The sequence below is a fragment of the Nicotiana tabacum genome, chromosome 4 (genome assembly GCF_000715075.1).
Source record: "Nicotiana tabacum cultivar K326 chromosome 4, ASM71507v2, whole genome shotgun sequence".
NCBI lineage: Eukaryota > Viridiplantae > Streptophyta > Magnoliopsida > Solanales > Solanaceae > Nicotiana > Nicotiana tabacum.
This window is the reverse complement of record NC_134083.1, coordinates 118692489-118764577: the sequence shown is the minus strand read 5'-3', so window position 1 is coordinate 118764577 and position 72089 is coordinate 118692489. Positions and strand designations below refer to the sequence as shown.

The following is a 72089-nucleotide window of genomic DNA, read 5'->3' as shown; positions in this document are numbered from 1 at the left end:
AGCGGGGAATGAGTCGCTAGCTCAGTGAGTAATGACACTTAATCAATAACCATTTTTATTGGGGATAAGTCAGAAAATATGCTAGTATATTAAACATAAAATATAATAAAAATGCCCTTTCAAAAATAATAAATAATTTTCAGTCTCATCATGTTTTGCTTGTAGTATAATAAAATTAACAATTCAGTAATAAGCTCGGTAACAACTGTATAATATCAATATTCATATTTGGGAGGTTTCAATAAACGGATCATGTAATCGGTATAACTGTGGACTTCTTCGCAAGAAGTCAAATATAACGGTAGTCCCTACTCGAGAAAAATCAGTAACGGTATGCTAGTTCTACCTTCCCACTAGCGAGGGTTATAACGGTAATCGATAATTACAAGGTGCATCGGGTCTAATGAACCCGTCGTTAGCTACGGGATCCTTCAAAGTCTACTCCCATTTATACTTGTCTTTGTAATCCATATATATTTATAAGAAAATATTTTAAAACAATATAGGGCATTTCGGCTCTTATCAAATCATGTAATTTCATTTCGATAACAGTACATTCAAGTAACAGTAAAACATATCTATTGACAATGAAAATATTTAAAATCACGGTATTCATCTCAAATAACTATTTCGGTATCATGTCGAGTAAAAGACTTGTCCCACACGTAACTCAAAATAATGAGCAACATATTCATATTAAAATTCATGTGTAAATCATGCAAGTTATGAAAACACAAATTACGGTAAGATTAATACTCACAGTACTTCTTGCGAAATACCAAACTCATCATCTCGAACGATCCGTACGACTTTCTTCAATCAATCTATAAACACGTCAACACCGATCTCGTGTTAATTGCCTTATTTAGGCTAAATTCTTCACTAATTTAGGATACCCAATCCTCCTAGTATTATATTTTATCATCAATTCGCCGAATTATATTTACCCATTTTATGAGTAATGTAGATTAGTCCAAAATCTTTTAAATAAAAAGGCAATTTATATAGTTTATTTCCTATACTATTCAATTTTCTTAATTATGTGTATAAGTTGAAACTGAAATAATATTACTGTCCATAATAGTCCTTCTTAATTGGTACTTATCCTTTGTACTCAATAAACTGTATAATACAGACAATATTTCAAGAAAATTCAAAAGAGATTACCTTTTCTCTAAGTCGTGTTGTAGCTACACAGAGAGCTATTATAAAATTCACCAAACGTTATTGATCGAAGCTTTTCTGACCAAAGATTTAGTGCTTAAAGCTTTTTCCTCCTTGCTGAAATTTTCCCCACGTTGGTGAAGCATAAAGCTTCATATCTTCCCCACGCTGGTGAAGCATAAAGCTTCATATCTTCTTCAATTCTACTTTCTTTACTTAGGGCTTTTATTTGTCTTCTGTTTTCTACAGAAGCTTAAGTACGGCACTTTCCCCTTCCCAATTCCTTTTATTCCTCTGTTATAATATAATGCTCCATTCCTTCTTTTTTTTTATTAAATGATCAATAAGCCCCTAACTTAAATATGGGTTACTATAGGTTGATTTTTTTTGGAATTGAGTCAATTTTGGCTAGATTTCAGCCATATGTGTCATCACCCACATCCACGTGACCGACACTCAGCACGCTACCCAAACCGAGAGGACCAAACATACAAGAATACCCATCGATATGCCTGATAGATGCATGCAAGAGCCTTTTTAAAATATAATTATTTTAAAGATTAATAGCGTACATGAACTAAAATCTTTAAATCAACAATTTTTAATAATAGAAAAGATATTTTTTTTTTTTTGTTGTATGCCATATGAATAAACTTAGATTACAATCCCAAAATAATAACATTGTCTATGGAATCTTTAAGATATGAGAATAGAATAAACACTTGGGATAAATTCCAACTAAAAGAAAATAAGAACAACATGACAGCTACCACGCAATAGAAGTGGTGTATCCCCATATAGCTTGAAAAAAGAATCATCCTAGTCGTGTGCGCTCATCGAGTACCACACCTTATTCTGAAACATGTAAAGTAAGTGGGCCCTAGACGGGAAGCCTGATCGGGTCCACGCCTACACTACTATTGAGTAGCGAGGATGGTCGATGCAGTTTTACCCAACTAGGTCGGAATCAAATTCACAAGTAGTTAATTGATTTGGAATTAGGTTTATATCTAAGTCTAGATGCGAGTTTTGCTCTTGATTACACGTCCACACATTTTGGTTTTGATTCTACTTCTAATTCTATTCTATTGTATGCAATGATTAAAGCTAAGTATAATATTTTTTATGTTGGTTTTCAAGTGTTTAAAAGGACTAGGGTAGTGACTTCCGCCTAGGTGGATTACTAACGGGTAGCAAGAATCTAGGAAAACCTTGATTTATTTGGGATCGTAATATAGCTATCACACCCAAGTACTCAGTCTATACCTCTCGGTAGTTTGAGTGATTTTGCCCAATTTGGCTTTCTCAAGTCCAAATGGTTATTCATGCAATTCAACTAATATTAGCTCAAGTCGGGTATTACTATCTCTAGGTTTAACCCTTTAATTAGGGCTATCAATTTCTTTAGTTCACCCCAATTCCTTGTTAGCCTAGCTTTCCTAGACTTAGTCCCTCTTTCTTAAGTAGAGACTAAGTCATAAAGGCATGAATCAGTATTTGCAACCACTAATTCTACAATTCTAGCAAGAACTAGGCTAAATATCACTAACCCATATACATTCAAACCCTAAAATCAATTACCTATTAAATACCCACACTAGGGTTGGGTCACAACCCTAGCTATGAGTCTAGCTACTCATGGAAATAGCAGAAATTAAAGATGAAAAGAAGATAAAATTCATAATACTAGATTAAAAGATGAAAATCTAATGTTGTAAGATGAATCTTGTACAAAATTGGCCAAAACGGAAGTTACAGCCGTCTCACATGCTCAGCTAATAGACAACTTAACCTTAAAATGACAAAATATTCTATTTATACTAAGCTGAAATTTCCGGACAAAAATACCCCTGCGAAGATTATGCGGCCGTATAATTCTGAGCGCGGCTGCACTCTTGCTTTCGCGGCCGCGTAATTCTGATCGCGGTCCGCGTTCTTTAAATCTGGATCTGGGTTGAGCTGAGTTTCGCGGACCACAGAATTTCCATCGCGGTCGCGTAGGAGACTTTCACGGCCGCATAATTCTGACGCGGACCACATTTCTTATTTTTCTTAAAAATGCAAGCTCTCTGAATCTCAGCCACCGCGGTCCGCGTAAATCCAATTGCGGCCGCACAGGTACTTTCGCGGCCGCACCTTTCTGATGCAGTCCGCATTCATCTTTTAGCCCAAAAATCAACCTCTCTGAATCTGCCTTTCGCGGACCTCGAAATAGTGATCGCGACCGCGTTGTAGCTTTCGTGGCTGCACAATATTTGTGAGGTCCGCGTTTCAGATCCCTTGGCCCAGTCTTGGTTTTTGTTCAAGTTTTGACTCCTTTATCGGTTAACTATGATTCCTTTGACTCATTTTGAATAATTCCTGCAAGCAGGCATATTACATTAGTTTCTGGAAATACCTTCACGCATTTTTGGTCTAAAACACAAGTAAAAGAGAGCAAATAATAGGTTAAAATTCCTACTTATCAACTCTCCCAAACTTAAGCTTTTGCTTATCCTCAAACAAATAAGGTAATTCCCACCTCCACAAGAAAAAGAAAAGGATATTTTAGCTGGCCTAAGGTGACTCCATCAAGCATCAATTGGGACTAACAATTACCCTCAACACAAATGCATTATCAACAACATCATGCTATGACCTTTTGAGTACCATAGTTCTAATGTGACACTAGAGCATCAAGAGTTGACTCAATTCATCAAGGAAGCTCGCTCTATTATGTAGATCATTATGGATCCCAAACTTCTCCTCCTCTACTCTCCATGAGAAAATCTCACTTTTTAGAATGTAACACTCAAAATAAGGATTGTGAAGAAGTGCGCTCATCACTCTCCAAAGAATGCCACAAGTCCGACTCTAAGTACCATAAGCTTGCCCCTTATGTAAATTACTACTAATGATGCTTCACTCAACTTGAAATCATATAGGGCTTTAGCGGGGATGTAATGAAGGCTTTTGGATCAAGGTAGGACTTATCAAATTATGATGGTTTCATCTTTCCTTAAGCACTCCATTTTCTCATTTCGGCTCATACGTTCTTGACTCTTTGAGCCATTTTCTTCTTTCTTAGGGGAACTAAAGAGACATACCGTCACTCTTTCTTACTCATGAAAACCATTTTTCTCCTTTTCTCATCATTCCATGCCTTTCATCATTGCGTTATTTGAATCCCTTCAACCTTCAATTTCTTTTTGACATAATTCTTTCTGGCTTTTCTTCCTTTTCTTTGCCCTTTGCTTTTCTTCAATTCTTTTTCTTCTTTGAACCTTTTATCACTTTCAAATTCCTCGTCTCTCCCCCAAACTTATGCTTTTGCCAATTGTTCATCATGAATGCTAAGGAAAGATTGGGTGCCAAGAGAGGGTCATTATAAAACGGATAAAGGCTTGTGCTGTGACTATTGAATGAAAAAGGCTTATGCTCAAAGGGGTTGACTAGGGATATCACATTGGTAGGCTACGGAAGCTTTTAAAGTTCAAATTGGACCTAGGAGAGCGTACAATCATTTTTCAAGTCAAGCTACACTTAGAATTTCGGCTAGACAAACATTCAGGGCAAGTTCTAGACTTATTGGCACGGAACCTAGACTTGCAATTCAATACCTCACCTCTCAAGCTGCTGGATTGTTAAAGAGAACAGAGTCGAGGGCCCACAACAACTCTGACTAAGATTGAAAATCACAAATGGCTCAAGGAAACCACCCGATGATTGTTTTAGTCAACTCAAGAGTCTAAAGGTCACAACTAGAGCTAATCTTTGCCAATCAACTTGTCTCTAACCATGAGGTCAAAGGTAAATATGTTAGTACCAAGGGAAGACTGCTTGAGATACTTTTATTCATTACTACTACATATCAAAGCAAAAATAAAACGGACTCAATCCCTTAAGAAGGTTGTCACACCATCCATCGTTGGAAAGAGCCACCCGGTTCACACAACATCCACCTTTGGGAAGAACCGTGGAATTAAGAAAACCAAAGGCTTATTGTTCACACAAAACGTAAAAAGAAGCTAAAAACTTAAAAAGAAGCTACTAAAGGAAATAAGAAGCTATGCTACTAAGGAAAAGCAACGAAAGAAGTTATGAAGTAAACTACGGAAAGTAAACTAAATATGTACAAAATGGAACAAAACGAATATATACATAATGGAACTGAATATATACATTGAATAGTAAAATTATATACATACCAAAAGTGAAAATAAAGATAAATAAAGATAACGAAAAATAGTATCATAGTTATTACATACCAAATGTCATCACAAATCAAAATGGACCCCCCCCCCAAATAAAAAATAGCATTGTCCTCAATGCTAATAACAAAACAAGATCAGGGAAAGGTTATAGAGTAAAGAGAACTCCCTATGTGGTCTCTGTCTGCACCAGGTCAGGAACATGAGTGGGGTCCTCAAACTGCATAGGATCATCAGCTCCCTCCGTGTCCTCTAACTGGATCTCCACATCCTTTGACTGGGGGACTACGGGGTTGCTGAGCATCTGGATCATCTCCTCAGCAATATGTGTAGTGACAGTTGGCTCCTCAAACTGGCCAGCTGTTGTATCTGATGCTTCATGCTCTGCTGCCTGTGCTATTGGGGTTGTCTCCTCCATGAGCAGGTCCAGTGGGATATCTCCAGCAGAGGCAATCTTCTCTACCTCCTTTTTCAGTTTCTCTACTGACTCCTTTGAGGCCTGAGTTTTCCTCATCTTCTTTACCTGCTTGCCCAGATCCTTGATAACCTTACCATGTGCATCAAGAGTCTCCAGGATCTTCTTCTGGTTGTCCAGGAGCTTATTCTGGTTGCCTAGAAGATCCTTCAATGAATCCTCCACTGATGGAGGTACCTGAAGCTGTGATGGGGCTGAAGACTGTGCTGCTACTGCACTGGATAGGTCAGTCAGCTTTGTGGTAGCTGCATGCATCCAGTTGTTGAGACTGGATAGTGTCTGTGAAACCCGCAGTGCAGTCTGAGGGTAGGTGAAAGATGAAGGCACAGATAATGGCACTGTGATGGATGGCCCGGATGAAGGAGGAGGCATGGCAACTGAAGAACTGGCTGCTGTGGAAGGCTCTGACCCGGTGGCCACTACCCTTGGCTCTTCAGACTGGCTAGTGGAGGTAGTGGCTTTACCCTTGGCTTTAGGGTTGTCCACCCCTTGGAGTTGATACCAGGAGAAAGGCTTATTTGGCTTTACCACCACATCAAAGTGCCTTTTCTCTACCCCTTGGTCTTCGAGATACTTAGTAATGAAGTTGGGGTAGGGATAAGATCTTTCTTCTTTGCGAAACGCCTTGGAGATGTGGTAGGACATCAGGTTCTTCGAAGTCGGGCTTGCTGAGGCCAAGGCGGAGACCGAAAAAAACAAGGTCATGGCGGACAAGACCATCGCCATGTACCGGGCCGATGCCGAAGCTGTCCAAACTCAGTTGAGGGAGGCTTCCGACCGGGAACAGTGGCGCAGTGATTTGGTAAAGTGCCAATCCCGGAGGAAAACCCTCGTGGAGATTCATGCTCGAGGTTTTGACCTCTCCGAGGAAATTTCTCGGGCCAAAGAGCTAGAGACTGAAGCCAGGCAGCTCACCTCTTTTGATGATGATGATGATGATGATGCAGAGGGCAGTCGAGGCGGGTCCGGAAGTGGAGAAGACGGAGATGAGGCTGCTGAAAAAAATGCTCCTAGAGAAGCTGCTCGGGAGGAAACCGGTCTCGAGGGGACTAGCCCCGATCGTAGTTAGGTTATAACATTTTTTCTTTTCTCTTTTGTAAGGCTTTGACCGGCCCCTTGTACATGTTTTTTGGTATAATAGAAAATTTCTTTTTGATGCCTTCATAAATTGCTCTTTCATGCCTTCGTATGTTTATTTGCCTTTATTGAGAACGTTGAAATTTTTTATTTTTGTAGTTCAACTCGTGATCGAAATAAACCCTTAAGTTTTTCATTTTTACGAGAGCAAGTCCCCAAGTTCGAAACTCGTTCGAGACCTTGTCTCGAGGGTGGCTCGATCGAACTGAATGATGAGTTATCTTTAATAACCAAGTTCGAATGAATCTTGAGTTTTGGGATAAAGTGAACCCTTAGGTTTTCATCAAATGATTGTTAAGTATTTCGAGCCCACCGCTATATAACCTTTAGGTGAATCTTCGAGTTGTAATTGACATTTGTTTGAGCTCGGAATAACTGAACCCTTGGGTTCGAATCGAGTGAGAGCGAGGTCTTGAACTCTCATTATATTGGCCCTTAGGCTTTTTAGATCGACCCTTAGGCTCTTTAGATCGGCCCTTAGGCTCTTTAAGTTGGGCCAATTCGGCCTCTAAAAACGGCTATTATTTTCCCCTTTTTGGCTAAAAGACTTAGTGAAAATTTTTTATGCCTTAGCATGTGTTTTTTGTACCCATTAACTTTTTCAGGGTCCGATGATCGGAACCCTATTTTTTCTTAACTCATTTGTATTAAGATAATTTGATACCTCTTGAGATTTTTTCGAAGGTTGATATTATCAAATCCTTCAAATTATTCGAGGGCTCATTTTATCGAAGCCCTTTTTATTTGCTTTGCCGAGGATAGCCTTATTTAACCAGTTTTTCAAAGTATTTGGAGGCCTCTAGTTTATGGCGGAAGTCTGACATCTCCGAGCCGCGTTTATTTCGGCCGTAACCTTTAATGTGACTGTAGTCTTTAATATGGCCGTAGTCTTTAATATGGCTGTATCCTTCGGGTATATCTCTTGGACTTGTTTCCCGATAACATTTCAAACTTGTTCGAAATATTAGTCCCTGAGTGTGATGGCCTTGGCCTATATATCGAGGGGTGCCTCTTTGAGGTCTTGTGATTTCGAACTTAGATAGCTCGAGTATGCAGTCCCCGAGTGTTCGAGGTATGCTTGTACTTGGCCCTTGAGCCATTTTTCACAAGTGTTAGTTTTGCGCAATAGGCCAGAATTGTATGACTCATATAGTAGAAAATTTACTTCGAAACATGAGATGTTCGGGAAAGGAGAATGCTTCTTCGTATTATTTATACATGCGTACATGTTTTGTTGTTGGGACTCGACTAATCTATATGGACACGGTTCATTCGACCGTTTGGCCCATTACAAAATTTTCCTATCGAGACCCATTGATGCTAGGTACATTTCTTGAATACATAACATCCGAGGGTGATGCCCCTAGTATCCGAGGTTGATTATAATGAAACCTTGGATACTGTTGAATTGTCCTTAGGTAGCACATAATTGTTACCTCGTTAAAAACCTCTCCGGAAAAATTCATTAGGGATAAAAACCGTTCTAAGGGAAAAAGAGTGCATTTTTTAAAACCTAAGTTCTCGATTCCTTGGATCGGATTCCTTCAATGAGTTAGTTTCGAATATTTAAGTAAATGAAAAAAGAGAAATTCATACCTTAGCAATAGTACCGCTTGAGGAGTGATATGTTCCAATTATTCGACAATGGTTCGCCGTTCATTGTTTCGAGTTTGTAAGATCCCTTCCCGACTATGTCGAGGATTTGGTAGGGTCCTTCCTAGTTAGGACCGAGTTTCCCTTCATTAGGGTCTCGAGTGTTGATGGTGACCTTCCTTAGGACTAAGTCCCCGACTTTGAAGTATCGAAGATTGGTTCTCCTATTGTAGTATCTCTCGATTCATTGTTTTTGCGCGGTCATTCGAACGAGTGTTGCCTCTCGCCTTTCGTCTAATAACTCGAGACTGGTGTTCATGGCCTCATGGTTTGATTCCTCTGTCGCATATCGGAACCTAGCACTGGGTTCTCCCACTTCGAATGGTATTAAGGCCTCGGAGTTCATAATCTACATATACGAGTTCAAATGTATCAATAACGCGTCACAAAAATACAAACTAAACAAACTAAGTGTTTAACAATTAGTCCAATTTTACAAACTTCACAAAAATCCTTATTTAACCATTTGAAGGTTAAAATCGTTGAGTTTAAACTCAAGTCAACACATTAATGGTGTTATGGACCATTAGAAGCTCTAAACGATACCGTTCAAATAAAACCTAACACTATTTATTATCCCCACTAAAAAAACCCTTCAATTTTAATACTAGTTTTCAAGAGTTTCATGAATAGGTGTTTAAATATATATATATATATATATATATATATATATATATATATATATATATATATATATATATATATATATATATATATATATATATATATATATATATATATATATATATATATATATATATATATATATATATATATATATATATATATATATATATATATATATATATATATATATATATATATATATATATATATATATATATATATATATATATATATATATATATATATATATATATATATATATATATATCTGATTCAATGCCAATTGATAAATAGTTAAATAAATAAAAGAGTTAAACCATTGAAATGGATCAAACCAGTGTCGTTTGCAGGTTATCGACCTCGGTTTGGGATAGGCTCGAGATCAAGCATTAATAACAACAAGAGCAATAAGAACAATAAGAACAGTAGAGAATTATAAGCGAGTAAAGGATCAAAGTGTTTTGTATTTCTCAGTAATTGCGTATATGATTCATATGTCCTACAAATGAACAGGGTTCCTCTTTATATAGTAGAGGAATCCTAAATAAGGTATAACTCTAATTTCGGAAGCAAAACACATGATTGATATCAATAACCGTTAATGGTTCTGCTAATTTCAAGATTCCCGCCGACATTGGTGGTCGATTGCGGATATCTCGTTATTCCGTTACTTCGGTGTCGATTTAGCCCGATCTCGATCCCTCAAACTCCGTGTTCTTCGAGCTCGAGCTTGCTTCGATACAGACTCACTCTCGAGGCAGACCCTCGAGCCCGTAAAATCGGGTGTGGTATATATATATATATATATATATATATATATATATATATATATATATAGAGAGAGAGAGAGAGAGAGAGAGAGAGAGAGAGAGAGAGAGAGAGAGAGAGAGAGAGAGAGAGAGAGAGAGAGAGAGAGAGAGAGAGAGAGAGAGAGAGAGAGAGAGAGAGAGAGAGAGAGAGAGATATTATTGCACTTGTGGAGAAATGGAGCAACATAAGTGTTAGGAGATGAAATTAACGGACCAAATCTACCCAAATAGGTATTAAAATCTTACTTCTAGATGTCGTCAATGGTGGAGAATTCACCCTTCTCTTTAAGCCTTCAAGAAACAAGACCCAAAATAATAAGACAAGCTCTCCCGTAATTGCCTTTAAAGGCTTCAACAGTTGGATGCCGCAAGGGACGCGTCGCGCCTCCATCGCGCACTGCCCTTCTCTTCAGCAAATTAGGACGCCAAGTTTGGCACTTTCTAGGCAGTTTACTGCCTATGCCTTTGCCTTATTTCATTTCTTGTTTTCACTTTGTTCATTTATTTGATAGACCATTTCCTTGTTTTCTAATCCATAGACACAACTGAAGCTTAGTTATCCATTGTTTCCCATTTCTATGCAATGTTTTGCCTAATTAATTCTCTTGTCCCTTCCGTGTCTCCATCTCCAGCCATATTTACAAACTTTATTCACAATATTGTCCTATTATTCTCACTCATATAAGTAATTATACATTTGACACTTTATTATTTTCCAAGAATTCTTAATGACCTTTTAATTACCATTGATCCAACACTCAACCTGTGACGACCCGGCCGATCGTCTCGAGAGTCGTAGCCCCATTTCCCCATTCTCTGCTTCTTTTGTGTTCCACAACTGTTATATGACTTACCGGGTTGGTTGATTCAGGTGCGGAGTGATGTCAGAATCAATTGAGACACTTAATCTCTTAATTGGAAGCTTAAGTTGGACAAGTCGACCGAATGTCGACTTATGTGTAAACGGCCTCGGATAAATTTAGATGGTTCCTTAGCTCAGTTAGGTGATTTTGGACTTAGGAACGCACCCGGAATGTGATTTGGAGGTCCGTAATAGAATTAGGCTTGAATAGGAGAATTTTGGCAAATTTGACCGAGAGTAGAATTTTTTATATTGAGGTCGGATTGGATTTCCGGAAATCTGAGTAGGTTCGTGATGCCATTTAAGACTTGTGTGCAATATTTGAGGTCAACCGACGTGGTTTTATAGGTTTCAACGTCGTTTGTGGAATTTGAAAGTTTAGAAATTCATTAGGCTTGAATTCAGGTGTAATCCGTATTTTTGATATTGTTTGAGGTGGTTTGAGGGTTCGACTAAGTTTGTATTGCGGTATAAGACTTGTTGGTATACAAGTGATAAGTAAATTCGTGAAGATGAGAGGGTAAGCAAATCGAAGAAGATGAGTTTCGTAGAAGTTTGGCAATTTGAGATAAAATACGGTCCAAGCTATAATACCCGGTATTTATGGATTAGTACCATATAAGGTACCACATGACCATGATAGTAAGATGTATAAGGTATGTTAAAAGTGAGTAGTATTATAAGTAATTTGAGATAATTCTTAATTATGTGAATAATCGGGTAATTATTGATTTTAGTGGGAGATTAATAATTAATTAAGATCATTGATGGTTAATTATTTGGATAATTAAGGCACCAACGTGGCAGCCCATGGAATGGATAGCAAAGCCAATAAGTGACTCTTATTTCATGAAGCAAGATTCCCATTAAGGGAGTCTTGGGGCTTAGTCATCATATATGTGGGGCCACACCCACTAAGATTAAAGAGCCCTCTCTAAATCACTTAAGAGATACATATATCTCTACAATGTAAGGAAGAGCTTCAGCAAATTCTTAAGAAAATATATGGTGTGATAGCAACGTACAAAATTCATACAAGACCACATAATACTATAGCAACGTGAGATTTGCGATTTTAAGGAAGTACAGTTCAATCTTTCTCCAGAATATTATATAAATTTTTCTCTACTTTGATCTCGCCGTTATGTGTTATCGCAATTGACGTGTGTTAGAGGGATTGTCAAGAGAATCTGCTCAGGTATGTTAAGGCTATCCCTTCTTTCTTTTTGGCATGATCCATACAATACAAACGAAACGAGCAAATGCACAACTTCCATAAATGACTCTATTAATAGAAATGCTAGAGATGTCTATATTCTTGATTTTTCATGTGTCATATTATTCTATCATCTGTTCATGGGTCTCAGAAAATACGTAAGTTTATAAAGTTTGCTTCATGATATTATTCAAAGGCATAATAGTCTTATGACATTCCGAGAGATTTTATTGACGTACTTCTCATGCATTGCATTCATTTATATATGTACAATGACCCATGACCAAATGGCGTTATATACGCTTAGATATGTATATTATATGTATATGGGATATGATAAAAGGTTACGGCGTTATATACGCACCACCACCTGATCAGCTGGTATACGTTGATGATGTTGCCCACAGTGGCTGAGATGATATGATGGGATGCCCTCAGAGGCTTGATGATATTATGAACGCATATACCCATGCATGGTATGACATTTATACGCATATGCATGACATTATAATATTAAATAATTCACAGAGCTATTCGGATATACATGTCAAGTTTTTTACTCCATGTTCCTCTCATGTCTATTATTTACCGATTTTCATTCCTTACATACTCGGTACATTATTTGTACTGATGTCCCTTTTGCTTGGGGACGCTGCGTTTTATGCCCGCGGGTCCCGATAGACAGGTTGAGATTCCTCCATGTAGGCTATCAGCTCGGCGGAAGATGTTGGTGCGCTCCATTTGCTCCGGAGTTGCTTATTTGGTTAGTATAATTTAGACATGTATTGATTAGTATGTCGGGGCCCTGTCCCGGCCTTATGACATTTATGTACTCTTAGAGACTTGTAGACATATGTCATATATATGAAAGATTGTATGGCATTGTCGGCCTATGTTCAGTGCACGAGTGATTATTTTGGCCTTATAGGTCAGTACGTCATATGTATAAGCCAGTATATCAGGTTGGGTTGTTTTATGTTAAGTGTTCTCTCATGTTTTATTCTTGTTACCTCATACGGCCCTTCTGGCCCATTTACCCATGTTGATGTAATGAGAAAGATACGTTATGACGGTACTCGGTTGAGTAAGGGCACCGGGTGCCCGTCGCGGCTCATTGGTTTGGGTCGTGACAACTTCTCAGTACCTTATTTATTATTGTTACTTACTGAGTTTGTTGTACTCTTGCTACACCCCGCACTTCATGTGCAGATCCAGGTATTTTCGGTCACAGAGGACGTTGATCTCGTGCGTGGTTGAGTATCGGAGATTCACGAGGTAGTTGCCGGCGTTCGCAGTCCTTGTCTCTCCTTTCTTGTTATCTCTCTTTTCTGTATTGGCATTTAGACATAGACTCTTGTAGACACTATTTCTTAGACTGGTTGTTTAGATGCTCATGACTTGGTGACACCTCGATGTTTGGGGCTATTTTTCCGCGTTGTATTTTAAGTTTAACTCATATTTTTATGAAAACTCTGTCATATAAAAGCTTTTCAGTTTATCATTTGGGAAACATTTAAAGTATTTTGAAAATCGGCTTGCCTAGTATCATCGATAGGCGCCATCACGACAGGTTAGAGTTTAGGATCGTGACACAACTAATGATAAAATAAATATCCCCAAGTATTCTACTAACTTTGTTCTACTCAAGTAATCTCATATAGCTCGGTTTAATTAAATTACATTCTTAAACTTGAAATTAGCCCGAACTTGATTCTAAAAATTCACAGGGCTTTACATTCTCCCCACTTAGAAATATTCATCCTCAAATGTCAATCTTTAGTAGAATTTTTGTTCTAAAGTTTATCATCAATGTTTTCCTTTACTATCAAATCCTTAAGGCCTCCAAATTTGACTAACTCTCCTAATTTCAAACAATTTTGGCAAAGTTTTCCTTATTTTTAGGCCTATCCAAATATTTCAACCAGTTAATGACCCACAAGAATACAACAGAAGAAGCTCCACACATTATAACTACATCAGTAAGTGTCGTCAAAATTGCATATGCCTCAAAACACCACTGTAGAGTCATTCTCGATATCGATACAATGAAGTCTAATATATTGAGACAAGTGTAACCACCGTAGTGTAACGACCCGACTGGTCGTTATAAGTATTATAGTCCTGTTTTTCATTTACTGCTCAAATTGTGAATTACAGTTGTTATTTGGTTTGCCAGGGTAATTGGTTTGGGTTCGGTGAGGTTTTGAAATGATTTGGAGCACTTAGTTTCAAAGTTTAGAATTTAAGCTAAAAAGGTTGACCGGATGTTGACTTATGTGTAACGACCCCGGAGAAATTTTGCTAAGGAAATTAAGGTTTGGTGGTGCCGAGGTAGATCAACTAGTACAAAGATTATAGAAATTTCTCGCGGCGAGCTTGCCAGCCGCGGCTCGGACTTTTTGGGTTGAATAATGCACCGATGTGTAAAGGAAAATTTTGTCGAAAAAAAAAGTTCATTTGTGCGACCACTATGCGATCGCAGAATCACTCTGCGGACAGCATAATGGTCGCAAAGTGGATCAGGAGAGGGGCAAGATTTGAGGAAAATCTACGGTGCACTATGCGACCGCAGATCTGTTTTGCGGTGCATTATGCGACCGCAGAATAAATATGTGAGCCGCATAATGATCGAAGACCGGGTCAGTAACCCCCAGCTTTGGAGGCCAAATTATGCGGCCGGTATGCGGACCGCATACCTGTTATGCGATCGCATAACTGCATCGGGGCTTCCATTCTTTCTAATTTTTGACCCGACCCAACTTCGATTTATAGCCCTTGAAGCTCATTTTTGAGCCAAAATATGATATTTTAGAGAGAGATGAGAGCATTTTAGAGAGAGAAAGTGAAGACTTAGTCATTTATCCATCAATTCTTGTTCAAGGTTTGAAGATTTCACAAGAATCTTGCTAGAGCTTCAAAAAGGTAAGAATTTCTTTCCCTAATTCTTCAATTTCGGGTTTGGAGTAAAGATGGGTGATTAATAGTATGATTCTTGGATGTAAGAGTATTATGTATACATACCAATAAGGTTGTGGAAGGATTATTAAGTTCAAATGGGTAAGGATTGGGTTGAAAATGGTAGAAATCTTCATAGACTTTAATTGAAGATTTGAAGGTCGAGTTGATGTCGGATTTTGGTGAAATTTATATGGTTGGACTCGTGGTTGGATGGGCATTCATATTCTGTAACTTTTGTTGGGTTCCGAGATGTGAGCCCTACGGTCGATTTTTGAGTTAATTTTAAATTTTATTGGAAAAATTAGTATTTCCTTATGGAATTAATTACAATAATTTGTATTGATTGAATCGAATTAATTGTGGCTAGATACGAGGCTTTCAGAGACCAATTCTCGTGGCAAGGTCATAGCGGAATAAATAATTACACGGGTTGAGGTAAGTAACAATTATAAATCTGGTCCTGAGGGTATGAAATTCCGAATTTTGGTATGATGTGATTATTTTGGAGGTGGCGCACATGCTAGCTGACGGGCGTGTGGGCGTGCACCGAGGGGATTGTGACTTGGTCCGTTCCGGGAAACTGTAAAGTTGAATAATTTATTTTTATCTATATGATCTCTATGTGTTGAAGAAATTTGACTATAAATCATGTTAGAAATCATGCTTAGGCTATGTTATAGTACTGTTGAGACCCGTAGAGGTTGCGTACTTGTTGAATTATTTGCTAATTGTTGTCTTGTACTCAGTCATGATTTGTTTTGCGTATTATACCTCAGTCTTTCTGGATATTTGTTGATATACTATGTTATCTATGTTTGGGCTGATCTTTGTGATTTCTGAGAGCCCGAGAGACTTGAGAGGTTGAGGACTGAGTAAGGGCGAGGGCCTGTCGGTGAGGTAAGGATATTATGGCACGTGAGTTATCCGTGCAGGATATTATAGCACGTGAGTTGTCCGTGCAGCACGTGAGTTGTCCGTGCAGATTATGGCGCTTGGGTTGTAGGAGCCCCTCCGGAGTCTGTACACACCCCCAATGAGCGCGGGTACCCATTGAGTGTGAGTGTTTAGGGCTGAGAGCCGAGTGGTTGAGCTGTTGAGATAAGTTGAGTGACTGTTGCCTGAGAGGCTGTACTTACTTTGCATTTGTTGATGCACTTGGTTGCTATCTGTCATTGTTGTAAAATCTCTGAAAGAATTTATATCCGGATTACTTGAAATTAAACTGTATCAAATTGATTTGACTTAAACTGCCGGATTTGAAAGCATGTCCATTCTTTGCTGGAACTAATGAAAGTGAACTATGACTGTGTAGCTCGTCATTATCTTCAGTTCCTTAGTTATTATTGTTACTTGCTGAGTTGGTTGTACTCATACTATACCCTGCACTTCGTGTGCAGATCCAGGTATTCTTGAACATAGCGGGTGTTGATAATTTCACGCAGTTGATTTTTAGGAGATTTTGAGGTAGCTGCCGTGTTCCGCAGATCTTGTCTTTCCTTCTCTATCTCCTTGTTTACTGTATTTGGTCATAAACTATTATAAACCGTATTTTTCAGACTTGTACTCATATTAGATGCTCATGTAATCAGTAACACCATATTTTAGGAGTGTTGTATCGGAAATTGCTAAATTTTTGGTATTGTATTAAACGTTACATTTTTTTTTAAAATTTAAAGGAAATCGTAGGTTATTGATATTGTCGGCTTGCCTATTACTTAGATAGACGTTATCACGACAGATTTTGGGTCGTGACACGTAGGCACTAAATAAATCACTTCATTAGTAAAATGAACCAACTTCAACTCATAAGCAGGATAATATAGTACTTACTTAATCCATGGAGTTAAAATATGATATTCACCAAGTTCAACATTTCTAAAAATAGTCATACCTGCAGTCGCGAAAAACTATGGATATTGGATTTTCCTATCCTCATTGGCTACCTAAGTGGCCTCCATGATGACATGGTTACGCCAATACTTTACCTTAAGAAATATCTCGAGTTCTCAACCTACGAGCTTGCATACACGAATCTCAATTAGTTCTTTCTCGATCAAACCATCATTCTCAAATTTGGATATACCAGTCAAGAATAGGAAACGACATTACCTTTAAGGTATTACCTCATTTAACCGCATGAAATCCCACGTATCTCGTCATTCACATGTTTCTGTAATAAGCCAAAAATAAGATCGAATCTGCTAAAGGTTGTTCCAGTGGCAAAATGGACCACGTGCACACTCCCGTTCTTTGTAGTAACCTCATGCATACTCAAGAACTGTGATTTAACATCTGAGAGATTTTACACCTTTATTGGTGACAGAGACGGAACTAGGATTTGAACCTTATGGGTTCGAGATTATAATTATTTTAAGTTACTGGGTTCTAAATTAATGATTTGTACACATTTATTAAATTTTTTAATAGAAATACAGGGTTTGAACAAAAGTTAGTGGGTTCAATCGAACCCGCAAATAACACTGAGGCTCCGCCCCTGATTGGTGATTCCCTTTTATGATTACCATAAAATAGCTCTCACATCCACATTCTAGGTGACGTATATTCAAATAATAATTTTATACTTTAGATGCTATATATGTATTTTCTGTTGGTATTGCTGTGTTCAAAATCAGAAAATCAGAGAAGCAAACCTCTGAATTCACAATGTGTCCTTAAGAATTTTAATCCCTAACTGTTGCCCAATGTTATGGATTAATTCCTCACAGGATAGAACGGAATAACTATTCTGTGATAGCGGCACTATAAATCACAGAACTTCAGCTAACTCAACAAACGGAGCAAATCACACTTGACACTTATGTTTATTTAAAAAATAATACAACAAAGTAGAAAAAAGGGGAAATGATTTTAGATTTTTTCATGTTTTAAAAATGAGGCCAGGCCTCTAAATTTATAGACAAAGGAAGAGTGATATGGAGAGGTGCAATCCAAAAGGTGCCTCTTCCATTTTCGATTCACACCCTTTAAAAAAATACGCAACAATCCCCCACATGAATGGGGAATGGACACATGTGAAAATACACACATGAAAACACTGTGTGATTTGTAAGTATGGATTAATCGCATCTGGATAAGTAGATTTCCCTTTGAACTTTCCGTAGTGAACTTATGTCGGATATACTCAGTCAATCAGTAGATTTGATATCTTTTAACCGTCGAACTTTGGTGTATACCTAGATAACCATAAGTCACACAATCAACCCTTAACCGTCTTTGGTTCTCATTGTTGTGTTCGTTTCAACCATGAACACCGCCTGATTTTATAAGTGCATAGAGAATTGGAAGCATATTAAAATACATGAGAAATAATCATAACCATCGTACAACTAGGCAAGCTAGCAACTTAAGAGCCGCCTTGTCCAAATATCACAATAGATTCTGAACATGATCTCTACATGAATAAAGGACCTCAAGTACGTAGCACAAGAATAACAAGAATATGTATGTATTCACGATATAAGGCATGGCTACAATCAAATCAAGTATATCAACAAATTTTAAGAATAGTCGTTCCTACTCATTTAAAATATTATACGCCTAAATATGATTTCTAGTATGGATAATTATACTCATATAGTTTTAGAAGCAAATGAAACATGAGCCAAGAAGCTCACAAAGTTTAACAAGGCACAAAGAAGCATATAATCAACCTCGAGAATGGATAACCCTGGCACACGCATATATGCTTATCACTTCGCATATACATCACCCCCGTATGTAGAAAATAATTATTTATTAGGAAAATTTCCCTCAAGAAAGCTAGGTAATATACTTACCTCATTCTGGAATAAGTCTAGAGCTCCAAAATTAAGCTTCCTTCAGAAATTACCTCTAACCGGCTCAAATATAGCTAAACACTAACCAAGAAGTCATCCAGTTTCATAGGAAGCAACCCTAATCCATAAAGTTTTGATCATTGAATAATTTCCAAAAAATTAACAAAACTCTACACGATCTCGCATGCCCGAAATTAGAAACAATATAAAATCTTGATGGCTCATCACCTGTCAAGTTTAAATATGCGATTAGACTCTAAAATGTTGGTACTCAAATCCCCAAAATATACTCTATTAACTGTAGACAACATCCCAAAATTTCATCTTAAAAATATATATTTTGGGTGTTAATAATTCATGAAAATTCTTAAAATAATATCAAAAATGAGTAAAAATCACATAACAACATAGTAATGATGAAAATCTCCTCAAATATTTCCTCTTCCCGAGCCCCAAAACTTTGTGAGGAAAAGTGACTAAATTTTGAAATAAGTAAAAAACATGCAACAGCTGTCCCAACTCGAATTAGATATTAGATAATTCTGAAACTTAGCTTTAACAAGTCCAACATAATTCTTACACGATTCCACCCAAGATAGCCTTTTGAATCACCCAATTTGGACATAAAATGAAAGAGATATGATGTTTTGAAGTTTTAAAGAAAGTCTGAAATTTATAGACGAACTTAGGGATATAACTATTATTTTCGGATGTTGCACCAGAAGATTCAACAATTGAAAAATCTTGGTTTTAGCACACTAAAACTCACCCGAAACCTCTCAGATACAAATCCTGCATGCATTTCAATCGTAAAATACGATACGAACATGCTCGTGCACTCAAAACACCAAAAAGAGACCATCTTGACCCAATGTTAACCGTAGTCAAACTCTAAATTTTTAACTTAACTAGTCTATCAACTAATGACCCAAAATATGCCTGAGCCCTTCGGGACTCCGTCCAATCATACTAATAAGTAATTACATTATCCAAACTTATCCAAAGGCTCGAAGCACCACAAATAACATCAAAACCAAGAATCGAAGATCAAATCATTCTCTTAAGTTTCAAACATTCCAACTTCATCAAATGCGTCTGAATCACACTTAGACATCTCAGATTATAACCAAACTTTGCACACAAGTTCCAATAAACTAAATAAATCTATTCAAGGTCTCAAACCTACTATAGGAATTCGATAATACTGAAGTCAACCTTCGGTCAAATCCATGTTCTTCCAATTCTTCAAATTGCCAGCTATCAACAAACATGGCAAAAACCTTCTAGGAACATCTAAATTTAAATCCGAACATACGCTCAAGTTTAAAATTACCATAAGAACCTATTGCCCTAATTTTGAGGTCGTTTACTCAAAAGTCAAACATTGGTCAACTCTTTTAATTTAAAGCTTCCATATGAATTTCCCTTCAAACCACATCCGAACGTCTCATAAATTCATGCTAAATGTACTCGTGAGTCATAATACATCATATTAATCTATTCACAAATCACAGAACAAAATTCAATAACTCAAAATGACCGATTAGATCATTCATAATGTTATCCTAAGTAAGTCCGGCGAGACACCTGAAAATTTGTACGTGTCTGTTATTTTCATAAAATTCTAGATACATCGATGCAGATCTTTATGTGATACCCATATATTGGCCTTGAGATTGAACTAGTTGCACCATATTCTATTTTAACTCAAAGTGACTGGTGAGGCAGACTTGACAATAGCATGTGTCATGTTTGCAAATCTAGGCCTTGTATCACTACTTGTTCCGCGTTTGCTGCCATCTCCACACGTTGTGGAAGATATACTATTGTTCGAGGATCAGCGACTTCTTCAACCTATTCAGTTGCTCTCGAAGCTTCGTCTACTTCTAAAGTTGTCCTAGCAACTTCTTCAACTTCCTTAGCTGCTTTTGCTTCTTTCAACTTCCTATGAAGAGTTCTCTCGGGTTCAGGATCAAAAGCTTTGAGCTTATTCTTATCCTTGTCCTCTCCTCTGACATTCACTCCACAGTACCTGAGATGAAACTTGTAAAAACAAGAAAATTTAAGAACTTGAAAATAAAACAAATAAAAGATTTACTTAGACGAACAATCAATTACTAAGTACTCGACAAAGGCGCCAAAAATTTATTGGTCCCCAAGTACATGCAAGTATATATAGTCTACAAGTAGTAAAGTGAGTAGTAGTCGGATGTCAAAACCATAGAGACTTATCCTTGATCATTTCCTAAGTAAATTAAAATCAATTATCTATTCAAAGTTATCAAAGGTAGTGGTTGTTACTAACTGATGATGCAGAATTTAAACAAGTAATTGAATTAAACAAACAAGGACACAAGTGCTTATGATTTTATTTTAACCAATTGAGACGAATATTTCAGAGTTGCGGTTGGTTGGCTAATCCTATTGAGTCCGAAATTATACCTGGTAAACTGAATTACCTATGGTTTCCAGTCCAAAGTTATACCTGGTAATCTGATTTACCTATAGTTTTCAGTTGACCAAATATTTTATATGAATAGTATGTTCCTGCAGTATTACCTGCCTATTCAAGATCATATCTACCCTATATCCCTATGGTATTGAATCTATCAAGAATTAAAATCACACGGTATTCAACTAAGCGAGACTATTATGTATATCCTTATCCTAACCGCGAAATCATTCCCCATGACATAGGTTCAGAAACAAGCTCTCTTTAATTCTATTATAATCTAAATATGGCTTTCCCTATCATAACATATATAGTAGGTAAACTGGTGGCCACACAATTCATAAATTAAGCCTAGAATTAATAAAATAACCAAGAACAGTAATTCGAATTTACAAGAAAATAATCAGCAAATGCCAATATTGATGTTCAATCACAATTTACCTGTGATGTAGTATAAAATACTCATTGAATGATGTTTGAACTTTTAACTTGTGAAACGTTTTGTTGTTGGGTATTTTGAAACTCTATAAATATTGTAAATATAGTTTTGATAGTTGTTATTGTTGTTGTTATTATTGTTGTTGTTGTATTATTGTTATTATTCTTGTTATTCTTGTTATTGTTATTGTTATTGGTTGAATGGCAGCAGTGTAATGCTGTCATTATAGGTGATTGGTTGTTGGCAGGTGGTGCAGCAGTAAACTATATGTATTCTACAAAAACCTTGCCCAGAAAACCGACCGCCTACCGACCGAAATCGATCGGAAATGTTCAATTGAATTTTTAAGAAATTTAAATTTACCGACCGCTTCGATCGGAATTTTTTATTTTAAATTTTAAATATTTTAATGATACCAACCGACTTCGGTAGGATTTTTTTATTTTAAATTTTAAATATTTTAATATTACCGACCGAGTTCGGTCGGAAACGAATAATATTTAAAAAAATGAATAATTAAAATTTCGACCGAAGTTGTTCCCTAATTTAAAAATAATTAAAAATTATTTTCAAGAATACCGACCGAATTCTGTCGGTAAATTTATTTTGTGTCAGATTATTTGATCAAAGTGCGTTAAAAATTACTAACCGACTTCGGTTGAAAATATCACCCGTTTGCGGTCGCCTCGCATTAGCGACCATTGTTTTTTCGATGAATTGAAAACAGTCGGAAATCGGTCGGTTTTTGTTCAATTCCAACCGATTTCAGTCGATTTTTCTGGACGTTTTTTGCTAGTTTTCTAGTAGTATACATGCATAAATACGTAATGAGCACAAATTATCCCAAGAACCTTGCAATCCACTTCAAGAAACTGAGTTTTTGGCTAAAAACATCCTTCAACTACTGTCCAAACCTAAGGTACACCCTTCTCTTACCTTAGTGAATATAAACATCCTTATACGATCCAACTAGTTGCGAGATTCATCCCTCCCATTAATTTCTGCCAAAAAATTAACGCCACCCACAAAAAATGTGACAAGCACGTGACTTACCCCCTACTTTTCCAATTCTGTATTGTCTTCCATCTTCAGCGAAGCAGATCGATGCTTCTAAAGCTGAGTTTTCTTTCATACTTGAAGGCCTAGATCTTTTTGGAATAGAAATCATCTGCTTCAACTCTTCTACACCCAGGGCGTATTTAGTGTAGAGGTTATGGGTTCATTTGAACCCATAGCTTTCGTTTGTACACTATATGTTTGCTGAAAGAATCATTAAATATGTATAGTAATAAATTTTAAATCCATTAAATTAAATAGGATGTGATAGAATTCCAAATTCGAACCCATAAAATTCAAATCTTGAGTTTGCCTTTGTCTACACCAATACCAAACTTAAATAGCTATTATGATTTTTGACGAAATTTGTATTCCTATGATGTCATTGCGCCTCACAAGACATGGTAGAAGTCCATAAGCTTTTCTCTTCTTTCTTGTTCTTGGAGTGCTGTAATTGGTCAATGTGTTTGACTTCTGTTCTCGTCATCTTCATCATTTTTTAGAAATTACCAAGATCTGCTAAGTCATTGTTCAGATGTCCCTGACCTGTTTGTTGAAATGTCAGAAAGATTTTCTTATTTTGTTTCTTTTCTCATACTGGGTTCTGGTAGTCCCAATGTGGCACTCATTTTGCAATACGTAAAGAAATATCAGGACACTAGATAGATTCTAATGAAATTTAAGTAGGATTAAGCTTGCTTTCTTCCGAAGTTGAGTATCCTAGATTAGAAAGATACATTCTCTACTGATACTGAGATTCTCATGCGAATTGATATCAATGGTAGGTTGAACTACTTGGTGAATTTTTTAGTTTTTCAATTACTTTTTGTTAGTTTTAGTAGTAATGATATATAACTACATATTCTGCACCAAAAGAAAATATTTAGCATGTTAATCTGTTAGGAGAAACTCACATGCTTGTCACTTTTTTTATGGGTGGCGTTAATATCACTACTAGAAATTCGGTAAAAACCGACCAAAAAAACCGACCAACGTTGGTCGGTAATGGCCAAAAACCGACCAAAACGCGACCATTTACGTGTGGACGGTATTTTTGTGGTCGGAAAGGAATACCGACCAAAGTTGGTCGGAAATTACCGACCAACTTTGGTCGGTCAATTAAATTCAAAAAAAAATATTGCAAAAAAAACCGACCAAAGTTGGTCGGTTTTTTCCGACCAAAGTTGGTCGGTATTTTAATTATGTAAAAAAAAATTCACCATCTGGGAATCGAACCGGGGTCTATACTGTGGCAGGATACTATTCTACCACTAGACCATTTGTACATTTTGTTTTAAGACTGTCTTTTATTTGATTTATACTCTTTAATTGTATTTTCGCACGAAAATAACCGACCAAAGTTGGTCGGTTTTATTAAAAAGTAAAATTACCGACCAAAGTTGGTTGGTTTTTTAAATGACCCGCCGAATTAACCGACCAATTTTGGTCGGTTTTTTAATATTAATTTTTATTTATATTAATTGAAAAACCGACCAAAGTTGGTCGGTTTCTTGAAACATAAATTTCGCGGGACTCAAAAATAGTTTCCCGCATTTTTGCGCCAAAGAAAACCGATCAAAGTTGGTCGGTTTCGAAAAAAAAAAAAAAATTTGAAAAACCGACCAACTTTGGTCGGTCGATCTTGGTCGGTTTTTGCCGAATTTCTAGTAGTGTTAGTTTTTTGACAGAGTTTAACGGGAGGGTCATATCTTGTAACTAGTTAGATGGTACAAGGATGTTTTTATTCGCTGAGGTAAGAGAAGGATGTACCTTAGATTTGGGCAATAGTTGAGGTATATTTTTAGCCAAAAACACTCCAGAAACACAAGACCTATGGCGTAAACATACTAAAAAGCATGTACTTTTAGCCGAATATCATGGGTTAGAGGTTTAGTTAGTTGCACTATTTAGTTACCTGAAGGTAAGTTTACTGTAGTTAGATAACTATGGTTAGATAGCAGTTACCTTTTTTACTTAGCGTTAATAAGTTTGTACAGATACGATTATACATTCATTCAACACATAGCTCCTTCTCGAACAAGCTTCTCAGTATGATTTCCTCTTTAATTTCTCTTTGATTAGCTCCTCATGAATAATTCCACAGGTTTCAGCTAAAAACTAACAGTGTGTTCTTCTTTTTTTTTAAAACTGTTGTCCCTTACCCCACTACACCACACAAAGACTGCGATCAAAAGTCAATATTTCAAAAGGCTGCCTGCGTCTTGAGATCAAAAGTCAAGGTACTAGCTAGTAGTACAAAAATGACAAAACAATTGTACTAAGTATTCAAACTAGACGCTAAACGAAATATGAATCTGTCAATCTAGGAAGAAAACTTGCTATCTGTATGGACATATCATATATAAAATCATGTCAAATCTATTTTATTTAATTTTCGTATTTGCATGGTAATGAAGTTTACTTCAACAATAATCGATCATCTCGATACATAACCTGCAGCCAATTGGTCAATGTCAACGTTCCCAAATGATTTATTAAAAAGACAATGCCAGCCATGAGCATGCTTATGAGTAATATACAGTACTGTTTTATAATGTTAATATTCAGGTGCTTGAAGGGAGCCTTGGCGTAACTGATAAAGTTGTTGTCATGTGACCACGAGATCACGGGTTCGAGCTGTGGAAAGAGTCTTTTGCAGAAATGCAGAGTAAGACCGCATACAATAGACCCTTGTGGTTCGGTTTTTCTGTGAACCTCGCGCATAGCAGAATATTAGTGCATCGGGATGTCCGTTAATATCCACGTGCTATGCTGACCCAAAGACGAAAAGAAGAAAATTTTAATTTCTTTTTTCTTGCTTCCCGTATATATTTTTTGTTTTATAGGGAAAAAAATATTTATTAAGCTTATCAAGTTCTTCACCTAACAAACCAATAAAAAGTTAATTAGACAATCGTTTAGTTGCTGAATTTTAGATGTACGTAAATGGAAAACGTGTCAGACTAAGAATCTTTTTAAGTAAAGAAAACGATTGACCAAATTTGGGACCTTATGTTTTTTATTTAACATAAATTAACACGTGCTGATATATTAATTCAACTGTCAATAAAGAAGAGGATAGTGGTCGCAGCTCCAGGTGGATGAATGTTGAGTTGTTGACATAAAAGAAAAAATAGCTAATAGTTAATTTTTGATTCGTATAGGTAATTCATAGTGTTAATTAGGGTGTACAAACCGAACCAGAAAATTGTAAAATCAAACCAAATTGATTAAAAAACTCGATGAGTTTTGGTTTGATTTGGTTTGGTATTGAGTAAAAAAGTCTGAACCAAACTGACATATAAATATATAATTTTTATATATACTTTTAATACTTTATATAGAGGTTTCTTTAAAAAATGTCTAGAAATATTTGGGATTCTCCTATGGGATGTAATATTTAATAAAATATGAAGTGTTCCAATTTTATTAACTTTTAATAATATGTTGTATGATCACTTTCTTATCAAGTGTTATCGAAATGTGTCAATCTCTTTGTTTTTTTATATTTATGTCAAGATCTATTAGATTCTTATATTTTTTTGAATTTGAAAGGGTGTTTCGATAATTAAAAATTAAATAGAACATATCATTATTTAGGTATTATATTAATTTTTATGTTTAATTATTAAATTCGGTTAAATGTGAAAGTGTATATCAACGAAAATTTATTTCCAGATAACTAAAAAATAACTATCATGCGTTATTAAAAATATTCTCTCATACGAATATTTTAATAGATCATATGTTAATTTGTCAGTTTTTTAAATTTTTATTAAACGTCTATTTACTTATAAAAAATTTAACAAAGTAAGATTGACATACTATTCATATAACAAAAAAACCCGAAAAATCCAAAAAATCCGACAAAATCGAACCAATCCAAACCGATATAGTTGGTTTGGTTTGATTTTAATAAAAACTGAACCAATCTGATCCATCTACACCCCAAGCTAATGGTGTTAGATAACAAAAGTCACGTTAGATTCACAGCTTTTTCGTCTAGTCTGTAGTATTTATTTTTCCCCTAGCAAACATTGGATCTTGGTTTGTACAGTATTAGCTTACTTAAGACATTAGACGACAACAAAAACATTAATAATGATAATAATTTTAACTTTTACTTTGTGTTAATAATGATGACGATGTTAGTTTTCCTTTAAGTATCTGCAGAAACTTTAGAAGAAATATCACTAAGAAACAATATCATTTAAGCTATGACATTTTCAATTAGTTTTTGGAAAAGTTAAGTCAGAAATAACTGTTTCCCTAAATCGCACACACAAGTACATCCTTCCTGATAAATGAGAGGACTATCTGTATACGGTCAAAATAGATTTCGGCCTTCCTACGTTCGATCGAGTTCGAATGGTAAGCAACCGGAGTGAGATTTTGGGATGAGTTCCGAAGGTAGTACAAACGAGCCTCGAGTCCGAAGGCTGATCGAGGAGTCGGTTCGATACTTTCATCGAGCCCGTGATCGAATCGGTCCGCAAGGCATTGTTTCGAGGTCAGAAATGCGCTACGCCCACCCCGGAGGTCGAACTCAAGCCAAAACCGAGGGTTCGACCCAATAACGAGCCCGAGCCAGTGTCGAGCTCACAGACAAGAGTCGTTACAACCGCACTAAGAGAGAGAATCTTAGCGGAAATCGAGGAAGAGACAAATCATCATGGGTCCTCCACTATATATTTTATTTTATTATAAATGAAGTAGGATCCCTCTATTATAAAGGGGGGGTCCTTGTAAGCAGCACACAGAGAAAAATTCATTGTAATAAAAGATCACTTCTCATATTGAAAGATATATCCTCATGCTTGTTTTATTTTACCTTATTCATTCTTTTGCTCACTATTCCCATTCTCATAGCCAAGAACACAAATATTTCTATTTTCCTCTACGATTTGTATCAAACTGTATCACATATCCTTAGAACCATACACAAATTTAACGTTATCCGATTTTTCGGGTAAACAGAGTAGAGTATTGTTCCCACAAGAACTTGTAATCAATTATCAATTAAATCAAGTAATTTCTAATTTATCAAGTCAAGAACAATTTCAAAGTGATTATTGTTTACTTAATTCTACTAACTGAAGTTGCGATTAAAAGAAAATCTAATTAATTATCACACTTAGCACGGCAATTTGTAATTCAATGAGAGTTAAGATTTGGGACTATCTGTATACGGTCAAAATAGATTTCGGCCTTCATACCTTCGATCGAGTTCGAATGGTAAGCAACTGAAGTGAGATTTTAGGATGAGTTTCGAAGGTAGTACAAACGAGCCTCGAGTCCGAAGGTTGATCGAGGAGTCGGCTCGATACTTTCATCGAGCCCGTGACCGAATCGGTCTGCAAGGCATTGCTTCGAGGTTAGAAATGCGCTACGCCCACCCCGGAGGTCGAACTCAAGCCAAAACTGAGGGTTTGACCCAATAACAAGCCCGAGCCAGTGTCGAGCTCACAGACAAGAGTCGTTACAACCGCACTAAGAGAGAGAATCTTGGCGGAAATTGAGGAAGAGACAAATCATCATGGGTCCTCCACTATATGTTTTATTTTATTATAAATGAAGTAGGATCCTCTATTATAAAAAGGGGGGTCCTTGTAAGCAGCACACAGAAAAAATGCATTGTAACAAAAGATCACTTCTCATATTGAAAGATATCTCCTCATGCTTGTTTTATTTTACCTTATTCATTCTTTTTCTCACTATTCTCATTTTGATAGCCAAGAAGACAAATATTTCTATTTTCCCCTACGATTTGTATCAAACTGTATTACATATCCTTAGAACCATACACAAATTTAACGTTATCTAATTTTTCGGGTAAACAGTTTGGCGTCCACCTTGGGGCTAAGGATAACAGTGATTGTTTGATATAAATCTGCAGTACACACCAGTCTACAACTTCGAATCAGTAATGGCTTTACCTATCGACCATGAAACCGGCCTTCAAGATGAGACCAACAACTTGGTACCTGGGGCCGGAAGGCCGCTTGACGATGGCACTGAGGCTCGAATTGAAGTACCCGAAATTCGAGCCGAAGTACCGTTAGATGTCAATTCGCAAGTGGCTCTTGAAGCGAACCAACATTCCGAACCGGAAAAAAGCATTCAGGGCGGTACCCGATCCGTAGCTCGAGATACCCATAATGTGGGAGAAATCAGAGTCAACTTGCGCATGATCTTCAAGATGTTACAAGCCCAACAAGTAGCGATAGCTCATTTGTAGAGCCAAACTCATATACAAAGCAGACCAGACCCCGGTCCGCTTCGAGAATCGGGGACCACTCCCGAAATTACTAAATTGCTCGAGGAACTCACAAAACGAGTCGAAGCCAATGACAAGAGAGTGAAAACATACAATGCAAGGGTCGATCAGATCCCGGAAGCTCCACCAATGATAAAAGGGCTGGATTCAAAAAATTTCATACAGAAGCCTTTTCCCTCGAGTGCGGCCCCAAAACCAATCCCCAAAAAATTTCGTATGCCCGAAATTCCCAAATATAACAGTACGACCGATCCTAACGAACACGTCACCTCTTACACATGTTCCATCAAGGGTAATGATTTGGAAAACGATGAGATCAAATCTGTATTGTTGAAAAGGTTCGGGGAGACCCTCTCGAAGGGAGCGATGATTTGGTATCACAATCTGCCGCCAAATTCCATCGATTCTTTTGCCATATTAGCAGATTCATTCGTAAAGGCACATGCTGGTTCCATAAAGGTTGCAACAAGGAAATCAGACCTCTTCAAAGTAAAGCAAAGGGGTAATGAAATGCTGAGGGAATTCGTATCCCGATTTCAAATGGAATGCATGGAATTGCCACCGGTCACAGACGATTAGGCCATCCAAGCTTTCATCCAAGGGTTGAACGAGCAAAGTTTGATAGCATCGCGTCGGCTGAAGCAAAATTTGATCGAGTATCCAGCAATAACTTAGGAAGATATACACAACCGATATCAGTCAAAAATTAGGGTCGAAGATGACCAGTTGGGAGCTCCGTCTGAATCCATGCATCAGAACAGGACAGCTACTAAAAACCAAAGGGAGATCGACAGAGAACAAAGGTCGAACAGAGACCGATATCAACCATATGTCGCAGATTGGATGAACAACGGTTCAACACGCAACACCACTCGGAACAATCAAAGGATTGATTGAGGGCAAAATTCTCGGGGACTTATGAGCAAGAACGGCTTCGATAAATATGTCGATCCTATAGAAGCACCTCGGTTATCGGATATAACTTCAGCGTTGATGCATCTACCATTGTGTCTGCTATCGGACGCATCAAAGACACTAGATTGCCTCGACCCATGCAAACCGATCCTGCCCAAAGGAATGCCAATCAAATGTGTGAATATCATGGCACCCATGGCCACAGAACGGAAGATTGCAGGCAACTAAGAGAGGAAGTAGCCCGGTTATTTAACAAAGGCCACCTTCGGGAATGTTTTAGCGATAGGGCGAGGAACCATTTTAAAAACAGGGATTTCGACAAGCAAAACGAGCAGGAAGAGCCGCAATATGTCATTCACATGATCATCGGCGGTGCCGATACCCCTCAGGGACCGATGCTTAAACGCACTAAAATATCAGTTGTGAGAGAAAAGCGATCTCGAACTCAGGATTACACACCCGTAGGAACTTTGTTCTTCAATGATGAAGACGCAGAAGGGGTCGTACAACCTCATAATGATGCACTGGTAATATCCGTACTCATGAATAAAACTAAAGCTAAGCGTGTGTTGATTGATCCAGGTAGCTCGGCCAACATCATCAGATTGAAGGTCGTAGAGCAGCTCGGCCTATGGGACCAGATCGTACCCGCAGCCCTGGTTCTAAAAGGATTCAATATGGCATGTGAAACCACCAAAGGAGAGATAATTCTACCAATAAACGTGGGCGGAACCATCTAGGAAACGAAGTTTCACGTGATCGAAGGCGACATGAGGTACAACGCTCTTTTCGGAAGGCCATGGATCCACAACATGAGAGTTGTACCTTCGACCCTACACCGGGTCCTCAAATTCCCAACATCGAGAGGAGTCAAAACAGTTTACGGAGAACAACCAGCCTCAAAAGAAATGTTCGTCGTCGAGGAAGCCAAACCAATATCCTCGCCTTCGTCAGTAAAGGGATCGTCCTCAGAAGGAGAACGAGACACCAAATAGCAATCACAAACATCGGCTTCGACCCAACCAGATAACCAGATGATCGAAGAACATAATGATCTAAGGGTCCCTCGATCCGTCGCGATTCCCGATGACTCCGACGCCACCAAATCAACAATTGAGGAATTGGAGCAAGTCACACTGATCGAGCACTGGCCCGAACGAAAGGTATACCTAGGAACGGGGTTGAGCCCCGAACTCAGGAAGAAACTTGTTCAAATTCTTATCGATAACATTAATTGTTTTGCCTAGTCCCATTTAGATATAACAGGGATTCCACCGGACATAACGACGCATCGGTTGAGCTTGGACCCTAAGTTCAGACCGGTAAAGCAAAAGAGAAGACCCCAGTCCGAGGTAAAACACGCATTCGTAAAAGACGAGGTAACCAAACTTCTCAAGATAGGGTCCATATAGAAAGGAAACAAGCTTAGAATGTGCGTGGACTATAAGGATTTAAACAAAGCGTGCCCTAAAGATTCTTTTCCGTTGCTTAACATCGATCGCATGATCGATGCCACAGCCGGCCACGAGATCCTCACTTTTCTCGATGCCTACTCCGGGTATAATCAAATCCAGATGAGCCCGGAAGACCAGGAAAAAATTTCATTTTTCACCAAATATGGAACATATTATTATAATGTGATGCCCTTCGGGCTAAAAAATGCTGGGGCTACTTATCAACGCCTAGTAAATAAAATGTTCGAAGAACAAATAGGTAAATCAATGGAAGTTTACATTGATGACATGCTAGTTAAGTCTCTGCGCGTAGAGGACCATCTGACCCATTTGCAGGAAGCGTTTGAGATTTTGAAGAAATACAACATGAAGCTCAACCCCGAAAAATGTGCTTTCGGGGTCGGTTCGGGCGAGTTCCTCGGCTTCATGGTATCAAATCAAGGAATCGAGATTAACCCCGATAAAATCAAGGCTATCGAAGATATCACCATCGTGGACAGTGTAAAAACTGTACAAAGGCTAACAGGACGAATTGCGGCCCTAGGCCGATTCATTTCGAGATCATCAGATCGAAGTCACAAATTTTTCTCCCTACTAAAAAAGAAGAACGATTTCGCTTGGACCCCAGAATGCCAACAGGCACTGAAGGAACTGAAATAATATCTGTCGAGCCCACCACTACTTCACACTCCGAAAGCAGACAAAAAACTTTTCTTATACCTGGCAGTATCAGAAATCGCAGTAAGCGGTGTCCTAGTTCGGGAAGAGCAAGGTATGCAATTTCCCATTTATTACATAAGTCAAACCTTAGGAGAAGCAGAAGCTAGATATCCACACTTAGAGAAATTGGCACTTGCACTGATAAGCGCCTCTAGAAAGTTACGACCATACTTTCAATGTCACCCCATATGCGTATTAATAACTTACCCACTTCGTAATATTTTGCACAAACCCGAACTATCGGGCCGATTGGCCAAATGGGCCATCGAACTCAGTGGGTACGATATCGAATACCAACCACGTACGTCCATCAAGTCTCAAATTTTAGCAGACTTCGTGGTTGATTTCACGCAAGCCCTTGTACCCGAAGTCGAAAAAGAATTCCTGCTGAAATCGGGTACGTCCTCGAGGGCCTCGAACGTAAAAGGGTACGGATTGGGCATAGTTTTAAAGCCACCCACAGGTAACACTATTAGGCAATCTATTAAAACTACCAAGTTGACTAACAACGAGGCCGAGTATGAGGCCATGATTACAGGTCTCGAGCTAGCTAAAAACTTGGGAGCAGAAGTCATCGAAGCCAAATGTGACTCTTTGTTGGTGGTAAGTTAGGTAAACAAAACCTTCGATGTTCGAGAAGATAGAATGCAAAGGTATTTGGACAAACTACATGTCACTTTGCACCATTTCAAACAATGGACTTTAAAGCATGTTCCACGAGAGCAAAACAGTGTGGCTGATGCACTTGCGAATTTGGGATCATTGATCGAGGAAGGTGACTTGAGCTCGGGGACTGTCGTTCAAATCTCGAGGGCCATGATCGAAGAAGGTCACGCCGAGATAAATTCTACGAGTTTAACCTGGGATTGGAGAAATAAGTATATCGAATACTTAAAGAACGGAAAGCTCCCATCGGACCCTAAAGACTCAAGGGCCCTGCGGACCAAAGGTGCTCGATTCACGTTGGCTTCAGATGGAATGCTATACCGAAGGACATTCGATGGACCATTAGCAGTATGACTGGGTCCAGGAGATACCGATTACATCCTACGTGAGGTGCACGAGGGCACTTGTGGGAATCACTCCGGTGCCGATCCATTAGTCCAAAAAATAATCAGGGCAGGGTATTATTGGACCGATATGGGCAAAGACGCGAAGGGATTTGTTCGAAATTATGACAAATGTCAAAGGTTTTCACCAATGATCCATTAACCCGGAGAGCAACTTCATTCGGTCCTATCCCCATGGCCATTCATGAAATAGGGAATGGACATCGTTGGCCCTCTGCCATCTACCCCAGGTAAAGCTAAATGTATTTTATTTATGACTGACTATTTCTCTAAATGGGTTGAAGCACAGGCGTTCGAGAAAGTAAGAGAGAGAGAAGTTATAGTCTTTATCTGGGATCATATCGTATGCCGATTTGGGATACCCGCCGAAATAGTATGTGACAATGGGAAATAATTTGTGGGCAGCAAAGTGACAAAATTCTTCGAAGACTACAAAATAAGAAGGATATTATCAACACCGTATCACCCCAGTGGGAACAGACAGGCCGAATCAACGAACAAAACCATCATTTAGAACCTAAAGAAGAGACTGAACGATGCTAAAGGAAAGTGGAAAGAAATCCTACCCGAAGTCCTTTGGGCATATCGAACAACGTCAAAATCCAGTACGGGGGCGACCCCGTTCTCCTTAGTATATGGGTCTGAAGCATTGATACCAGTCGAAGTCGGCGAACCCAGTACCAGATTTCGATACACAATGGAAGAATATAATAACGAGGCTATGAACACCAGCCTCGAATTATCAGACGAAAGACGAGAAGCTGCTCTCGTCCAATTGGCCGCCAAAAACCAACGAATCGAAAGATATTATAATCGAAGAACCAAGTTCCGCCATTTCAAGCCCGGGGACTTAGTGCTAAGGAAAGTCACCATCAATACCCAAAATCCGAACGAAGGAAAGCTAGGACCGAATTGGGAAGGACCATATCAGGTTCTCGAGAACGTCGGAAAAGGATCGTACAGGCTCGGTATTATAAACGGCAAACAATTATCAAGCAATTGGAATGTGGCACATCTAAAGCGATACTACTACTAAAGTACGACTCTCCCGTATTCATTTACATTTCAAAACTGACCCTGCAAAAGTTCGATCAGGAGCTAAGATGGATCCCTCAATACGGAGCTTTAAGATCCGAAAGCACACGTTGCACTCTTTTTTTCTTAGACCGGTTTTATCCCAAATGGGTTTTTGGGCAAGGTTTTTAATGAGGCAACCAATGATCGTGCTGCGCTTACAACAGTATTGGAGGCCTCTTTACAATCGACATCTAATTCTGGGGGGGCATTAGCCCTCGAATATATCAAACTCTGACGCCGGTTTTATCCCAAATGGGTTTTTCGGCAAGGTTTTTAATGAGGCAACCAATGATCGTGCTGCGCTTACAACAGTATCCGAGGCCTTTTTACAATCGACATCGAATACTGTGGGCATTAGCCCTCGAATATATCAAACTCTGACGCAAGAAAGTTATTTCGCAATAACATGTTTCCAATAAAAAAAGTTGTAAGAGCCAAATGGTCAAAACGAACCATGCTCATGTAGTTGGCCCGAACCCAGACACGAAACATAAACACTTTTATAGTGACTTGCAAAGAAAGTTCTCTTTGCCAACATCTTATATCCAAGAAAAATTCCTCTATTTGGAGATTTATTATGCAAACAGAATTAAGATAAACTCGACCAATAAGCTTACGGGCTACTTTATTTCGAGTTCGAGCAAGCACTCACTCACCATTATACCTACGGGCTACATTACTTTGAGTTCGAATCATTCACTCGACTACTAAGCCCACGGGCTACTTTATTTTGAGTTCAAGCAAGCACTCACTCGACCATTATGCCTATGGGCTATATTACATCGAGTTCAAATCATTCACTCGACTACTAAGACCACGAGCTACTTTATTTCGAGTTCGAGCAAGCACTCACTCGACCATTATGCCTACGGGCTACATTACTTCGAGTTCGAATCATTCACTCGACTACTAAGCCCACGGGCTACTTTATTTCGAGTTCGAGCAAGTACTCACTCGACCATTACGCCTATGGGCTACATTATTTTGAGTTCGAATCATTCACTCGACTACTAAGCCCACGGGCTACTTTATTTCGAATTCGAGCAAGCACTCACTCGACCATTACGCCTACGGGCTACATTACTTCGAGTTCGAATCATTCACTCGATGATTATGCCTACGGGCTACATTACTTCGAGTTCGAATCATTAACTCGACGATAAGCCTACGGGCTACTTTTATTCCGAGTTTGAGAAAGCACTCACTAGACCATTACGCCTACGGGCTATATTTCTTCGAGTTCGAATCATTGACTCAACTAATAAGCCTAAGGGCTACATCACTTCAAGTATGAAAAAACACTCGATCAATCATAGAGACTACGAAGTCCAAATTCGATTAAGTTGTTTAGATCCTTGTAAAAAAATTCATAAAGGCGTGAATAAAATCTTCACAAAACAGAAGCAAGTCGGCAGAATTATCAATATACAAAATTATCTACATGGTTGATTACAACATAAAAACTAAAGACTTAACTTCTTGGTCATCCTCAGGAATGGCCTCTTCTTTATCGGGCTCCCCCTCCCCCCCCCCCCCATTCTCGGATTCGCTCTTGCTACCTTCATCATCACCATCAAAAGCCAAGGCTTCAACTTCAGCTTCGAGCTCTTTAGCCTTCTTTATCTCTTCAGCAAGGTTGAAACCTCGAGCGTGTATCTCCTCGAGGGTCTCCCTCCAAGACCGACACTTAGCAAGTTCGGCAATCCAATGTGCTCGAGTGTCGGCAGTATCCGCCGCCTCTCGTACCTCCATCTGAGCAGCCTCGGCATCAGTTTGGTACACGGCAATGGACTTGTCCGCCATGAATTTCGACGACTCAACCTCCACCTTGGCCTCAGCAAGTCGTGCTTCAAGCTCCTCGATCCTCTTAGCCTGAGCCGAACCCTTTTGCTTGATGCTTCGAAGCTGAACATCGGCCGATAATAATTTGGCCAAGATGGTTTCTTTTTCTGCAGCCAGGCGGTCGATAGTCTCCTTCCACCAATTACATTCAGCCTTGATTTGATCGAATTCTTCCCGAAGTAACCCGATCTTTTCAACCTTTTGCTGCAGCTGAGATAACGAAGGGTTAACTTCCACAGTTGAGTCAAACCCATACTCTAACAGAACGAGGCTCACATGCTTATCTAGTTCGGCCTCTTCTTCATGAGCCTTAGCCAAATCTGCTTGAAGGTCCTTTATAGCCTCGTCCTTTTGGTTGCAAAGAAGCCGCAGGGCATCTCTCTCCCCCGAGACCTTCTAAAGCTCGACCTCACACTTGCTAAGGTCGACTCGAAACCTACTAATGGCCTGCACAGTAGGGAAATAACACAAGTCAAGTTTGGGGAAAGAATGAAGAAACCAAGTACAGTAAACTCATTACCCGAGTAATGAAACGTTGGGCCTCATCTTAGAAGAAGAGAAGCATCACCAATGTCGGAGGCATCATCGACTCCAGTAAAGCAATCCCGAAAAGGATCCCCTATACTAGAACCTCCGCCCATATCGGGGGTCTTTAATTCTCGAGCCTCATTTAACGCCTCCTCAGAAAAAGTTGGAAGAGAAGGAAAACGACCCACTGTCATGGTCCCAAGCGAATCGCTCGGGATGCTCTGATCGAGACTCGGGGTACCGAAATCAACCCCGACCGGTACAGCCTCCATCGGCTCGGAAGCTCTGGCGACCTCGATAGCTTTCACAGATCGGATCACCAAAGCCGAGGCATCATCTTTTTCTTCTTCTTCTTCCCTCAGTCGTTGGACCGAGTCCATCGAAAGAGCGATTGCCTTCCTCCTCACCCTTCGAGTTTTGGGCTTGGGGTCCTCTGGCCGAGAGACAGCTTTTCGCTTTTTATCTTTCCCCGGTTCCGGGACCCGGGACTTGTTTCCTTCTTCACCACTCGAAGTCCTCAAAACGGCATCCTTGGTTACACCTGCATGAAAGGAAATCGGTGATGAATGGAGCATAAAAAATATTTTGAAGAACACGAGAAGCAAACCTTACCATGATTCTTGGCCTCCCACCTACCTTTTGCCAAATCACGCCAAGCGCGTTCGGCATAAGAGGAAGTCGAGGCTAACTTCTGAACCCAATCCTCAAGGTCGGGTACCACTTGTGGCATCCAAGGGGCAGTTGTATATCGGAGAAAGACATTAGATAAAATCGGAAAATGATACGAAAAGCAACGTCTTATGAAAACCACTTACGGTCGAAATTCCATTCCTCAGGGAACGGCATCTTCTCTTCCGGAATGAGGTCACAGGTCCTCACTCGAATATAACGGCCCATCCAACCCCGATCCTTGTCTTCGTCGATGCTCGACATCAAAGCCTTCGATGCCCGACGATGAAGCCTGATTAGTCCTCGAAAGATTTGAGGCCGATACAGTCGTATGAGGTGATTCAGGGAAAATTCCAGCCCCACCCGGCCTTGTTGGAAAAGAAGCGAAGTAAGGTTACTTTACGCCATAGAGAGGGATGAATTTGACCAAGGGTGACCTGATATCTCTTGCAAAAATCGATGATCACCGGGTCGATAGGACCCAACGTGAATGGGTAAGTGTAAACACTTAAAAACCCCTCCACATGGGTGATGACGCTCTCTTCGGGGGAGGGAATTTGTAACACAACCTCGGAACCCCAGTTCCAGTCTTTCCTCACAGCCTCGAGATGACCCTCCGTTATCGAGCACATGTACATCGACACATGCTCACATCGACCCGGAACAGATGAACAATTCTCAACCTTAAAATCGATCTTCAGATTACACGGGCCGGGAACATACTCATAGGTAAGCGGCTCCACCGGCGCCTTATCGTCGGACGGTCGTGAAGAAGAAGCTTTCTCCTTCTGAGGTACAGTTTTCGAAGTTTTGGTCATTGATACAAGAGAAAGAAAGGCAAAGGAAGATGAAAAATTGATGCAGATGGCTCTGCAAGTGGCGGCATAGAGAGAAAGGGTAAGAAAATTTGGAAGAGTGAAAGATATAAAAGTGGTAAATGTTAGATGGGAGGGGGGTTATTTATAGGCTTGCATCGTGACGGTTCAATATCAGAGGTGGCCGACCACCGTCTGACATACATTAAATACCTTGAAAAGACTAAATCGATGGGACAGCTATCACATACGTCATGATCGGGCCCTGTGAAAATGTCATCTTATAACCAGATCGAACCGTCGAAAATCATATCGATTCTCACCACATCCTTCTTGAGAAATGAGGGGACTATCTGTATACGGTCAAAATAGATTTCGGCCTTCCTACCTTCGATCGAGTTCGAATGGTAAGCAACCGAAGTGAGATTTTAGGATGAGTTTCGAAGGTAGTACAAACGAGCCTCGAGTCCGAAGGTTGATCGAGGAGTCAGCTCGATACTTTCATCGAGCCCATGACCGAATCGGTCCGCAAGGCATTGCTTCGAGGTTAGAAATGCGCTACGCCCACCCCGAAGGTCAAACTCAAGCCAAAACCGAGGGTTCGACCCAATAACAAGCCCGAACCAGTGTCGAGCTCACAGACAAGAGTCGTTACAACCGCACTAAGAGAGAGAATCTTGGCGGAAATCGAGAAAGAGATAAATCATCATGGGTCCTCCACTATATGTTTTATTTTATTATAAATGAAGTAGGATCCCTCTATTATAAGGGGGGGGGGTCCTTGTAAGCAGCACACAGAGAAAAATGCATTATAACAAAAGATCACTTCTCATATTGAAAGATATTTCCTCATGCTTATTTTATTTTACCTTATTCATTCTTTTGCTCACTATTCCCATTCTCATAGCCAAGAACACAAATATTTCTATTTTTCTCTACGATTTGTATCAAACTGTATCACATATCCTTAGAACCATACACAAATTTAACGTTATCCAATTTTTCGGGTAAACAGAGTAGAGTATGGTTCCCACAAGAACTTGTAATCAATTATCAATTAAATCAAGTAATTTCTAATTTATCAAGTCAAGAACAATTTCAAAGTGATTATTGTTTACTTAATTCTACTAACTTAAGTTGCGATTAAAAGAAAATCCAATTAATTATCACATTTAGCACGGCAATTTATAATTCAATGAGAGGTAAGATTCCAGAGTCATGGTTGGATAACAATCTTGTTGAATTCTTCAATTGACTCGACTTATTAATTAATCTAGGTTATTAACCTGCAAGAACAATAATACTCGTAGAAATTTGACAACTTCTACTCACCTATTTAATTTAATCTAACCCCTATATTTATATGAGATTAGAGATAAAAAGAATGCATTAACAATTTTTTACACTATTAGCTAAGCACGGCAAATAAGTATATTTCTATCTGTATTCGCAAATCAATTCCCCAATGACTAGGTTTAAGATCGCGCTCTATTCAATCCTATTGCAATTAAGAATTACCTTTGTCAAGTTCTACTCAAGATTCATATATAGTATTTCACTGTTAGCTAGGCAGTAAAATAATTAAACTCTGGATATAAATAAACAACCCAATATGATAAATTAACTCGTCAAATCAAATTTCAAATATCAACATTCATGTGAAACCATAACCCCAGAATAAATGCGTTTAGCCACGCATAGTCATGGTAGCAATCTTAATTAATTCCCAAGAATACATACAAATCAAGAAAAGAAGGGAAAAGTAAGAACTCAAGATGAATTTCATGGTGTCCGAACTCTGTGGTGGCGTTTCTCCGCTTCCAAGTGTTTTTTATGACCTAAAAGAGGCGTTTTTGGCTTATATATTGCGTACAAAAGTCGTGGGCCAAAATTTTCCTTTTCCGAATCAGCTTCAGGGATTGATGCTGAGTTGGATGCTTCGCGTCCGCCTCAGCTTGAACTTCTCAGCATCGGATGCTGGGGTGCATGCCTTCTCCCGACTTCACTACTAAGGATGAACCAAATAATCTTTTTTTTCAAGGTTGGATGCGACGCATCCAACCTCTTCTCCTATAGATGGAGCATCGTTTCTTCATATTTTTGCACTCCAAACATCCTAAATCATCACACACAACTCAATTAGTCATAAAACCAATAATTAATACATGTTGGGCATTTTAAACACCAAATAGCACCAAAAAGCGGTTAAAATATATGTAAAATAATATTAAAACATATAAAAATATGCCCAATATCACCATCCCACACTTAAACCTTTGTTCGTCCTCGAGCAAAGTAAAATCAACCTACAATAGATCGAACAAAATTAAGCTTATCACTATCAAGCCATAATTTTTCAATTAAGCTCAAGCACCAATGACTTTGGTTGATACCAACAATTAGCCCTTTGCATATACATTCTTTACTTACTTCTCCATGTTAAAAACATGCCAAGCACAATATTGAGCAGTTCAAAATAATCAAATAGCAAATTCGGGACATCTCAACCTCAGAAACTACATCCCTAGCATAACTACTTTCAGGCCAACTTACTTACTCTGACAGAAGAGCTTAATAAAGTCATCTATCTATCATGAAATATGTGCCCTCACCACAAATCAAAGAGAGATAGTCCACACACTCAAATACAATTCGAACATATTTTAAGGACTTCAAACAATGGAAGAAATCACTCACTCTCTCAAAGAAGTTCACATGCGCACAAAAGGTACCATAGGCTTTCCCGTTATATAAATCTCTACTAATGTAGGCATGCTCAGTGTAAAATCAATTAGGACATTATCATTACTGTAACGTGGGCTAAGAGACGGGTATGATATATATAGAAAATAGTGGTTAAACCTCCTAATCACTTTAACACGTCAAGTAATCACTTTAACAAATCAAGTAATCACTTTAAGCGCAACTTTCTTCAACCCAACTTCAAACATCACAAATAATATCACCCCCAAAATATTCCTTTTTTCTTTAAGCACTACTTCGACTCACACTCACTAGCAAAGACAAGATGTAATATTGCTTTTGCTTATTTTTTCCCTCTTCTCTCAGATTTTGTTTTGATTTATACTAGTAGTGTACTTCTTACAAAACAAGTGCACCTTTATTTCTTTCGTTGGTTCCACTCGAAAGTAACTCTAGTTCCCTCCTTATTTCTTCTAGCGCTTATTTTACATGTTAAGTCTTTAAGAGGTAAAAGGATCAAAGTACTGTCGATTAAGAATAAAAAAAAAAGGGGTATGGGCTTGTAATGTAGGTGCCAATCAAAAGGTTTACAAGCTCAATATGGCTAACTAGAGATGATTTTATTTGTGGTAGCATTAAAATTCAAAAAGGATCAAAGAAGGCCTAAAATCATATTTCAAATCGAGCAAAACCTAGGATTGCACTTCAACTCACATGCAGGGCAAGTTCTATACACAAATGTACTACAAGGAACTATATGAAAATCTCACCATACAATGGCACATGAGTCAATTAGGATGGCTACATTCCAACTCTCAATCAACGCGAGTACAGAGCTAGGCCATAATTTTAATGCAAAAGGCACAACAGTTAGCACAAAAGTCAAGAAAATGAGCCTTAGCATCACAAAATAAGCTATTTCATTTTTCAAGACACAAGTAGTTCTAGAAAACTCATAAGAAAAGTTATAATCCACATGCCGAGGTCTAACTCTGTTGGTATCAAACAAGTTATTAAGCATGCCGAATTCAGTCTAAGTCACTATATCCTACACTATTCTAAAAAAAAGTACCCGGTTCAAAATAATTTATCTCTTGGAAAAGAACCGATGCCCAAAGAAAAACCAAGGGAATTACTACCTATGCTATCCTAATAAAAGCAAAAGAAAATCTTCTTGGTATTTTAAATCGGACCTTAATCCCTCAAGAAAACTGGCCAAGAGATCCATCGTCAAGAAAACTGTCCGACCTCTTCTCCTATAGCTGCAGCATCTTTTCTTCATATTTTTGCACTACAAACATCCTAAATCATCACACACAACACAATTAGTCATAAAACCAATAATTAACATATGTTGGGCATTTTAAACACTAAATAGCACCAAAAATAATTAAAACATGGGTAAAGTAACATTAAAACATATAAAAATATAAATGCCCAACATCAATAACCAAAAGTCAGTCTTGGAATTTAAACTATTGTGGTCTTTGTGAAACAAAAGGTTCTCTTACATGAAATATTTTGCTTCTTTCTGGCCGACATGGAAAACTGACTAATTTGTTTCCTTCTAGCGTTTATCTTTAACAAAATGAAGAAAATAAAAGTTGAGTATATTCTTTATCTTTCTTTCTTTATTTTTATTTTTTCATGTTTATTTTCTCTATAATTTTCCTTTCCATCCCTTGACTTGCTAGTTGGAAAATTGAGAAAGGTTATGTTTAATTCATTTTTGATTCCCACTTTACATAAAAAGTTAAAGGCCAGTGACCGGTGAATATAGCATCGGCAGTACATCTCTGACCCTAACTAAACCAACTAAATATAATAATCAAAATGTCATGTTGTTTTTCTTTTTATCTAATCACCAAAAGTTTATGCTGTCCTCCTCTGCTTCAAAATTTCAATAATCCAAATAGAATTAGGTTAAGGGTAATTGGTGAATATAGCAGCACTTCTCTGACCGAAACAAACTAAATATAATAATCTAATGTCATGTGCACTTTCATTTAGGTTAATCATTAAAAGTTTTTGTCCTCCTCTGATTTAATATTATTTTAAGCATATTAGTACGTGGTATTATATCATCAATTAAAATCAAATCATATCACTTTCCTTCGTCTTTCCAACTTCCACGCACTCTCCCCTGCATGTACCTATATATTTCTATATATCATCATTCGCTCTTCTCCAGTTTCTCAAGCTAATTAATTGCCTATTCTCTCACCAAAGAAAGTGCTCACAATTTTGTGTACAGAAATTAATGGAGATGGAAATGATGTTGCCATCACCATCTGCAGATTTCAACTTGGACGACAGTGCTTGTACTACTCCTTTTATAAGTGCTCCTTCAAGTCCTGAACGTTTTGATGCATTCTTTTTCAGTCCTTCCCGTATCCCCGCCCTTTATGAAGAAACTAACGCTACACACGACGATGATTTTACTTTTGTATTTAGTGGATATGAGTTGGAGAAAAGGTCAATATCAGCAGCTGATGAGCTCTTTGATGGAGGAAGAATCAAGCCTTTAAGTCAAAATGATAGTCGTGGAAGGGAAAGAACTCAAAATTCTTCAAACTCTTCAAGTCCCAGCAGCAGGCACAAAGCAACAAGATCATTATCTCCTTTGAGAGTTTCTGATTTGCTATTATTTGATCACAATGAAAACATTGATCAAGAAAACACAGAGACCTCTCCTACTGCTGCTTGTTCTTCTTCGGATTCGTCTTCAGTTTCATCATTGATATCACTCTGGAACAGAAAATGGAAGCTGAAAGACTTATTGCTATTCAGAAGTGCTTCTGAGAGTCGAGCAACTAGCAATACAGAAGAGCTGAACAAGTATGAGTTGGTGAAGAAAGCCCGTCAAGAAGATGCTAAATCGAATAGTACTAATGTGGGAGCAGCGGTACCGAGCTCGAGGAGGAGGAAGGTACCAATTTCGGCTCATGAGTTGCATTACAAGATGAAGAGGGAATGGTTGAAAGAGATGAAGAAGAAAACTTTCTTACCGTATAAACAAGGTTTACTTGGTTGCTCAGGGCTAGATGATCCAATTTCAATGTACATGACTCGTCGTGAATAGCTCCAGTTGTCTCCATATGTAATTATTTGCTTAATATAGAAGAACAAATGGTTTGATTGAACATCTTTTAAAGTAAAGTTCTCTATTTTGTATATCGGAAGAAATGATTAGTTGAGTTCAAAGAGTATATAACGAATCAGACAGCAATATCAGGAAGATTTTATTATTTCAAGATTATTTAAGCAAACAACAGAATTGCTGCTAGGGAACTACACTAGCAACCTACCAAATTTTGCATCAAAACAATATAAAAAAGTACCACTTGTCGAACTACATCAGCTCGTTGAAAAAAAAACCACATCGCCTCCTCGTCATGGATTAATTAACTAAATGGAAGTTGACACTACTAAAGATTCCATAAATTTCAACGGCGGTTTTTCGATGGTAAAAATATTAATCGAAACTTTGACGGGAAAAACATTAGTTGAAATTTTGATGGTTTTATCAATGGAAAAAAGTAGATAAATGAATAAATATACTTTCAGATTTTCTTTCCGTAGTTTCTAGTCGCCAAAATGGTGGGAGGCACCCTGACCTTGAGAAAGAGATTTTCAGGAATCAAGAAGTAAGATCATTCAAGAATAGATTAACGAAACAATCTATTACCGGGAGCAGTGCAAGGTAAAGAATCAATGATTAGAGATGAAAAAGGAAGAAGCAGCAGAGATACTCGATAAATGATTGACGGAAGCTATTACAGGAAGGTCCCAAATCAAAGAAAAACGAGATCGCAAAAAGGCTGCACTGGAGATCGTTTGAGCCAGAAATCAAGGGATCTATCGCAAATCACTTAAGTAACGAAAAGATATGCCTAGCGGATGAAAAGCTTGTCAAGACCACAAATCAAAGAAGATCAACGAAAATTTAACTTTATTCCTAGAAAGAATCAATCTATGATTCCTTTCAAGGATCAACTCCCTTGGGTTTGCAATCTCTCAAGATTCACGTCATTCAAGAGTCAAGAAGGACTAACGAAGTATATATATACATATGTTCCAGACTTGAAGAGAATATACTTTGATCAAACCAACTTCAATCTCTTTGTTCTACTTCAAACAAAATACTGTAATCTGCTCTAGATTTCTTGTGTAACTATGAAGAGAGAGAAAAGAACACTGGTGAGGCATTATATCAATTATAGAGAGAAGAACGAGTGAAAAAAGTTGTTGGTGTATAACAACATCAACTCATCTGTACTAATCCACTTCATACTTGAAAGAGATCACCCTTGCAACCCAACGGGACTGGACGTAGGATTCACTCTGAATCCGAATCAGTATAAAATATATTGTGCTATTTACTTTCTACAATTTATCTTTTTCATTCGATTCCTGAAAATTCCAGTTGACTAGAACTCAAATTAGTCGATCACTACGGAAAAAAAAAATCACAATTCACCCCTCCCTCCCCCCCCCCCCCACCTGCACTTTCAATTGGTATCAGAGCTAGTCTCACACTTTTTGCTTAATAGCTTGTGAGAAAAGATCGTAGCAAATCAAGTAATTATTGGAGCACTCAGTCAATAAGGAACATCGCAAGTTAGGCCACCATATTTCAATGGACAACACTTTTCTCATTGAAAAGTGCGTATGAAAATATATACAAAATCCTATGATATCAAAATATGACGCGTTATCAAAAAAGGGATCTATCCACTACCAGCAGCAACTCAACCATCTGCTGATCCAGAAGATATAGATGAGTACACAGACGAGCAAATAACAGTTGTCCAGGTTAATGCTCAGGCACAAAATTTACTCTATAATACTATAAGTGGAGAGGAATATGAGAAAATCTCAAGTTGTGATACGGCTAAAGAAATGTGGGATAAACTGGAAGTTACGTATGAAGGAACCAGCAAAGTGAAAGAAACTCACATTAACATGTTGATCGTGACTATGAACTCTTCCAGATGAAATAAGGAGAATCCATTGAGGAAATGTTTGTAAGGTTCAGCAAAATCATTAGCGATCAAAAAGCTTTTGGTAAACCATACTCAAGTGGTGATCAAGTTTGAAAAATTCTAAGGAGTCTACCTACCACTTGGCAGACAAAAGTAGTTGCACTCGAATCACAAGATCTAAACAAACTTTCATATGATGAGTTTCGAGGAGATCTTATAGCATTCGAGAAAACTCACCTCAAGAAAACAAACCAGGAAGAAAAGAAGAAAATAGTTGCCTTCAAAGATACTACTGAAAGACCAGAAAATGATATTGATGACGACCCAGAAGCTCTTGAAGAAGAGATTGATATGGTATCAAGGAACATGGATGGTTTAATAAGAAGATACAGAAACACAAGAAGAGGTAGGATTCCCCCTAGGCGAACCAGGCAATATAATGAACAAGACAAGAATGATGAAAAATGTTATGAGTGTGGAAGATTTGGGCATGTTCAAGCTGAAATGCCCAGATTTTAAAAGAAAGGTTTCCAGAGGATTCAATAAAAACAAATCTTTCGGAAGCTGGAGTGATGAAGACAGTTCGGAATACGAGAAAATAGCAAATATATGCTTCATGACCATTCTGGAAAACGACATGAACAAATATTCGGGTTGTTGGATTGATGAAGATGCATCAGACGATGAATGCAAAGAAGATAATGAAAATTATTTCATGGCACGAGGAGAAACAAGCGAGGTAAGATCTTATAACTGTGATAGATGCAATGAATTGCAGGATATTCTTGACCTTACTCTAAAAGAGTCTCAAAAAATGATGAATGAACTAATGAGACTAAATAGGGAAAAGAAAGACTAGAAACTCAAGCTTGAAGTATGTGAAATTGAATGAGATGTACTTCAAGATGAAGTTCAGGAATTGCAAATGCAACTTAATGTAACGCACAATCCACCAGTAACAGTTCTGTCAAGTCTAACCAGGCGACTTACAAGTCAACTGAAAAAGGACCGGTTAGAACTGAGTCCACAAGTACTAACACGAGTGGTAGATCAAAAACTGGATCAGCCCCTATGTGTCACTACTGTAACGAAAGTGGACATAAATATTCTTTCTGTTGATTTCATAAATCTAATATTTCAGGATGGATTTGGAAATCGAAAAACAATCCCGATCTTAGTAGAACTAACCAACAAGGACCCAAGCAAGCTTGGGTACCTAAAAAAAAGTGATAATTCGATTTTGCAGGAACACCACAGAAAGAGCCAAAAAGGAAAATGGTACTTAGACAGTGCATGTTCCAGTCACATGACAAGTGACAAAAACCTATTCAAAGAAGTTACAAAGATAAATGGAGGAAGTTTCAAATTTGACGAGGATTCAAAAGGAAAGATAGTTGGCACTGGTACAGTTCCATTCAATAACAATTGTAATATTACTGAAGTGTATCTTGTTGAAGGACTCAGCAACAATCTCCTGAGTATAAGTTAGCTATGTGATTCAGGGTGCGAAGTTAAATTCAAGAAAACAGGTTGTGCTATTGAAGATGAGACAGGTAAATAATACTCCCAGGAAAAAGGTATGGAAATATTTACATTCTCGATGGTATTGAAAATCTAGATAGTCACATCTGCTTAGCATCTATATCTGATGATCCATGGTTGTGGCATAAGAAACTTGATCATGCAAGCATGCATCTTATTGAGAAACTCTCCAAGCATAATTTAGTTATTGGTCTCCCTAAACTCAAATTTCCTAGAAATCATGTATGTGATGCATGTCAAATTGGTAAACAAACCAGAAACTCCTTCAAAAGCAAAGACATTGTATCTACCACCAAGCCTTTACAATTGCTCCACGTGGATTTGTTTGGACCCCCCAGAACTACTAGCATAGGAGGAAAATGATATGTTTTTGTTATTGTTGATGACTACTCACGTTTTACATGGGTGATTTTCTTATCTCACAAAGATGAAGCTTTGAAATACTTTGACATTTTTTGTAAGAAAGTTGAAAGAGAAAAGGGGTACCTTATTACTACCTTTCAAAGTGATCATGGAGGAGAATTCGAAAGAAGAGCATTTGAAGATTTATGCAATGATCAAGGATATACTCACAACTTCTCATCTCAAAGATCACTTCAACGGAATGGGGTAGTTGAGCAGAAAAATAAAACTCTACAAGATATGGCCAGAACAATGATATTGGAATATTCCCTGCCAAACCATTTTTGGGCAGAAGCAGTAAGCACAGCCTGCCACATTCTCAACAGATGTCTTATAAGACCTATCTTGAAGAAAACTCCATATAAATTATGGAAAGGTAAACGGTCCAACATAGGTTATTTCCATTCTTTTGGCAGCAAGTGTTTTATCCACAACAATGGTAAGGACAATCTTGGAAAATTTGATCCAAGAAGTGATGAAGGTATTTTTCTGGGTTATTCCATAAATAGTAGATCTTTTAGAGTTTATAATAAATGTACTTTATTTGTAGAAGAATCAGTACATGCCATATTTAATGAAAATAACACTATGACCGAGAAAGAAATTATTGCAGGTGATGAAGATATCAGTCAAGAAACACCAGAGTCAAGCAGATCTCAAAAGTTGACTGATATGATAGACAATGTCACAGAATCAACTAGTGAGCCTGTCAACAGCCAACCAGAATCACAGAAGGAGTCAACTACTTATACGATTGCAACATGTCTAAATGAGTGGGGGAGTGAACCGGAATATCCTCAAAAGTTTATCATAGGAGATCCAAGTGAAGGAATGAAAATCAGGGGAGCTCTCAAGAAAAGGCAAAAGTAGCACTCATCTCTCAGATTGAACCAAAGAAGGTTGAGGAAGCCTTAAAAGAGTCTAGCCGGGTACAAGCAATGCAGGAAGAACTCGATCAATTTAATAAAAATCAAGTCTGAAACTTCTACCTAAGCCTGCAAATGCTACTGTAGTTGGAACAAAATGGATTTTCAGAAATAAGCTTAATCAAGATGGAAAGGTCGTGAGAAACAAAGCCAGATTAGTAGCCCAAGGCTACTCACAGCACGAAGGAGTCGACTACAATGAAACCTTTGCACCAGTAGCTCGACTAGAGTCTATACGGATTCTTCTTGCATATGGATCCTTCAAATGATTTAGACTTTTTCAGATAGATGTCAAAAGTGCCTTTTTAAATGGGTTTATTGATGATGAGGTATATGTAAAACAACCTCCTGGTTTTGAAGACTCAAAATTCCCTTACCATGGGTATAAGTTGACTAAAGCTCTATATGGACTCAAACAAGCTCCACGAGCCTCGTACGAAAGGCTTAGTTCATTTCTACTTGATCACGACTTTAAAAGAGGTAAAGTAGATACTACATTATTTATCAAAAGATCATCAGGAGGTAATCTTATTATTCAAGTTTATGTTGATGATATTATCTTTGGAAGTGCTAACCCTCTTTTGTGCAACAACATCAACTCATCTATACTAAGTCACTTCATACTTGAAAGAGATCACCCTTGCAACCTAAGGGGACTGGACGTAGGATTCACTCTGAATCCGAATTAGTATAAAAATATATCGTGTCATTTACTTTCTGCAATTTATCTTTTTCATTCAATTGCTGAAAAGCCCAGTCGACTAGAACTCAAATTAGTCGACTACTGTGAAAAAGAAAAGAAAAATCACAATTCACCCTCCCTCCCCCCCTGCACTTTCAATAACCTCCCAAATCCTAATAACCCAACCCCTCATTCTCCTCATTTTTGTTCCAAATTAAGTTTTGATAGCATTTAAAGGGGTATTATCACTTTTAGCCCGTGTCACAAACTATTACAGAACGTATATATACACAAAAAATATACAAATTTTATAGATTTTTTCGGCTATTATTTTTACAGCGGCTATTGTATAGGGTGAAATATGATATGACACGTGGTCATCTAAAGGAAAGACACGTGGAACCCTAGACGGGGATGGACGAAGACCGAACGCAGCCATTTCGGTTATCACCAGAAGGGATAACGTTCATAAAGGTGTATTAAATGTTCTGCGCCCGGTAGCATTTAATAAAGAATATTCTGCAGCATTAAGAGCGACGACCCGTTACAGAGAATTTGGCATTTATATTCACCGTTACATCTTCGTCAATGACCCCCATAATTGACATTAAAGGAGGGCACGATCCTAGGACCTCCTTCCCTAGACACAGCTATAAATAGTGAGCCCAGTTATCATTGTAAAGGACACGAATTTTCTGGCAAAACTTACACCACATTTTATACAAAGCTTGACACAATCTTATTTTTCCGTTTTTTGATCTTATCATTGCTGTCCCTGAAAACCTTGTTCCCAGAACTGTTATTTATGCTGTTTCATCTACATTTTAAGGCTAAGTATTGTACAATTATTCAATTATTGTATTATTTCAGGATCAAATTAGTTCACTTATCTAGAAACCACGTATAAATTCAACTGTACCGTTTTACGGGTAAACAGTTATGATCGCAGAAGGGGATTGACCAAGAAATGTTCGAGTGGATCTGGCAATGCATAGCTGATCCGATAGAATTTGGACCATGATTATGGATGAGTCTGGACCATCTCAATCATCCGAGATCATGGGGGTGTGTATAAATAGTTGACTTTTTTTTACGATTTCAGACTTATTTTCTCTATTTTTAAGACATTTTAAAAACAGATTACATGTGTGGATACCTTATAATTTGGTAATCCAAAAACGTAACACGCTCCTAGAATTGACCCCACTGATCGATAATGGACTTTTAGTATTGACTTAGACTTTGATTAAGACTTAAAAGTTAGATATGAGTCTGGGTAAACATGAAAATTGAATATTTGAATATTTGAATAGATTGGAGTGACTGAGAGCAAACATGAAAATTGAACATGACATCTCACATGTTCACACACCCCATTCACTATAAATACTATACGATGCACAGCACAATAGAGGGAGAGCACATTAGGAATCCCTAGAGCTAAAAATAGTAGCTAAAGCAGTAGTGCCGCAGCGCCATCACTATCTTTCTCATTTTCCATTTTAGCTGTCATCTTCATCACTCGTTCACCGCTGTGTTTCCACCATGTGAGCCTCCATCGGAGCTCCGCTAACCACCAATTAAACACATCCAAAAACCAGCCATTGAAACCACCTTCAACCGGCCACAAAGCCATTAAAAAGCAGCTCCAAAACACCATTAACACCATAAAAAAATAGGATGTGAAACAGTCACCATAGCTCAACGACCAGTCACCAACAAGACTCACCTTAAATCCGGCGACTTTTACCATCCCAGAACACGACGGTCTATCCTGATCTGAAATGATAGAAATAGGCACCCCATGCAAACAAATAGGGGTGTCAAACATGCGGGTCGGGTCGGATACGGTTCGGGTATAATAAAAAAAAAAACGGGTAATTCAAAAACGAGTAAAATATCCGACCCGAACCATATTTAATACGGATAAAAAACGGGTTAACCGGCGGATAAAACGGTTAACCGTATTATCCGTTCATGGCTTCACATTAGCCTCAACTGTTCAGTGACCCAGTTGATCATCAAGCAAAACGGAGGAAGATACAATTGACAACCATCAACTACATGTACAAAATTCATTCCTATACAACTCTACTGTTGAACCCCCGCATTTACAGAGGATTTTTCCAACTCAGGACTGACAAATGAAGTAAAAGCACTACAGCAGAACATATATAATAACTTCTTTTGACACTAATTGTAGCAGCAAATGAGCAACATACATTGAAATACACCAGCAAAATACGTCAAAAATGTACTAGCAGAATTTATTTAAACTACCGGCAAAATACTTATAAAGTGTTTACAAAGCAAAATGCACAAAAGTAGACCCTTAGGACATTGTAATAGCATATCCAGTTGACAGCAGTCATTTGAAAGACAATAAAAATGTTGTGGTAGCCGATGCAACTTGTGGCAGAAAGCGGAACTTTGACCAAGAACATCATGCTTTAGACGTTTGTGAACAAAACCGGTAGTAGCTTCTCGAGCTGCACGTTCCGAGATATGCACACCAACACCGACATACTGCAATAACAACAACCAAAATATGTATGAGTACTACTGATAGTGTATATTTGTCCAGAAATAAAAATGAAGTGATAATAAACCAAGTTTGTGGAAATACATGCAGTAAATCTATGTCCTGAATTTTAATGCAACTAATAAACCAAGTTTGAGTATTTTTTTCCTTCTTGTTTCTTGAAAAGTGAACAGAAAGGACAGCTTTATAACACACAGAGCCTTCTGTGATGCGTTAGCAGAAGAAAGTGCAAGATTTACATCAGTTCCAGAAATAGAGTGACTTGAATTGAGCCATAAGAAGGGTGATATCATAAAGAAAAACCACCCTAATGCAGCGATTTTAATCTTTATTCATGACAAACTGAGAAAAACCAAAAGAGAGGGGAGCGAAAACACAAAACTCACCAGAAAGAATCACTTCAAAGCTCAGGTTCCCAGAAGGAGAAACAGCTTAAAGTCCCAAGCCTGATAAGGTTTACCTCTAAGTTTCGCAAGATAAGGTTGAAGATCAACAACAATCTCATCTTCTTCGTCAGACTCGGATCCATCATCAAGATCTTAAACAATTTAAGAAGAAAAAAAATAAGATATTACAACTTATTAGTTATTAAAAAAATAAAATAAATCAATCTAGAGAAGATTAATTTACCTTCTCTTTCACAAACTCAATCCCTAGTACATAGCTTTGCCTCCGCATTGGCGGGAAGAATGGACACGACCACCAATGCTAAACGTAGATTCAGAAGCTACTGTGGTGAGAGGAACACTCAAGACATCTCGTGCCATTAATGAGAGTTCTGGATATCTATGCCTGTTATCCTTCCAAAAGCCAAGTACATCTAGATTCGGATTTGTTTTACGGTCAAGAGTGGCTTCCTCCAAATATAAGTCTAGTTGTGTTTTACCTATACTTGACTCCAATTGACTCTCAAATTCATCAAACTCATCAAATGCATCCCTCATTTCATTGCTACCACTACTACAAGCATGATCCCCTGATAATGAGGTTGTAGTCGAAGGTATTAAGTACTCTTTGAACAACAATTATAGGTTATGTTCAATAACCTTCACTTTTTCATTAGCAATCTCCTCGGGATGAAGCTTTGAAAAGCAAAACTTAACAAACTTCAATTTATATCGAGGTTCAAGGATAATAGCTATAGATAAAATGACACTATACGACTCCCAATATTTCTTAAACTTCACCAACATCAAAGTGACCATCTCACTCATCACTGAATCTCAACTATTTTTTTGTTCTTCCAACAATATTTCAATTCTCCCTACATTAGGAAGATACAAATTAGTCGTGGGATACTTATATCCAGAAAACAAAGTCGTAATGTCATAAAATGGTTTAAGAAACTTAGCTATAATCTCGACCCTTTTCCATTCATCTACAGAAAGTCCGTGTCTAAAATCAATGTCAAGCAAGTTATAGTGAATATAAGCTTCCCGATATTGAAGAGCACTTTCAAGCTTTTGATAAGTGGAATTCCACCGAATAGGCATATCTTGGCGTAGCTTCTTAGAACATGGTAGACCAAGATTACTTAGACACTCCACAAATTTTATTATTCTTGTTTTTGAATTCTTGATATACTTAACACATTCTCTAATTTTTGTAATAGCTGCATCAACCTTCTCTAAGCCCGTCTTAACAATTAAGTTCAAAATGTGATTCCCACAACGGACATGAAGATACTTTCTCTCGCAAACTAATGAACGCATCAAAGACAAATGATTCTTTAAATTATCCATTACACCATTATTGCAAGTAGCATTATCCAAAGTAAGGGTAAAGATTTTCTTTTCGATTCCCCATTCTTTAAGAAAGCTAATCAATAAGGGACCTAAAACCGCGCCTGAATGTGGAGGAGGAACATGACGAAAAATCAACACCCTCTTCTAAAGAACCCAATTTAAATCCACATAATGGGCCGTAACGCACATATACCCATTAGATGCTACTGAAGTCCACAAGTCTGATGTTAAACATACTCTACTAGGAATAACTGCAAGCTCACTTTTCAAAAGTTCTTTTTCGCCTGCATACATATTCAAGATATCTGACTTGGCTGTGTTTCTTGATATGTGCTTGACAACGGGATTTAAGTATAAATGAAGGTCCTTGATGCCTTTATATTCAACAAAACTGAAAGCATAGTTAGGCCTGACTATGGCCAATGACATTTTCTCTCGATAAATATTTTGATCTATTAGTACACTTTGTCCCTCTTTTGCAGTATCCCATGGATGTTTTATCACCAAATGACGCTTCAAATTCGATGTTCCAAATTTAGAATCGTATATATATTATTTTTCACAAGCGTACATTTGACTTTAATCTTTCCATCACTATAAATACTAGGCTCTACTACCTTAACAAAAGAATCCCAAACAGTAGACGTTTGTCTTTTTTCTCGTTTTAGCGTAGTTGAAGAGCTTTGTTCACAAGAATCATCAATACCTTCCATTGACATCTCTACCTAAAGATGAAGTAAAAAGAATTCAATTGCATAATGATGAAAACAAACAAATGAATAGAATTCAATCACATAGTGATGAAAAAGAATAGAGAATAGAACTCGGAAGAAATTTCCCAATCTTTACATTTAACTCTAAAAGATGAAACCAATAACAAGTGTAGCAGGGAAATGCAAGTCATGGTTTCAAATCAATTAACTGCCGATTTAATTATTAGAAACTTGTAGTACTAGCAACTCACTAACACATTGCAGACGGACTTAAACACAACCATGCCATGGATTAAAATATACGAAACCATATTTGACAAGACATCAATTCTGCTTTATAATGAGTACATCTAAATGTTTTCACTCATCAGCATAGGGGAAAGAAACTGAGATAGCCAAGTGAACAATGGGTAAAATAATTTAGCATATCTTATGGGACAAAGACGATTGACTTACCATATTTTAACTTCGTTTTTTAACTAAACCCCAACAGCGTCACATTGACTTACCATATTTAAAACGGACAGAGTCATAATTTATTAGATGATTTTCTGCCACGCAATACCGGAATTCTTCAAAATTAAATTCAAAGACTCACATTATGTCACAAAAGCTAGTCCAGTCCAAACGGCAATAATTGCTCATCTACAGCTTCGATTCATATGAAAGATAAGGCTAATGTTTTCAATCATCGCTCGATGGTATGATTTGTTCGGATTTTACTTTTTTCTAGAGAACTGCGGCTATTCTCGTCAAAAAAGGAAGTAAAATAAAGCAATTGAATCAATATGGAAGAACGTTGGTACCTTTTGCACTGTTAATCTGTGACGAAATTCAATCCATGGAGCTTAGGGTAAACTGAAGTGAGAAAGTTTGGGAATTAGGGTAAAATTTGGGGGAGAGAGAGAGGGGGAAGGCAACTGAGCGTGAGAGAAAATGAGAAGGCGTGAGAGAAATATGGTGATGCTTTTGGATTTAGCGATGCTTTTGGGGTAAAAGGGGGCGAAAATGCTTTTGGGGGAGGTTTTGACTTTATTACCCATGGATAAATAGTGGTTACCCATTTAAAATATGAATAATATGGGTAATATTCGTATTTGATCCGTTTTTAAAATGTTCATTATCCAACCCATATTTTAGCGGATAATATGGGTGGTTACTTATTTTGTTTTATCCATTTTGCCACCCCTACAAACAAACTATCCACGGTCATAAATCTCTACCAGCCTCTTCATTAAATACGTATTCAAAATTGGTATAAAATGCATAGACTTAGTCAATTTATCAACAATTATCCAAATTTTGTCAAACTTCCTCAAAGTATGTGGTAAGCCTACCACGAAAGCCATAGTGATATGCTCTTACTTCAACTGTGGTATAACCATCTTCTGAGTCAAATCACCTGATTTCTGATGCTCATACTTGACCTGTTTATAGTTTAAACACCGTGAAACATAGCCAACAACGTCCTTCTTCATCCCGCATCACCAATTATCGGGATTCAAATCACAATACATCTTTGTAACACCTGGATGAATAGAATACCGTGAACCTTGAGCCTCCTCAAGTTTGAAATCCCCTAAGCCATCAACATTGGGCATACAAAGTCCACCCTAAAGTTGCATAACACCATCATCACCTATGACAACCTTCTTGGCACCACTTTGCTACACAGTATCCTTAAGTACAAGCAGATGAGGATCATCATACGAGCGAGTCTTAGATGCGCTCAAACAAAGATGACTGGGAAACAACACTAGCAAGTACCTTGCGAGGCTCAGAAACATCAAATCTCACAAATATGTTGGCCAAGGGCGCCTGAACATCCATAGCCACAGGACGCTCCTCAAATAGAATGTATGCCAGACTACCCATACTCTCCTCCTTTCTACACAAAGAATCCACTACAATATTAGCTTTCCCAGGAGGATACAAGTAGTGATATCAGAATCCTTAATCAACTCAAGCCACCTCTACTGCCTAAAATCCAAGTACTTCTGCTTGAAAGGTGTGGAAGAAAATGGTGATTAACGTAAATTTTACTGGATACCTTACAAGCAATGCCTCAAAATATTTAATGCAAACACAATCGCCGCCAACTCCAAATCAAGGTAGGAGAATTTTTCTCATGAATGTTCAGCTGTCGTGATGCATGGGCAATTACCCTACAATCCTACACAATACACTCGTAAAACCAATGGGTGAAGCATCACAATACACCATATATAATCCTGAACCCGTGGGTAACACCAACACTGGAGTTGTAGTCAATTTGGTCTTGATCTTCTAATAGCTCACCTCATATTCATCAAACCATCTAAGAGAAAGACCTTTATGAGCTAACTTAGTCATTGGGGATGCAATTGATGAAAATCTCTCTGCAAAGCAACGGTAGTAACCTACCAAACATAAGAAATTCCGAATCTCCGTAATATAAGTAGGTCTAGGAATTTTCTAAACCACCTCAATCTTCTTAGGAACAACCTTGATAACTCTACCGGACACCACACGACCTAAGAAGGCAACTAAATCCAACCAAAACTCGCACTTGGAGAACTTAGCATAAATCTTCCATTCCCTCAAAGTCTGAAGCACAATCCTTAAATATTGGTCATGCTCTTCTTTAATACGAAAGTAAACCAAGATATCATCAATGAACACTATAACAAAAGAATTTAAATAATGCTTGAATACCTGATTCATCAAATTCATAAATGTCATTGGAGCATTAGTCAAGCCAGATAATATCACCAAGAACTCATAATGACCATAATGAGTCCTAAGAATTGTGTTGGAGATATCCGGCGCTCTAATTCTCACCTGATGATAACTCGATCTCAATGTTAGAGAATACCTTAGCACCTTGAAGTTGATCAAACAAATCATCAATACGAGGCAATGCTTACTTGTTCTTGATAGTAACCCTATTCAACTACTGATAGTCTATACACTTCCTCATAGTACCATCATTTTTCTTAACAAAACATACCAGTGCACTCCAAGGAAAAACACTTGGTCTAATAACTTTTTACTCAACAAATATTGTAATTTCTCCTTTGATTCCTTCAAGTTAGCTGGAGCAATATAATATGGTGAAATAGATATAAGTTGCGCATCGAGTACCAAATCAATGCCAAATTCATCATTCCTATCAGGTGGAATACCTGAAAAATCTATAGAAAACACATTCGTGAACTCCCTTACAACTACTACCTCTGCACTAGTATCCCAAATGAAAGTTAGATGGGCCAAACATACCTTATCAACCATACGTTGTGCCTTCAAGAATGAAACCACCTTATTCATGGAGTGACTAAGTTTCCCTTCTCCACTCCAACCTAAGAAATTGCAGTATAGCCAATATAACAATCTTAGCACAAAAATCCAATATAGCATAATATGGAGATAACTAATCTATACTAATAATCACCTCCAAGTCCACCGTATCCAATAGCAAGTGAGCAACTAACATGTCTTGCCCATCGATAGTGATCACACAAGAGCGATAAACCCAATCTATAATAATATAATCCTCAGTAGTCATAGACATATAAACAAGAATATCAAGAGAACCACGATGCATACCTAAATATGATGCAAAATATGATGACACATAAGAATAAGTACAAATAGGATAAAATAATACCAAAGCATCCCTACGACAAACTAAGACAATACATGTGATTATCAGCATCAGATGCAACCGCCTCTAGCCTACCAGAAAAATCATAGCAATGAGCATGTCCATCACCTAACAGACCTCCATATCTAGAACGAGCCCTACTAGGCTGAGTACCACCCATAGCTGCTAGGTGATGCTGTAGTAACTGGAGTTGGAATCATAGCCTTAGTTCCCTGCTGACTGTGACTGGTACATCTTTGGCGTCGAGGACAATTCTCCCTAATGTGCCCCAAATTTCCACACTAAAAAAAACCACGGTGCGATGAACTGTTGCCCTGATGTCTATCCTATATGTGCACTATAAGAACCATGAATTGGAGGTACACTGAAATATGACTACCCTGTAGGAGCACCATGAGAAAATTAAAGTGTTGACTAAACTATCTTTCCATGATGGCCACTACCATAATATTCCTTGCCATCAAACAAGGCACCACTGAAACCACCTGAGCCACGAGGCTTTTTAGCCTCAGAAGCATATGTACCGTGACCACAGACATGCCCAATCCTTTGTTCTATATCTATTTGTGCTATCCAGATCTTAATACCAAAGTTAAGCCCCTCAATAAACCTCTTAATTTTCTCCTTCTTGGTGGGAATCAATAAAACAACATAATGAGACAACTCAAACAAACTTTTCCTAATACTCAATGGCAGTCATGCCCTCTTAACATAAATGCTTAAACAGACCATGCAACACGCCCCTCTTGGTGAGCCGTTTGAACATCTCTAGCTATGAAATCTAAGTCCAAGTGAGAGTTAGTGATCCTGTTGTCCTGCCCTGCTCATATGTCTGCCTTCATCTCTTAGATGGTCCCCTAATTTGGAAAGTAGTAAAGTCAACTCCATTAGACACAATAAGGCCTAAACTATTTAAAAGCACATGGACTTTATCTAAGAAGTCATGGGCATTAACTGCTGGATCACCATCAAAATAGGGAGCAAACAATTATGGAACATATCCATCATTTTCTTCTCTGAGAAGTAGCAGGAACTATAGGATGTATTCCTGCATGCGCCATACTCTCAAAGAAACCCATATTACAAACTAATGTTAGTAACCCGCCAAACCTAAGAAGCTCCGAATCTTTGTAGCTGAAGTAGTTCTAGGCCAGTTATGAACTGCTTCAATCTTCTTATGATCCACCTTGATACCCTCAGAAGACACAACATGACACAAAAAGGCAACCGAGTCTAACTAGAATTCACACTTTAAAAACTTGGCATATAGCTGACGATCCTTCAAAGTCTAAAGTATAATCCGTAGGTGCTGCTCATTCTCCTCTCTACTACGAGAGTAAATCGGAAAATCATCAATGAAGACAACCACGAAGGAAGCCAGATACTTGAACACCCAGCTCATTAAGTTCATGAAGGCTACTGGATAATTAGTCAAGCTAAATGACATCACTAAGAGTATGTAATGACCATATCGATTTCTAAAAGATGACTTAGGGACATTTAATGACCTAATCTTCACTTGATGGTCGCTATATCTCAACTCAATCTTGGAAAACACCTTGGCACCCTGAAACTGGTCAAATAAATTATTGATCCTAGGCAACAAATACTTGTTCTTAATAGTGAACTTGCTCAAGTGCCGGTAGTCAATGCACATCCTCATCGATCTGCCCTTCTTCTTAACAAACAACACTGACGCACTCCAAGGTGAAACACTACGTCTAATGACTCCATTATTAAGCAAATCATATGACTAATCTTTCAATTCTTTCAACTCAGCTGGAGCCATACGGTACAGAAGAATAGAAATAGACTGAGTGCCTAGAAGATAATCAATGCAAATGTCAATATCCCTGTCGGGTGGCAAATCCTACAAATCTGTAGGAAACACCTCAGGAAACTCACTCACAATCAGTACCAAATCTATAGAAGGAACCTCTGTACTAAAATCTCGAATATAAGCCAAATACGCCAAACACCCCTTCTTGGCCATATGTTGATCCTTCAAATATGAAACCACCTTATTAGTGGAGTGATCGAGGGTCCCTCTCCACTCTAATCTAGGCAACCCCGACATGGCTAAAGTCATGGTCTTGTCATGACAATACAAGATAGCATGATACGAGGACAACTAATCCATACCAAGATCCACCATATTCAACAATAAAAGATACCTCAGGCAGCCTAACCCCCGCCTCTAGCTGGCTAAGCGGGTGGTGAAGCAATCAGTGCTAGAATCATGGCACAGTACCCTACTGTGGCATACTGCTCTGTGACCTGGGGGAAAACTTTGCAACATGCCTCAGATCCCCACATGTATTACCAACCCCCTCAGTTGACGTGACTGCTGGCCCTGGAACTGTCCTTGTCGGCCTGAATAACCACCCCGGTCCCTCCAAATCGCAAATGCAACCACTGCTTCACAAAAGCGAAGCTCTCAATTCCCATTCCCCCTTCGCAAATGCAAGCTTGAATTCGCAAAAGCAAAGCTCGCAGTTGCGAACAGGTCTTCATATTTCAGAGACCTGCAGACTAACTACACCAAATTTTCTTCAGTTGTTCCAAAACCATCCAAAATACATCTAAAACTCACACGAGCCCCACGGGCTCTAATTCGGATATTCACACAAGTGTAAAAACATAATACAAACTCGCTCACTAGCTCAAATCTTCAAATTAATATAAAAATTAAGAATCGATCATTAAAACTCAAGATTTTCAAGTTCAAAACTCATTTTTCTAACTTTTCACATAACGCGCCGAAACGTGCTCGGGTCACCGGGGACCCAACCAAACATGCGCACAAGTCCAAAATCATCATACAAACCTATTGGAATCATCAAATCTGAGGGTGTTTTACCAAAAATATTGACCGTGGTCAACTCTGCCACATTTAAAGTCAAAAATTATATTTTCTTTTAAATTTCACGTATAAGCTTTGTGAAAATCGATACGGACTATGCACACAAGTGTAAATCATTAAATTGAGCTTTGAGAAGTCTTGAAACATAGAAAAGGAAATTAGTACTCAAAATTACCTATCGGGTCGTCACATTCTCCACCTCTAAAAGAAATGTTTGCCCTCGAACCGACATAGAAATATACCTGGACTGGCAAAAAGGTACAGTTATCTAATCCTCATATCGGACTTGGACTCCCAAGTATCCTCCTCAATCGGTTGACCTATCCAATGCACTTTCACAGAAGGAATATCTTTAGATCTCAACTTCTAAACCTGCCGGTCTAGAATAGCTACCGGCTCTTCCTCGAAACACAGAAAAGGAAGCTAACACTCAAAATGACCTATCGGGTCGTCACATCTAGTTAGTAGTTGGCTCTCTTGAATAATGACCGAAGAGTCTATGTTCCTTATCATAGGGTGTTCAAGTTTTAAATAAATGTGGTCTTGTCTTGAGGAACATTACCTACAAGAAAGATTGGCCAAAGAATTTCAATTGAAACAATAACTTCAAACTGTGAGGTTAGGAACTGAGTCAATAAATGATTAAATTAAAGGATTTAAAGGAATTTTTGATAGTCTTATGGCTATACAAAAATCAGCGGATGAATATAGAAAGGTTATAAACTTTTGTAGAGGCCTTTGGGAGTAAAAATAAGATGCTTAGAACTGTGATGCTAGGGAAATCCCTTTGCCCTACCTTTGGAAAAATTGTGACTACTTTTAAAGGCTTCAAAATTAGAGAAGATGATGAAGAACAGGCTGGACAATCTCATCTTGACACCTCTATGACTTTTATGGCTCAAAAATCCCAAAGGGGAGGGGTCGTGGCAATATTTTTGAAGAAGTGGACAGCACAGAGGAAGATGAACTAGGAAACCTTACCAACGATAGCTTGGAAGGACTAATAGAGGAAACAATCAACAAAAGGATAGCCCAAAACCAAATCCATGTCAAATACGTGGGAGAAATAACTCATACTGTACTTTGTTATTTTTACAAGTGGGACTACTCTTATCAAGTACAACAAGAAGTCCATTAGCCATTCGCAGATACGACCTTTAATGATCAATCTAACAACAATCTTTATATGGACTTAGGTGATATTAATCACATGATTCAATCAACAGATATACTCAAAAATATATCTCATTTGAAAGGAAGTGACTCTGTAATAGTAGGGAATGGTGCCAAATTACAAATTATACACATATGGAATGCAAGCATTGGATGAAATTTGAACTTAAAGGATGTTTCTGTTGTGCCTAAACTAAAGAAGAATCTTTAATCTATTAGCAAGTTTATGATAGACAATACATGGTCCTTGAAATTTACTGATGAAGGTTTTTATGTTAAGTACAAGAAAACAAGAGCCATTCTGACAGAGAGGAATAGAATAAATGACTTATACACCTTGGAAAGGGATTTACATAAAGCTCTAGCAGTTACAAAGGCAGAGAAGAATTCAGACACAAATCCTTAATTCTTTAATTCCCACTAAGGTCGTGATGGAAACTAACTCCAAATTACTAGAAGAACCAACGAGCATAACCAACAAATCTTGATACCATAGAGACATAAAAACAAGGCCCAAGAATGGATAATATAATAACATAATTCTAATATGATAATATATAATTGTGGAATATTCAAATACAACCCTCAGGTACTGGTAGTACAAGTCATGAGCTACTACAATCGATTAATGCATGAGTCTAAATAAGTATATCCTTGTCTGGAATGAGAATTGTAATAATAAGATAAAAAGAATCCAAGGCACTTCAATTCAACCTAAGAAGCTCACCATGATAGTTACGTACAACGCTTAAGCATCTTCCTGATTGCCGTCGTACAGATCTCAGAATCTATAAAAATAATATGCAAAAGTATAGTATGAGTATAACCGACATGTGTACTCAGTAAGCACCTAGACTGGCCTCAATGAAGTATTGGCAAGAGTTTGGTAAAAAAAATGTACTCTTTTTACAAACCTTTGCAATTTTATACATAATAGTAATAGAGAAGGGGCATATAATCAACATAATAAGATGTGCACAAATTAACCAGGTGGTGTAAAATACCCTATCTCAGCTAAACAAGTCCAACATATGTAAATAATAGATTAAATCAGCACATATAGTTGAAATGCACTAGTAAAGCATTTAAGAATGCATCAAGTATACAAAGGATCACTAGAAATAGATAAGTATTCCACCTTTATGCTTAAACTCGTCAATCGGGATCATAATCAAACCTAAAACCCACAGGTACCTCAAATCACAGACATGTACACATATGGCCTGATATGCTCAAATTACACCTATATAAATGGCATAAACAGCCGATATCAAATATAATAACCCAGCTAGGTTGGGGTCGAATGCCACAAGGAATGGGCGTGAATGGATTACTGAATAGTGTGACACTTGACTAAGGTCATAATTCTACTCCGTTAGTGTGGAAAGAGTTTGATAGTTGTAAATTATAAAGAGAAGCTATTTTGTTATGAGATTTGATTAATTGGATTAAGAAAACAAGGTTGTATCTCCTTTTATGGAATGTGACGCTATCGGTGTTAATATGATATATTTCTAATGGGAAATCCTTTGATATGCAATTGGTTCCTAAATGACTGCCCAATATTTTCTAATAGTTAGGTAGTATTTTCTATTTATGATTTTTCCAAATATAAAATAGCTACAATTAAGAGCAACCAATATATGCCAAGTAGAGCCCACTTATTCCTAAGCGATTTTATAAAACAAGGTTTAAAGCCTCGAGTTTTTGCTATTCATTTCTACTAAACCCTAACCTACTTTTCCAAGTGAAAGATACGATAAAATGGCAATAGTTAATATTTGCAACCACCAACTATAATTGAAGCATGAGAAATGAAGAGAAATCCAACACCCGTTATATATATATATATATATTCAATGGTAAACACCCATTATCATTACACCTACTTCGGGTCCAAAATCTTAGTATTTAAAGTTAGCTACGCATGCTAAAATACAAGAACAAAGTATTAAAAAAAAAAAGACATAAAAGCTTACAATGAAGATAAAGTATTGGAATCTATCCAAAAAGCTCCAAATAAATGAAGTATTCAATGCTCTCTGTCATGCTCCGACCTCGGGGAGCGTGACCGGCGCTCAACCAAGATGACCCGGCCGAGCAAGCCTGTACGATACCTTCTATCCGAACACACTCATGAACAAAGGAAAGATCCACTACATTAATTAGACAATGCGGGGGTGGATCATGTGACAACACCGATTCCTTATCATTAGTTACATCATTTATAAAGTTCAAAATACATACACTTCCATAGTTTGAAGTGGACCGTGTGATATAAATACAACATTACTATTTTGACTTCCCCAACACCAACATACCACCCACACTATGTCTACGGAGCTTCTAATAGATACAAAAGAGTATGATGATAGTGTCGGCAATAAGGCGCCGGCTATACCTCCAAACATAATACACAAGGAACGAAAGATATACAACCCCGATATGAAGTGAGGCTCACCAAGTTAGCTGGGAAGAGGGTGTGCCGCTATCAATGATCAAAGCTGCCTGCTGTGGAACCACCTGCATCTATTAAGGATACATCACCCCCAGCAAAAGGGACGTTAATACATATGGAATAGTACTAGTATGAATGACTAAACACCCTCTCAATAGAATGAATGATAACACAAGGAAGTACAATCATAAAATCAATGGGAGCCTCAAACAATACCAAAACATCAAGTTAGGAGCAAGATAAGTTTTCAAGTAAATTGCTATATTTTAGGTTGGGACATCTTAGCACCGATATACCACCGCGATCTTAGCACGGAGTCCGATCACAGACCGATCGGCTAGGTCATCTCACCTAAAGACATAAACCATAATCACAATCATTATCTCAATCTTAATCATTGTTTTAATCATAATCTCAAGCACAATCACCACCATGTGTGCAGCATGACGTCCGATCACGACCCGACCGGCTAGGCCGTCTCACCACAATGCCATGTGGATTGACATCACACTTTTATAGCAATCATCTCATCCCAATAAATGGAAATATTCTCATCACATCAATCTTATCCCAATAAAGGGGAGCAATCACAATTCACTCCTACACCAGCACGTGTAGTTTCGAAGTTAGGTTATTTCAACCTACCCTTCCTCGGTGACTAACGATACTCCCATGGTATTTATTTATTTAAAGGATTGACAACTCATTTCATTATCTTTTATATATCATTCATTTCATTGGCACAAATGGCCATAACATAACGTTACTCTTGGCACGTTGGCTGTATTTCATATTTCATGTTCATCTCTTTCACTTTCAAACATCATCACGGATCATCAACAACAAATCATTTCTATTCAAGACTTTAAGTCCACATATGAGCAACTAAGAATGTTAAGCACATTGAGACTTCTTACACAACTTGGCATAATAGCTTTCATTTAAATCACGACTTGAAGTTATAATATTTAGACATGCAACCCATGCTTCAAGCACATTTTCAAATAGAACATAATATAACAAGAACATTTGGAATATATATTGAACATATATCTTTTGACAAAAGGCTTATTCGGAATAGTTAATTTATAATGAACAACCTTACAAGGACATTGTGGGGTTCAATTCTAAAAGAGAAGTTTAGCCAACATACCTCGCCTCGAGCTTTTAAAATTACTACGATGTTCTGGAATTCTTAGCCACTTCGATCTATTTAGAGATATAGCAAAATTGAACACAAATTAGGAAGGAGTTCATAGTTCCAGCTCATTTGAGCATTTAATCAAACACTAGGTGTGCATTAAAGTTTAAAGGTCCTCTTATGGTGGATTCCTTCATCCCCAACCCAATATCTACCCTTTTCTAGCTCAACAACCTTCATACAACTTTGTTGGTACATGCATGCATAGATAACACCCCCACACCTAAGAATTACACTCTCCATTATCCATATTCTACCCCAAACTAAAAATTGAAGACTAGGGTATGGAACCTTACCTCTTGAATGAAGACTTTGTGACTTTTTCTTGTGAATTTTTCAAGACTTGAGCAAGGATTGGTAAACAATAACCTTAGGAACTTCCCTCTCACTCTAGACCACTCCCCTCTCTAAAAGTATCAGATAGGACCAGCCAAAATAACCCATAGGTTATTTTTATGAAAATGGGATCGGGTGAAAATTTCAAAACATAAACTCTATGAAGCTAGGTCTGCGGTCGTAGATCGGACCGCAAAATAGGTATGCGGCCCTCAAAAGGGACCGCAGAAAAAGGTCCCAAAACTGGTATGTTCGGGTTGGGTATGTGGCAGTTTTGCGGTCACATAATGGACCGCAGAACTTCCTTCCGAAGTTTCTCATGTTCTCTGGAATTTCTTCATAAGTCAATTCTTCATTAACCTCAATAGTCTCAACCAGAACAATAAGCAACAGATCTCCAACCACCTTCTGCAACATGGATACATAAAACACTAGGTGAACTAAAGACATCTCTAGAGGTAGTTCTAGACTGTAAGCCACCTGACAAATCCTCTGGATGATTTTGAACGGTCCGACATACCTCAGACTCAATTTACCTTTCTTACCAAACCGCATTATACCCTTCATAGGGAAAACCTTCAAGAATACCCAATCATCTTCTTTAAATTCCAAATCCATACGAAAAACATCTAAATAGGACTTCTTATAACTCTGAGCAGTTTTCAACCGCTCCTTAATGATCTTAACCGTTTCCATAGCCTGATACACGAGGTCTAGCCCTATCTACTCCGCTTCCCTAATATTGAACCACCCAATGGGAGATCTACATCTCCTATCATATAAAGCCTCGAACGGTGCCATCTGAATGCTATCATGATAACCGTTATTGTAGGCAAACTCCATGAGCGGCAAATGATCATCCCAGCTCCCTTTTAAGTCAAGAACACAAGCGCGTAACATATCCTCGAGTGTCTAAATAGTCCTCTCTACTTGCCCGTCGGTTTATGGGTGGAAGGTTGTACTAAGATTCACCTCAGTACCCAAACCTTGCTGAACTTTCTTCCAAAAATTAGCCGTGAACTGTGCCCCTCGATATGAGATAATAGAAACCCGAGTGCCATGCAACCTAACTATTTCCTTTATATACAACTAAGCATATTGTTCTACTATGTCGGTAGCCTTAACAGGTAAGAAGTGAGTTGATTTAGTGAATCGATCCACAATCATCCAAATCAAGTCATAACTACGAGGTGTGCGAGGTAGTCCCGCAACAAAGTCCATATTTATCATCTCCTACTTCCACATTGGCATTTCTATGTTCTGTGCCAACCCACCGAGCCTTTGGTGCTCGGCCTTCACTTGCTGAAAATTTGGACATCTTGCCACAAAGTCTGCTACATTCCTCTTCATATCATTCCACCAATAGACTTCCCTAAGATCTTGATACATCTTTGTAGAGCCCGGGTGCACGAAATACCTAGAAGTGTGAGCCTCGGTCATGATTCTTTCCCGGAGACTATCTACATTAGGAACACATAATCACCCTTGGTACCTTAGTATACCATCATTCATGCCAAGAGAAAAGGCCATGGTCTTATGTTTATGAATCCCCTCCTTCAATTGTACCAACAATGGAGCATTGTATTGCCTCTCCTTGACTTCCACCACAAGCGACGATTCATCCCTATTTTGCACAATCACCCCTCCTGCACTAGAGTCCGCAAGACGAACTCCCAAACTAGCCAACCCATGAACCTCCTTGGCCAACGACCTTTGATATGCCTCCAAGTGAGCCTAACTACCCATAGATTTCCAGCTAAGAGCATCCTTCACAACATTAGCCTTCCCCGGATAATATAAGATATCGATGTCATAATCCTTGAGTAACTCAAGCCATCTTCTATGCCTCAGATTCAATTCTTTCTGTTTGAAAATATATTGAAGCCTCTTATGATCGGTGAATATATCCACACATACAAATAATGACGCCAAATCTTCAATATAAAGACCACCGTTGCAAGCTCTAAGTCGTGTTGGATAGTTCGTTTCAGGATTCTTGAGTTGCCTAGAAGCATAAGCTATCACCTTGCCATGTAGGATTAATACACACCCAAGTATGATTCTTAAAGCATCGCAATATACCACAAACCCATTTGTACCCTCTGGTAGAGTCAACACCGGTGCCGTAGTCAATCTTTATTTTAACTCTTGGAAGCTCCTTTCACAAGCATCTGACCATTAAAACTTAACCGCCTTCTACATAAATTTAGTCAACGGAGAGGCAACAGTAGAGAACCCCTCCACAAATTTCCTGTAATACCTCGCTAAGCCTAAGAAACTGCAAATCTCTATTAGAGTTGTAGGTCTAGGCCAATTCTTCACATCTGCAATCTTCTGAGGATCAACCTCAATTCCTTCTCTGGATACGACATGACCAAAGAACGTGATAGATTCAAGACAAAATTCATATTTCAAAAACTTCGCATACAACTGGTGCTGATACAGAGTCTGTAGAACTGCCCTGAGATGATCGACATGGTCCTCTCGACTTCGCGAATATACAAGGATATCGTCAATAAACACTATCACGAAGGAGTCAAGAAAAAGGCTTGAAGACTCGATTCATAAGATCCATGAAAGTTGCAGGGGCATTTGTTAGTCCAAAATACATTACCAGGAATTCAAAGTGCCCATACTGGATCCTAAAAGTTATTTTTGGAATATCATGCTCCCTAATCTTCAATTGATGATACATGGATCTTAAATCAATCTTGGAGAAGTACTTAGCACCCTTCAATTGATCAAAAAAGTCATCTATCCTTGGCAGTGGGTACTTATTTTTGATTGTGACCTTGTTGAGCTGCCAATAGTCAATACACATTCTAGGTGACCCATCTTTATTTCTTACAAAGAGAACCAGTGCGCCCCAAGGCGACACACTCGGCCGAACAAAAACTTTCTCTAACAATTCCTTCAATTGTTCCTTTAGCTCCTTCAATTCTGCCGGTGCCATTCTGTAGGGTGGAATATATATAAGCTGCGTGCCCGGCATCACATCAATCCCAAAATCAATCTCCCTATCCGGTGAAATTCGAAGGAGCTCATCCGGAAATACCTCCGAAAATTCACTCATAACGGGCATGGACTAAAGTGTAGGTGCCTCAACATTGGTATGCGTAACCCGGACCAAATGATAAATACACTCGTTTTTAATCATCTTCGTGGCCTTAAGGTAAACATTATTGATTGCTGTGGGGCTACGATATACATATACCCCGCTGACTTTGATCGATGACAAGTAAGCACGACGCCTTTCTTGTTGCTTAGTAAATAGGTGGCATAGAATTCCCTTACAACTACTTCATTTTATTCCCCCTGAGGCTCAATAAAGAACTCATATTTCTTCTTCTTGATGTTAGCCAGTATATGAGGGTAGTTATAATTAACTCCATTCAAGCTCATCCTTTTCTCTTTGAGGATGTTTCTTTTGTCCAACGCGGCTCTGTATTTATTCCAAGATCTGACAACACATAACCTAATTTTATCCTCAGAATTCTTCCTTTGTATTTTAGTGCGAGGATCAATTGGTGGCACTGGGTCGAGCGGTACCCTAACCTCTTCAGAATGGGAGGGGGATTCGGATGATGTAACCAATGTGCAAGGCTTTTTAGGTTTGGGCTTACGTGATTACGAATATGTAACTGCCACTCATTTCTTTCCTCTAGTTGTGATTGTTGTGGATGGTTGTGTTTTCTTCGGAGTCATTCCTTCCAACTAAACTCAATTCAGCATATTATAGAAGCACTCATGGAGAATGACAAGGAAATACATGGAAAATACATTATGCGGACCACATATCATAGCGCTGAACAGATTTGCAGACCGCAAAATGCATCGCAAAATGAACAATGAAATGGCCAACAATTATGATGACCGCACAAGAGGCCACAAAATGAATCCACGGACCGCAAAATCATTGTAGAGTTAACCCAAAAATGGCATGGCTGCTGGAACAATGTGCGATAGATTCGCGGTCCGCATACTAATTTTGCGACTGCAAAATCCACAGCGAAATCACTAACCTAGAAGCAAGAAATATACCTAAGAGGTGTGATTGTTCTACGGTCCGTGTATAAGTTGTAAGGTACCGGAGAAGTCATCGTCTTCACATAGATTGATGTTCTACACATATGCAACCCTAAAGTTTGAATCTTACCCTATATTGCATGCAAGCTACAGAGACGCATGAAATCAAATGTAATAACTCGACCGGTTATTTTATGTATTTAAGCCTCGTTTTTCCTTTTGATGCTTTACAAATGTGCATTTGTGATTATAAGACTTGCGGGGATGGTTAGTTTAGTTCCGGAAATATTTTGGGTTGATTTGGACCCTTTGGTTCTTGGTTTAGAAGCTTAAGTTGAAAATATTGACCGAGGTTTGAATTATGTGAAAACAGCCCCAAAACAGTATTTTTATGGCTCCGATAGGCTTGTTTCATGATTTTTGACTTGGGTATATGCCTGAAATTGAATTCGGATGTCCCTAGGTTGATTTTATTTTTTTTACCGAAAGTTGCCAATTTAAAGTTTAGAATGGGAGGGGGATTTGGATTATGTAATCAATGTGCAAGGCTTTTTAGGGTTGGGCTTACGTGATTACGAATATGTAACTGCCACTCATTTCTTTCCTCTAGTTGTGATTGTTGTGGATGGTTGTGTTTTCTTCGGAGTCATTCTTGCCAACTAAACTCAATTCAGCATATTATAGAAGCACTCATGGAGAATGACAAGGAAATACATGGAAAATACATTATGCGGACCACATATCATATCGCTAAACAGATTTGCGGACCGCAAAATGCATCGCAAAATGAACAATGAAATGGCCAACAATTATGATGACCGCACAAGAGGCCACAAAATGAATCCACGGACCGCAAAATCATTGTAGATTTAACCCCAAAATGGCATGGTTGCTGAAACAATGTGAGATAGATTCGCGGTCCGCATACTATTTTCGCGACTGCAAAATCCACAGCGAAATCACTAACCCAGAAGCAAGAAATGTACCTCAGAGGTGTGATTGTTCTACGGTCCGTGTATAAGTTGTGAGGTACCGCAGAAGTCATCATCTTCACATAGATTGATGTTCTACACATATGCAACCCTAGAGTTTGAATCTTACCCCATACTACATGCAAGCTACAAAGATGCATGAAATCAAATGTAATGACCCGACCAGTTGTTTTATGTATTTAAGCCTCGCTTTTCCTTTTGATGCTTTACAAATGTGCATTTGTGATTATAAGACTTGTGGGAATAGTTAGTTTAGTTCCGAAAATATTTTGGGTTGATTTGAACCCTTTGTTTCTTGGTTTAGAAGTTTAAGTTAAAAATATTGACCGAGGTTTGAATTATGTGAAAATAGCCCCGAAACGGTATTTTTATGGCTCCGATAGGCTCGTTTCATGATTTTTGACTTAGGCGTATGCCCGAAATTGAATTCGGATGTCCCTAGGTTGATTTGATTTTTTTTTACCAAAAGTTGGCAATTTAAAGTTTAGAAGTTTCCTTAAGTATGACCGTTGGTTGACTTTGTGGTTATAGGGGTCGTATTTTGGTTTTGAGACTTGGAATATGTCCAATTTGTAATTTGGAACTTGTCTATAAAATTTTGTGCAATTTAGAGTTGGTTTGATAGGATTCAGACATTTGGTTGTAATTCTAGAGATTCTTGAGTTTTGTTTTGGATTTCATGCATTTTGATGTCTGATTTCTGGTTCTACATGTTATTTTGGTATTTTGATCGTGCGAGCGAGTTCGTATGATATTTTTAGACTTGTGTGAATGTTTGGTTTGGATCTTCGAGGGCTCGGATGAGTTTCAGACGTGTTTCGGATTGGATTGAGCTCATTATAGGTTGTCGGTGTGCTGGTGCTGCAGTAGTCGCAATTACGAACACCAGCATTGCAATTGCAAAGAGGAAAGGGAAGGTCCAGATGTCGCAAATGCGACTCCCTCTTCACATTTG

At 38.1% G+C, this 72089-nt stretch overlaps 1 protein-coding gene and 1 long non-coding RNA gene across 3 annotated transcripts; one reads left to right on the top strand and one right to left on the bottom strand.

Annotated features, from left to right (window-relative positions):
* The first annotated feature begins 43087 nt into the window (after window positions 1-43087).
* Window positions 43088-44048, top strand: LOC107802264 (uncharacterized). The gene has a single exon (XM_016625727.2). It carries the CDS (start codon window positions 43166-43168, stop codon window positions 43985-43987), a length of 822 nt encoding a protein of 273 aa, XP_016481213.1. The 5' UTR covers window positions 43088-43165; the 3' UTR covers window positions 43988-44048.
* A 7542-nt stretch (window positions 44049-51590) lies between these two features.
* LOC107802265 (uncharacterized) lies at window positions 51591-55412 on the bottom strand. 2 transcript variants are annotated; one of them, XR_001651806.2, is made up of 4 exons: window positions 55249-55412; window positions 52615-54454; window positions 52371-52522; window positions 51591-51968 (listed from the first exon to the last, which is right to left on the bottom strand). It is a non-coding gene; the product is annotated as an uncharacterized LOC107802265 (long non-coding RNA). The 2 variants fall into 2 exon arrangements; XR_012708921.1 differs by lacking the exon at window positions 55249-55412 and adding an exon at window positions 55041-55242.
* Between the last annotated feature and the right edge of the window lie 16677 nt (window positions 55413-72089).

Excerpts from the sequence above, each read along its gene's own strand:
- LOC107802264 (XM_016625727.2), top strand. The coding sequence starts at position 43,166 with ATGGAGATGGAAATGATGTTGCCATCACCATCTGCAGATTTCAACTTG.